At 47.3% G+C, this 72,089-nt stretch overlaps 1 long non-coding RNA gene across 1 annotated transcript; it reads left to right on the top strand.

Annotated features, from left to right (window-relative positions):
- The first annotated feature begins 19,871 nt into the window (after window positions 1-19,871).
- LOC139229136 (uncharacterized) lies at window positions 19,872-51,601 on the top strand. The gene is made up of 3 exons (XR_011587664.1): window positions 19,872-20,007; window positions 34,129-34,250; window positions 50,880-51,601. It is a non-coding gene; the product is annotated as an uncharacterized lncRNA (long non-coding RNA).
- Window positions 51,602-72,089: the final 20,488 nt, after the last annotated feature.

The following is a 72,089-nucleotide window of genomic DNA, read 5'->3' as shown; positions in this document are numbered from 1 at the left end:
CAAACCTTATCTTACATTGTCTTCTTGTTATTGATTAAGGTCAGAGAGGGTAAAAACAAGTCCTAGTGTAGGCGCTGTTGTAATGTAGGAAACCTTGCAGCCAATCTTCCAAATAGTGCCGTGGGATCTTATACATCCACCTGAGTGCAGACGGGGCCTCAGTTTAACGTCTCGCCCGAAAGACGGCACCACTGGTAGCTCAGCGCTCCTTCAGCACTGCACTGGGAGCATCAGCTTGGATTAGGTGCTCAAGTCTCTGGAGTGGGGACTCAAACCCATGACCTTCGGACTCAGAGGAGAGTGTGCTGCCCACTGGGCCACGGCTGAGGCAGTTTATCATCGACGGAGCCTGCCCAGGACAAAGACAGTTCCTCCCAGTCAGGTGGTGAGTTTCCAGCAGATTGAACAAATATTGTCCACGTGTTTTTTGGGGGGAAATTATATTTTTCTTAAAATCGCAAGGACACTGGAAACATGAAGCCTCTCTCCTAAACTCTCCTGCAACAGATGCCGGAAAAACATCAACAACGTTTATGAATTCCTAGCCTAGCGGAGTCGGATTTTAAGCAGCCCTTGTACACGCCCAGCCTCGGCAAGAACAAGCATTTTTTTTTAAATCCTGCAATAAATTTATTTTACAAAAAAAAGTGAGTGAAACACACATTTCATCACTGCTGCTAAAGCTGCTTTTGAGACACATCCCGAGACAAGGTATTACTTTCTAAAGAACTACTGCATTCTTACAGTATGCTGGCACTGCACTGGAACACTGTTTCTAGGTTGAAACTTGAATCGCTGTGTTTATTTTAATGTAATCCGACATGCTGTTTAGACACTGTGGTTCACCACAACCAGATTTAATTAACTGGCCTGAACTACCCCAACTGACTCAATGGCTGCATTTAAAAAGAGCAGAGTCCGTAGAGGCTTAATTTTAGTTACTTGTCAAAAGAGATGTGAGCGATTGGAACCAAAATAGCAAACTTTAAAAGTGAACCAACTTTCAGTAACTTGTTCACCACCAACATTACAACAGTGACTACACTCCAAAAATACTTCATTGGCTGTAAAGCGCTTTGGGACGTCCGGTGGTCGTGAAAGGCGCTATATAAACCCAAGTCTGTCTTTCTTCTAACATGAATATTCGATCTGCTAAGAGCGTTCTTTCAATTTTTCTTTTATTTGTAAAGAGAAAGACTTGCATTTCTATAGCGCCTTTCACGACCATAGGAAGTCCCAAAGTGCTTTACAGTCAATGAAGTACTTTTTGAAGTGTCGGGACTGCTGCAATGTAGGAAACGTGGCAGCCAATATGTGCGGAACAAGCTCCCACAAACAGCAATGTGATAATGATCAGATAACATGTTCTAGTGATGTTGATTGTGAAGGAACGGCCTGTATATTTCCAAGTTGGGATGGTGTGCGACTTGGAGGGGAACTAGCAAGTGGTGGTGTTCCCATGCGCCTGCTGCCCTGATCATAAGAACATAAGAACTAAAAGCTGCAACAGGCCATTTGGCCCTTCGAGCCTGCTCCACCATTCAACAAGATCATGGCCGATCTTCTACCTCAACTCCACCTTCCCGGATTATCCCCATATTCTGTATTTCCCTTAGATCTCAAAAATGTATCAACCACTGTCTTGAGTATACTTAATGACTGAGCATCCACAGCCCTCTGGGGTAGAGAATGCCAAAGATTCATCACCCTCTGAGGGAAGAAATTTCTCCTCATCTCAGTCCTAAATGGTCGACCCCTTATCCTGAGACTGTGACCCCGTGTTCGAGATTCCCCCGCCAAGGGAAACATTTTCTCAGCATTAGTCCTGTCCATCCCTTTCATAATTGTCTTTCTCGGTGGTAGAGGTAGGGGGTTGGCGAGTTGCTGCAGTGCATCTTGTAGATGGTACACACTGCAGCCACGGTGCACCAGTGGGAGGGGGAGTGCATGTTTAAGGTGGTGAATGGGGAGCCAATCAAGCGGGCTGCTTTGTCCTGGATGGTGTCGAGCTTCCCGAGTGTTGTTGGAGCTGCAACTCATCCAGGCAAGTGGACAGTATTCCATCACTCTCCTGACTTGTGCCTTGTACATGGTGGAAAGATTTGGGGAGTCAGGAGGTGAGACACTCGCAGAAGAATACCCAGCCTCTGACCCGAGTCTACTCTCACCGAATGGGAGCAAAAATAGCCACTGGTGGGAGCGGGAGCACTAAAACCTAACTAGACCAGTGAGGGAGTGTCACTAGCAGAGGGAGGGAAAAACTTCACCCACAGGCAACCAAATTGGAACTGCAACCTTGGACTTTTGAGCTGGACGTTTAACACACAAATCATCTCCGTGAACAGCCTTCCCCCAGCAGAGCTGGTCTCCAGTCATCTTGGTTAACCCTTGCCACTGGAAAAAGGCCTAGTTCTATCAAGCCCGTGTGGTGGCTGGTGTGCAACGGCACCCATTCCTTTTTCAATATTTCTGCAAACATCGCAGTTTTATTTTAGTGTCTTACCCATTAAGCTCTACCCCCTCCAAATTTCTCGCTTTTTCCCCGAAAGCGCTGGCTCATTTTGGGTTGGGTTTTTAGCAAGTGCTGGCTGCCACCCAATCAGTATATCGCCCAAGGGGCCAAGTTAACAATATTTGCAACACTGCAAAGCAGTTTCGGACCAGACTCAGGAGCAAAGCGATTCGAATCTCTGCATTAACTCCAGTCTGACGTCAAACCATGACACAACAGCAACTTGTAATTATATAGCACCTTTAACAGTGAAACGTCCCAATTGGCTTCACAGGAGTATTAGGAGATGAAAAAATTTGACACCGAGCCCACAAGGAGAAATTAGGGCAGGTGACCAAAAGCTTGGTCAAAGAGGTAGGTTTTGAGGAGTATCTTGAAGGAGGAGAGAGGGAAAGAGGTTTAGGGAGAGAATTCCAGAGCTTGGGGCCCAGGCAACTGAAGGCATGGCCGCTAATGGTTGAGCGATTATAATCAGGGATGCTCAAGAGGGCAGAATTAGAGGAGCGCAGACATCTCGGGGGGGCGGTGGGGTTATGGGGCTGGAGGAGAATACAGAGATAGGGAGGGGCAAGGCCATGGAGGGATTTGAAAACAAGGATAAGAATTTTGAAATCGAGACATTGCTTAACCGGGAGCCAAATTACGTCAATGCACAGGGGTAATGCAAGATCCTGCAAATCCCCTGGGAGGACAACCGCACCAACGTTAGTGTCCTCAACCAGGCCAACAACTCCAGCATCGATGCACTGACCACATTCGACCAACTCCGTTGGGTGGGCCACATTGTTCGCATGCCAGACACAAGACTCCCAAAGCAAGCTCTCTACTCGGAACTCCTACACGGCAAGAGATCCCCAGCTGGGCAGAGGAAACGTTTCAAGGGCACCCTCAAAGCCTCCTTGATAAAGTGCAACATCTCCACCGACACCTGGAAGTTCCTTGCCAAAGACCGCCCTAAGTGGAGGAAGAGCATCCGGGAGGGCGCTGAGCACCTCGAGTCTCATCGCCGAGAGCATGCAGAAAGCTAGCGCAGGCAGCGGAAGGAGCGTGCGGCAAACCAGACTCCCCACCCATTCCTCCAATGACTGTCTGTTCCACCTGTGACAGAGACTGTAATTCCCATGGACTATTCAGTCACCTAAGAATCAAGAGGGACTGCCTATGTTTGATTGACTGACTGAGTGAATGGGAGAGCGGGACTTGGTGTGAGTTGGGACACGAGCAGTCGAGTTTTGGATCACCTCCAGTTTATGTAGGGTAGAATGTGGGAGGTCAGCCAGGAGTGCGTTGGAATAGTTAAGTCTCGAGGCAACAAAGGCACGGATGAGCTGAGGCAAGGGTGGAGCCGGGCAACGTTACAGAGGTGGAAATAGGCGATCTTCGTTATGCTGCGGATATGTGGACGAAAGCTCATTTCGGGGTCAAATATGACACCAAGGTAGCGAACAGTATAGTTAAGCTTCACACTGGAGTTGGAGAGAGGGATGGAGTCAGTGGCTAGGGAACGGAGTTTGTGGCAGGGACCGAAAGCAATGGCTTCAGTCTTCCCAACATTCAATTGCCGAAAATTTCTGCTGAACCAGAACGGGATGTCTGACAAGCAGTCTGACAATTTAGAGACTGAGGAGGTGTCGAGAGAAGTGGTGGTGAGGTAGAACTGGGTCTCATCAGCGTACATTTGGAAACTGATGCTATGTTTTCAGATGATGTCGACACAGAGTGATATGGACTTGCTGAGCACTTACAGTAATGAGCTGCTTTTTAAAAAAAGTACTTTGGAGATCTCAAATAGCCCCACCCACACTATTATCTAAAAATTCATGCTTGGGAGGTGGGTATCGCTGGCAAGGCCGGCATTTATTGCCCCCTAATTGCCCTCGAGACGGTGGCCTTTTCCTTGAAACGCTGCAGACCATGTTGTGAAGGGGCCACTAACAATGTGGTTATATGGGGACTTCCAGGGATTTTGACCCGGAAACAATTTCTGTAATTTCTCAAATGACTGTCCGGAACGAAACCTCTTTGCGACTATTCAAACACGCAGCTACATAGCCACTCACAACCTGGCTATTGATAAGGGCCTGATGGCCACAGGGCAATCGCAAGCTAAAATTAACACGAGATTTTAAACTCACTTGTTTCATATTTCAGTATATGATTCTACTCGAACTTGAAACGTATAAGATTTTGAGTGGAACTTACAGGGTGGATGCTGTGAAGTTGTTTACCCCCTGGCTGAAGAGTCTAGAACCAGGGGCACAGTTTCAGGATAAGGGGTCAGCCATTTAAGACTAAGATGAGGAGGAATTTCTTCACTCAGAGGGTTGTGAATCTTTGGAATTTTTGGAATCTGCCCCGAATGCTGTGGATGCTGAATCGTTGAGTATATGCAAGGCTGAGAGAGATAGATTTTTGGACTCTAGGGAAATCAAGGGATATGGAGATCGGGCGGGAAAGTGGAGTTGAGGTCGCAGATCGCCATGATTTTATTGAAGGGCGCAACAGGCTGAAGGAGCTGAAAGGCCAACTCTTGCTCCTAGTGTTCGAATGGGAGGAGCTTTACTCCTGTAATATTAGTGTTTGTTTCACAGTGCATGAACACAGAGCTTTCTCTTTTATAACTGACACCCAGGGAATCTGTAATGTCCTCAGGAATGTCATCAGTGCAACAATTAAGAAAAAGAATTGTTGTTGCCGCTTTGATTTATGGAAAACCAATCATAAAGTTGGCTAGCTAACAGTCATACATCAGCAATAACTTCCACTATAAGCAGGCAATAAATAACACATTACACAGAGCATAGTAAACTACTCATTCCGTCAAGTGAGTAGCCACTGAGGTTCAAAGGACATATAAAATGCAAAACAACAAGCAACACAGCGCAACACTGCATTGGTGCTGCGTTGCTTTGGGTATCGTTCTTCAGAGGAGAGGTAACTCTCCAAGGCCCTACCTACCTGTTCCAGTGGTTTCGACGAATGCTGAAGATCCCATTGGCATTATTGAAACAAAAAGGAGCAAGAGAGATTTCCAGGAGCCCTGGCTCCAACATTCTTCGCTCAGCCAACACCACGAGACACAGATTCGGTCATTAATAATTGCCAGCTGTTACTCAGCTGGTAGCACACTCGCCTCTGAGTCAGAAGGTCATGGGGTCAAGTCCCACTCCAGCGACTCGAACACAAAGATCTAGGCCCACACTCCCAGTGCAGTGCTGAGGAAGCTCTGCACTGTCACAGGTGCCGTATGTTTGAGTTTGTGTGTGTGTGTTGGCAGAGCCTGGTCTCCAGTCGTCTTGGATCCCCTTGCCACTGGACCAAGACCTTGCTCCGTCAAGCCCATGTGGTGGCTGGTGTGCAATGGCCCCCACAGTAAAAGAATTCACTCACAGGCATCTTCCACCATTTAAAATGGGTTCATCAGTCACCTGAGCACTTGCTTTTAGTGTGAAAGCAAGTCATCCTCGACCCCGTGGGACTGCCGATGAATGAATGAATGATTTTCGGATGAGACGTTAGACAGAGGCCCTGTCTGCTCTCTCAGGTGGACGTAAAAGATCCCATGGCACTATTTTTAAGAAGAGCAGGGGAGTTATCCCTGGTGTCTGGACCCATATTTATCCCTCAAATCAACATCACTAAAACAGATTATCTGGTCATTATCACATTGCTGTTTGTGGGAGCTTGCTGTGTGCAAATTGGCTGTTGCGTTCATTACATTACAACAGTGACTACACATCAAAAAGTACTTCATTGGCTGTAAAGCGCTTTGGGAAGCGATCAATACTCAGAAGTCTTTGTTTCGATTTGGATAAGCGATGTTCTATATTCCGCCTGTTCAGCGGAACAGGCCCGAGGCCTCCTAGATTCTCCATCAGTTTACTAGAGCATTAAGTGATTATGGGTACATTTAGACAGTCACTCTCGCGCCCCTGCAAAGCAGCGACACAAGTGATAGTAAGTGATAGGATAACACTGGAGTCAAGCCCTGATCTCACAAACACACAACAGCACAAGGTCTCCCCTCCCTCTGCCATCATCATAGGCAGTCCCTCGGAATCGAGGAAGATTTGCTTCCACTCCTAAAGTGAGTTCTTTGGTGGCTGAACAGTCCAACATGAGAGCCACAGACCCTGTCACAGGTGGGACAGACATTCGTCGGGGGAAGGGGGTGTGGCACAGATTTACCACACGCTCCTTCCGCTGCCTACGCTTGACCTCTTCACGCTCGCGCTGTTGAGATTTCAGGAGCTCAATGCCCTCCCGGATGCACTTTCTCCGCCAAGGGCAGGGTCTCCCAGGCTTCAGTGGTGATGTCGCACTTCACCAGGGAGGCTTTGAGGGTGTCTTTGTAACGTTTCCGCTGCTCACCTTTGGCTCGTTTGCCATGAAGGGGCTCCACATAGAGCAGTTGCTTAGGGAGTCTCGTGTCTGGCATGCGAACTAAGTGGCCTGCCCAGCGAAGCTGATCGAGTGTGGTTAGTGCTTCAATGCTGGGGATGTTAGCCTTGGCGAGGACACTGATGTTTGTGTCTGTCCTCCCAGGGGATTTGCAGGACCTTGCGGAGACATCGTTGGTGATACATCTCCAGCGACATGATGTGCGTTCTGTAAGTCGTCCATGCTTCTGGTCCATACAGGAGGGCGGTTATTACTACAGCCCTGTAGACCATGAGCTTGGTGGTAGGTTTGAGGTCCTGGTCTTCGAACACTCTTTTCCTCAGGCGGCCGAAGGCTGCACTGGCGCACTGGAGGCGATGTTGAATCTCCGCAACAATGTCTGCCTTTGTTGACAAGAGGCTCCCGAGGTATGGGAAGTGGTCCACGTTGTCAAGGGCCACGCCGTGAATCTTGATGATTGGAGGGCAGTGCTGTGCGGCGAGGACAGGCTGGTGGAGGACCTTTGTCTTACAGATGTTAAGGCCCATACTTTCATATGCCTCAGTGAATACATCAACTATATCCTGGAGTTCAGCCTCCGAATGTGCGCAGACGCAGGCATCGTCCGCGTACTGTAGCGCGACGCAGAGGTTTGGGTGATCTTGGACCTGGTCTGGAGGTGGCGTAGGTTAAGCAGCTTCCCACTGGTTCTGTAGTTTAGTTCCACTCCAGCGGGGAGCTTGTTGACAGTGAGATGGAGCATGGCGGCGAGGACCATCTTCCCTCCTTTGGCGACCTTCTCTGGCAATCTGCTCCTTTGACATCAACTCAGTTGCCCCACCCGAGCCCCGATCCTCGACGATGCCCGGCGAGCCAGGTGAGCCTCCAGCGGCGACAGGGCTCCCCTCCAGCGGCGACTAAACCTCCTCCAGCGACGACGGCTGGCCTCTTCTCCTCCCTCAACGACGGCCAGACCTCTCCTTCCCCGCTGATGACCTGGCCTCTTCTCCCTCTGCCACAGCGTAGAACACAACTCCAAACAGATTTTTTTTAAAAAGTGCCCAAAGCCCTCCTGGGTCTTCAGCAGACGCTTGGTTTCGATACAATCATAGAACAGTACAGCACAGAAGGAGGCCACTCGGCCCATTGAGTCTGCGCCAGCTCTTTCAAAGAGCAATTAGTTAGTCAGGGACTTGAGCACAAAAAGAATCTAGGCCGACACTCCCAGTGCAGTGCTGACGGAGCGCTGCAATGTCGGAGGTGCCGTCTTTCAGATGAGATGTGAAACCGAGACTCCATCTGCTCTCAGGTGGACATAAAAGATCCCACGGCACTATTTCGAAGAAGAACAGTGGAGTTATCCCCGGTGTCCTGGGGCCAATATTTATCCCTCAATCAACATAACAAAAAAACAGATTATCTGGTCGTTATCACATCGCTGTTTGTGGGAGCTTGCTGTGCGCAAATTAGCAGCCACGTTTCTTACATTACAACAGTGACTACACCCCAAAAGTACTACATTGGTTGTAAAGTGCTTTGAGATGTCTGGTGGTCGTGAAAGGCGCTATATAAATGCAAATCTGTCTTTCTTTTTTCTACTCCTACTCCCCCGCTCTTTTTCCATATTTCACTCAATTTTTTTTCTCTAAGTATTTTTCCCTTTTGAAGGCTACTATTGAATCTGTATCCACCGCCCTATCAGGCAGTGCATTCCAGATCCTAACCACTCGTTAAAAAAGTTTTCCCTCAGCTTGCCTCTGGTTCTTTCGCCAGTCACCTCAAATCTGTATTCACTCATCATCAGCCCTTCAGCCACTTGAAACAATCTCCCTTTATTTACTCTATCTAAACCACTCATGATTTTGAATAGCTGGAAAAAAAAGATGACGAGGTAATTTATCTCGTTTCTTTCTGTGGAATCTAGCTGTGTGACTGGACTGCCATATGTTCCTCCGTAACAGTAGCTATACTTCAAAAGTAATGTGTTGGCTCTGGGACGTTGTGTAGACATGAAAGGCAATAAATACATGAGACGCTCTTCCTTTGTAGCAAGCTAATAGTCTGTATTTCTTAACCTTCTTATATTTTTATTTCAATGTGAAATCCCTGAGCTGCCAATGTAAAACACATTGGATGTAAACGCTCGTTTTGTGGTTAGCAAAGGCTGCGATAATGCAAATGAAACCCCACAAGCCCACACACCACACATGACCCAAACATGTGCGCACTAAGCGAGTGCCTCTGAAACCTGAAGTTTATATATATATACCTTCCACTTTACATACTGGCACTGAAATAAAACACAGAACCACGTCAACAACAGATGGTTTATACAAAATTAACCCCTCACATCACCACCCGCCTGCTGCAACAGTCATCAGCGATGTGAGGTCTATACTACTTCAATCACCACCCCCCACCCCCCCCCCACATCTGTAATAAAGAAAAAGACTTGCATTTATATAGCACCTGTCACGAGCTCAGAACGTCTCAAAGCGCTTGTTGAAGTGCAGTCACTGTTGTAATGTGGGGATCGCGGCAGCCAATTTGCGCACAGCAAGCTCCCACAAACAGCAATGTGATAATGGCCCAGATTATCGGTTTTTGTTGTGTTGGTTGAGGGATAAATATTGGGCAGGATGCCAGGGAAAACCCCCTTCGCTCCCTTAAAGTAGCGTTATGGGATTTTTTACATCCAACTGAGAAGGCTGACGAGACCTCGGTTTAACATCTCATCCGAAAGACGGCACCCTCTGACACTGCAGCACTCCCTCAGCACTGCACTGAAACGTCAGCCTGGATTATGGGCTCAAGTCTCTGGGGTATGACTTGAACCCACCACCTTCTGACTCAAGAGGCAGGAGTGCTGCCCACTGCGACACAGCGGACAGCATCGTTTAAATCACGACAGTGGAGGGGTCGAGTAAAACTGACACCCACAAGGGACAGGACAGTATCCAGCGTCAGTCACAGCTTTATCCAGCACTAGTTTGAACTGTTCCTTTCTGCTACATGTTCTACTCACAATGAAGCAAATATCGTCCAGAAGGGACACAATCACATTTAGATTTGCCGCTGGTAATGGCAGAGACCCCCAATATTTGAAGGATACCATTAACAGCCGACCAAAATATTGTTAAAACAAAGAATGCTTTAAAAGCAGCGCACAACTTCTCCTTCCTGATCCCAGCTGCTACTCTGAATGTGGGCAAGCTCGGGGAACTCCACCAGACCGGTCTCGAGTTTCCCCAGACGCAGTGCAGTAGATCAACAAATACATAATGCAGCTGAAGTTAGTTAATAAGAGGCGACTTTTAAACAAACTGGGTCAGTCACGGTACGGGAGCCTCACTCCCTTTTCTGAAACAGCTCAATGATGGGAGACAGGAAACAAACACAAATAAAATCATCCAAGGCTCCTGCTCTCAATCACTGTCCGCTGAGCCCAGCTGGAATGTGCATCTTGGCGGGGGGAGAAAAGCACTGGGGTCGGCTGTGATGCTCTCCGCAGTTGAACAGCCGGCTGTCCGGGCCCACACACGACTACGGCAAATGATCTGCAGCCGTTCAGAACCAGGCCTATTCACCGTCTCTGAAACCTGGATGTATTCAATGGACCTCCCCCCGGCTCCCCCACTGACCCCGCCGTTAACCCATATCCCTCAATACCCTTACCCAACAAAAATCTATCGACCTTCGTCTGGAACAGAGTTAAGCATAGAAATCTGCGAGTTCAGTCAAGGAACGGCACACTGTGTTAAATAATATACACACGAGGGTGGCGATGGTGAGGGTGCTGCCTGGGGGACTGTAACCCCCGGCAAGAGACAGCACCTTCAACAAAGACCCATCCATCAACACTAAACTTCTTGTGCAAGCCTACCTCTTTGACAGTGTTCACTTGTCCAGCAGCGGTGGTTAAACTGGTCGTTGAACACTGTCTGGGCACAGCTGCTTTTTCCTTTCAAGGTGCCCGGGCACACATCGCCGCACTCTCGGTCGTCTTTATTGGACTTGATGTAATTGTCCTCCACCGAGTCGAGAATCTTGGACCAGTCGAGCATGGACAGGTAGCAGAGCTCTGGGTTCTTCTCCATCCTCACCGCACCCCGGGTGATGTTGGCCAGGTTGTACAGGCCGATCTCCTTGAAGTGCAGCATCTCGAAGATGACCAGGGCGTAGTTGAAGAAGAGGCGGGTCCCGCGGATCACGGTCAGGTTGGGGAAGAGGTCCTTCAAGCTCTCCAGGCCGTACACGCGGAAGAGCAGCAGGTAGTCCGTGATCATGGTGAGCTCCGGAAAGCTCAGGCCGCGGAAATCCTCCGGTTTGGTGCCAAACAACAGCAGGATCTGCAGATTCCCTTCAATCACGGTGCAATTCCTCAATTCCACAAGTGTGTGACGTTGTTCCGAACATCGATGCTTTGACAAACTAAGAAGAGAAAGAGGGGAGAAAGTTAATGCTTATTACAGCACCGTGAAACAATTCACAGCATAGGAAACAGTGGTTAATAGTTTTTAAAATATTTTTTAACAACTCACACCAATTCTGTAAAGTTCAAATCCTTTCAAGAACTTTCAGGACATGTTCCTATAGCTAGTTCATTGAATATATTTAAGGTGGTGATAGACAGATTTTTGAACGATAAAGGAGTCAAGGGTTATAGGGAGTGGGCGGGGAAGTGGAGCTGAGCCGAAGATCAGATCAGCCATGATCTTATTGAATGGCGGAGCAGGCTCGAGGGGCCAAATGGCCTACTCCGGCTCCTATTTCTGATGTTTCTTTTTTTACTAACATCAGAAATAGGAGCCGGAGTAGGCCATTTGGCCCCTCGAGCCTGCTCCGCCATTCAATAAGATCATGGCTGATCTGATCATGGACTCAGCTCCACTTCCCCGCCCACTCCCCATAACCCTTGACTCCCTTAAATCGCTCAAAAGGCTGCCTATCTCCGCCTTAAATATATTCAATGATCCAGCCTCCACAGCTCTCTGGGGCCGAGAATTCCACAGCTTTACAAACCCCAGAAGAAATTTCTCCTCAGCTAAGTTTTAAATGGGCGACCCCTTATTCTAAGACTGTGTCCCCGAGTTTTAGATTCCCCTGAGTGGAAATACCCTCTCTGCATCCACCTTATTGAACCCCCTCATTATTTTATATGTTTCCATAAGATCACCTCTCATTCTTCTGAACTCCAATGAGTAGAGGCCCAACCTACCCTCATAAGCCGCCCCCCTCATCGCCGTTCTTGTGTTACTCGGGAATTAAGGGAATTGTAATTAAGGCGGCAAAAGCTGCCACAGCCAATAGATGTCAGAGCACGCTTGATGCACCACTTGGCTTACTCCAGCGTTCGAACCACAAGCTACGTGTTTGTAAGGATAATTACACACCCGGACACACACACACAGCGCAACACAAAAAGGAGCTTTTCCAATACAATTTAAAAAAAATATATAGTCAGATTCAAAACAGCAACAACTTGCATTGATATAGCGCCTTTAAGGTAGTAAAATGTCCCAAAGCACTCCACAGGCACGTTAACAAAATTTGACACCGAGCCACGAGGGGAAATTAGGCCCAATGACTAAAAGCTTGGTCAAAGAGTTAACTTTAAAGGAGCGTCTTAAAAGGAGGAGAGAGGGGCAGTGAGGTTTAGGGAGGGTATTCCAGCGCTTGGGCCCACGGGCAGTTGAAGGCACGGCCGGCAATGGTGGAGCGATTAAAATCGGGGATGCTCACGAGGCCAGAATTAGAGGAGCGCAGAGATCTTGGAGGGTTGCAGAGCTGGAGGAGATTACAGAGATGGGGAGGGCGAGGCCGTGGAGGGATTTGAAAACAAGGCCGAGAAGTTCAAGATTGAGGCGCTGACGGATCGGGAGCCAATGTAGGTCAGCGAGCACAGGGGGCGATGGGCGAGCGGGATTTGGTGCGAGTTAGGACACGGGCAGCAGAGTTTTGGATGAGCTCAGGTTTACCGAAGGTGCAAGGCCGGTAGGAGAGCACTTGGAATAGTCACGCCGAGGAGGTAACAAAGACACGAACATCAGAATCACAAACACCCCCAGATAACTTGCTTGCACGCTCCACCATGGTGGCAGAGTCTTTAGTTGTCCTAATCCAATCCTTTTGCTACTTCATAGTGACAGCTGTGGCTCAGTGGGCAGCACTCTCTCGCCTCTCAGTCAGAAGGTTGTGGGTTCAAGTCCCACTCCAGGAACTTGTAGCACAAAAAAAATCTAGGCTGACACTCCCAGTGCAGTGCTGAGGGAGTGCTGCATTGTCAGAGGTGCCATCCTTCGGATGAGACGTTAAACTGAGGCCCCGTTTGCCCTCTTATGTGGATGTAAAAGATCTTGTGGCACAATTTGGAAGAGGAGCAGGGGAGTTATCACTGCTGTCTTGGGGCCAATATTTATCCCTCAATCAATGTAACAAAAAAAAAGATTAGCTGGTCATTACCACATTGCTGTTTGTGGGAGCTTGCTGTGCGCAAATTGGCTGCCACATTTCCCACATTACAACAGTGACTACACTCCAAAAGTACTTCATTGCCTGCAAAGTGCTTTGGGATGTCCGGTGGTCATTAAAGGTGCTATATTAATCCACAACTTTCTTTCTTTCTCGACCCACTTGAAAAGTTTCATCAAAACCCATCTTTGCGGCAATGCTTTTAGTCTTTGTGCCCGCCAACACTCGGTGTTGTTTCGCCTCAGTGACATGCCTTGGGATATTTACTACGTTAGAGGTGCTGTATAAATGCATGTCGCTATGTTGGCAGCCCTCATACTGCACTGTTGTCAGACTTGGCCCAGATGCAGCAGCCTCGCCCGTCTCTCAAGGTCGTGGGTTCCAGCCCCATTCCAGAGAAAATGGAGCGTATAATCTAGGCTGACGCTTCAGCGCAGTGCTGAGGGAGCGCTGCACTGTCAGAGGTGCCGTCTTGCAATGAGACGTTAAACCGAAGGCCCCATCTGCTTGTTCTGGTGGCCACAATAAAAACTAGGTAAATAGTTCACCTAATATCCCGACAAATACTTATCTCTCCAATGAGCACCAGATGAACTGATCACTTATCTCACTGCCGTTGGCAGGACCTTGCCATGTGCAAATTGGCCGCCGCAAAACAAACCCAATTACACTTCGAGAAGTAATTCATTGGCTCTGGAGCGTTTGGGATGCTCCAAGGGGCATGAGAGGCACAAGAAAATTTCAATGACAGCACACACAAGTTTTCTTGGTAATGTATTTCGTTTTCTGCTGTTGAACGTATGACATTAAACATGAATGTCCAATCCACTAACTGCAGCTGGGCAAGGATCTTGAAACTATTAACTATTTCTGTTACCATGGCATTTAATTAATGAAGCCACCTAGCAGCAATGATGTACTGTATGCACTGATGTGGGGTTCAATCAATGTCCCGGCGAAGCTGTCAGCTAGTAGCTCAGTGGGCAACACACTCGCATCTGAGAAGGTTGTGGGTTCAAGTCCCACTCCAGAGACTTGAGCACAAAAATCTAGACTGATACTCCCAGTACAGTGCTGAGGGAGCGCAGCACTGTTGGAGGTACCGTCTTGTGATGAGTCGTTAAACCGAGGCCCCGTCTGCTCTCTCAGGTGGATGAAAAAGATCCCACAGCGCTATTTCAAAGAAGAGCAGGGTAGTTATCCCCAGTGACCTGACCAATATTTATCCCTGAATCAACATAACAAAAATACAGATTATCTGGTCATTCGTCATCATAAACAGTCCCTCGGAATCGAGGAAGACTTGCTTCTACTCTAAACACGAGTTCTTAGGTGGCTGAACAGTCCAATACGAGAACCACAGTCCCCGTCACAGGTGGGACAGATAGTGGTTGAGGGAAGGGGAGGGTGGGACAGGTTTGCCGCACACTGTTTCCACTGCCTGCGTTTGGTTTCTGCATGCTCTCGGCGATGAGACTCAAGGTGCTCAGCGCCCTCCCGGATGCACTTCCTCCACTTAGGGCGGTCTTTGGCCAGGGACTCCCAGGTGTCGGTGGGGATGTTGCACTTTATCAGGGAGGCTTTGAGGGTGTCCTTGTAATGTTTCCTCTGCCCACCTTTGGTTCGTTTGCCATGAAGGAGTTCCGAGTAGAGCGCTTGCTTTGGGAGTATCGTGTCTGGCATGCGAACGATGCGGCCCTGCCCAGCGGAGCTGACCAAGTGTGGTCAGTGCTTCAGTGCTGGGGATGTTGGCCTGGGCGAGGACGCTAACGTTGGTACGTGTGTCCTCCCAGGGGATTTGTAGAATCTTGCGGAGACATCATTGGTGGTATTTCTCCAGCGACTGTTTGTGGGACATTGCTGTTTGTGGGAGCTTGCTGTGCGGAAATTGGCTGTCGTGTTTCCCACATTACAACAGTGACTACACTTCAAAAGTACTTCATTGGCTGCAAAGCGCTTTGAGACGTCTGATGGCCATGAATGGCGCTATATAAATGCAAGTCTTTATTTCTTTTTAAGCTGCACAGCCCAGTCATCTGCAAGGTCTGTGCAGGCTGCTCTCCAGCTTTCACAATGTTGATACCACGCCTGCACAAGGAATCTGAATGGGCCGCACTTTGTGGTCGTAAGGCCACACAAGAGGCAGTGCAGGTCGCGGGGCACATGGGTTTCAACCCAATATCCTTTAATGTTGCCTCCTTTTGTCGAGTCTTTGCCACCATTACTGTGCTTCCCTGCACTTGCCTGAAACAACTTGCAGTGATGCTACACCCTCAACATCGTGAAACGCCCCAAGGCGCTTTATCAAACAACAACACTGAATCGTTACTCACCGCTACAGCAACAGGCGTTCATCTTTAACTAAAACTGAAATGCAGCAGATGCTGGAGATCTAAAGTTTAAAAACAGAAAACGCTGGAAGCCCTCCGCCCGAGCGGTGGGTGGGGGGCGGAGAAGGTCGGGTGAGCGTTTCCGGTCGATGACCTTTCTCGTCATAACCAGGGGAGGTGTTACAGATGAACTGCGTGAGCTAAACTAACTCGGGGAGCGGTAAGCCGCGCAATGCCAAACCGAAGGAGTGCGACGCTCCCTCCTTCAAGGCAGAACAGACTGCTCCTCGCCAAGTGCAGTTCAGAGAAGGTTCACTCGGTTGATTCCGGAGATGAGGGGGTTAACTTATGAGGAAAATTTGAGGAGGTTGGGCCTCTACTCATTGGAATTCAGAAGAATGAGGTGTGATCTTATCGAAACGTAGAAGATTATGAGGGGGCTTGACAAGGTGGATGCAGAGAGGATGTTTCCACTGATGGGGAAGATTAGAACGTGAGGTCACGATGTTAGAATAAGGGGCCGCCCATTTAAAACTGAGATGAGGAGAAATTTCTTCTCTGAGGGTTGTAAATCTGTGGAATTCATTGCTTCAGAGAGCTGTGGAAGCTGGGACATTGAATAAATTTAAGATAGAAATAGACAGTTTCTTAACTGATAAGGGAATAAGGGGTTATGGGGAGCGGGCAGGGAAGTGGACCCGAGTCCATGATCAGATCAGCCATGATCTTATCGAATGGCGGAGCAGGCTCGAAGGGCCCTATGGCCTATTCCTGCTCCTATTTCTTATGTTCTCCCGAGTCGGGTCTAGAAACTGTCTCACAATATCACTAAAGCTGCAGAATATTTACAACAACCAGAATTCGGCAGCACTTGGTGGGGAGGAGGGGGGGAAATGTCAGGTGGGGATTAGGTTACATTTTTAAGACGTTACATCAACCGGATTTCGAGTTTCCTTTCTCCCATGTGCCACAGATTCTAACCCATCAACTATAAAAAATCTCTCAGCTTTCAAGATCTGCATTCGATTTTCCCTTAACATCTGTGGAACGTATTTCCTGTAAATTCCCCAACAATACTCAAAGGTAGAGTAAAGCGTAGATGGAGCCAGAAAAATCAACAACTTGCATTTATATAGCGCCTTTAACATCGTGAAACGTCCCAAGGCAATTCACAGCAGTATTACGAGATTTAAAACATTTGACACCGAGCTGCACAAGTAGAAATTAGGGCAGGTGAGCAAAAGCTTGGTCAAAGAGGTAGGTTTTAAGGAGCGTCTTGAAGGAGGAAACATAGAAACATAGAAAATAGGTGCAGGAGTAGGCCATTCGGCCCTTCTAGCCTGCACCGCCATTCAATGAGTTCATGGCTGAACATGCAACTTCAGTACCCCATTCCTGCTTTCTCACCATACCCCTTGATTCCCCTAGTAGTAAGGACTTCATCTAACTCCTTTTTGAATATATTTAGTGAATTGGCCTCAACAACTTTCTGTGGTAGAGAATTCCACAGGTTCACCACTCTCTGGGTGAAGAAATTCCTCCTCATCTCGGTCCTAAATGGCTTCCCCCTTATCCTTAGACTGTGTCCCCTGGTTCTGGACTTCCCCAACATTGGGAACATTCTTCCTGCATCTAACCTGTCTAACCCCGTCAGAATTTTAAACGTTTCTATGAGGTCCCCTCTCATTCTTCTGAACTCCAGTGAATACAAGCCCAGTTGATCCAGTCTTTCTTGATAGGTCAGTCCCGCCATCCCGGGAATCAGTCTGGTGAACCTTCGCTGCACTCCCTCAATAGCAAGAATGTCCTTCCTCAGGTTAGGAGACCAAAACTGTACACAATACTCCAGGTGTGGCCTCACCAAGGCCCTGTACAATTGTAGCAACACCTCCCTGCCCTTGTACTCAAATCCCCTCGCTATGAAGGCCAACATGCCATTTGCTTTCTTAACCGCCTGCTGTACCTGCATGCCAACCTTCAATGAAAGAGAGGCAGAGAGGTTTAGGGAGGGAATTCCAGAGCTTGGGGCCCAGGCACTGGCCACCAATGGTTGAGCGATTGTAATCAGGGATGCTCATGAGGGCAGAATTACAGAAGCGCAGACATCTCGGGCGCTTTGGGGCTGGAGGGGATTACAGAGATAGGGAGGGGCAAGGCCACGGAGGGATTTGAAAATAGTGAGAATTTTGAAATTGAGGCGTTGCTTAACTGGAAACCAGTGTAGGTCAGCGAGCACAGGGGTGATGGGTGAGCGGGACTTGGTGCGAGGGGCAGCCGAGTTTTGGATCACCTCTAGTTTACCGAGGGTAGAATGTGGGAGGCTGGCCCGGAGTGCGTTGGAATCGTCAAGTCTAGAGGTAACAGAGGCATGGATGAGGGCTTTGGCAGCGGATGAGCTCATATCGGAGTAATCCTCCAGCAACCTACAAAATAAAACAGTAACCACAAGGCGGCACAGGAACAGGAGTAGGACAATAAGCCTCTCAAGCCTGTTGGACAGAAGAATTCACTCCTAAGCTGCGTGGTCGGGCAATGGTGTGCCGGTCCCGTGCGACCCATGATGGGCTTTCCCTAAACGTGAAATTCCTCGCGTGTTGAAGGGGTGAAACCAAAGGAAAAAAAATTAGGGGGCAAAAGATTGGACATGGAAACTCATGCCGTCGTGAGTGTGGGAATCCTGCCCGTCAATTTCGAACGCTCGTATCAAAGATCCCGTGGCATGTTTGAAGGGGGAGCAGGGAGTTCTCCAGTGTCTTTTCCAACATTCCTGCCTCAAACCAGCTCGATATTAAAAAAAAGCAGATCAACGAGTCGCTGATCCCACGGCCAAGTCTGGCGTCTGTTTTAGATAATTAGCTACTGCACTTGCCGACGGAGCAAGTCACTAAAGTTCAACGCTAACGCAAACACCGTTTTATTAAGTCAATCAAAAAGCAGTACGGTAATGATTAACATGCTTATGTCACAGATACGTCCAGGTCATTCTGACAGATCTACCTGCGTCAAAGTGAGCCGCAGATGCCAATTGATAAGTGATCTCATCAACAGCTCACAGTGCAACGACAGGCTCAGACGAGTAAATTTGTCTCCGTATGTGTTACATTTTTCATTTGTTTACTCAAGGATTACACAGACATGGTTGAGCAGACCCAGCAGCCTGTTATTCCATCTTTCAAAATCATGAGAGAGAATCACAAGAAATAAGTTCAACAGATACACTAGAGAGCAGAAATTGGGCACCGGTTTTGGAAAAGGGGGCGGGGAAGCAGATTTTGAGTTGTTAAAAGTTAAAAGCTGTGGCACAGAGAGAGCTCGGACAGAGCAAGGGAGAAACACGAGTGTGAAACTCCAAAACTAACTAAAGTTACTTACTTTTCTTCATTTTAGCCTGATTTTGTCCCCGCATCAGATCTCACGGATTTCTTTCAAACTTGCTCCCGAAGCAGAGCAGATATCGAGCCCAATTGCAGCATCCAGCTCCAGCCAGGCCGAGATCAGAGAAAGAAAGACGTGCATTTCTATAGCGCCTTTCATGACTCTCAGGACGTACCGAAATGCTCTACCACCAATCATGTACTTTTTGAAGTGCAGTCACTGTTGTAATGTGGGAAAGGCAGCAGCCAATTTCCACAGCAAGCTCCCACAAACGGCAATGTGATAATGACCAGATCATTTCCTTTAGTGATGCTGGGTTGCGGGATAAATATTGGCCCCAGGACACCGGGAATAACTCCCCTGCTCTTCTTCGAAATAGTGCTGTGGGATCTCTTACGTCCACCCGAGAGCACAGACCCGGTTTAGCATCTCATCCGAAAGACAGCACCTCCGACAGTGCAGCACTCCCTCAGCACTACACTGGGAGTGTCAGCCTAGATTTTTGTGCTCAAGTCTCTGGAGTGAGATTCGAACCCACAACCTTCTGACTCAGAGGCGAGAGTGCTGCCCACTGAGCCACAGCTGAGATCAGCACAGTGCAGGGGGACTGTCTAGTCGTGGGGGATGAGGGGGGGGGGGGAGGCTGCGAGGGGGCAGGGAGGGGCAATTCTTTGAGGTCAGGGCTGCTGTGCAGGGGCAGAGCAGAAGGGGCTTTACCCTAAATTCATAACCAGTCTACGCCTGACCCGAGAACATCTGATACTGACACAAGTGTACTAAAAATGTAAAATGTAAAATGTAAAATCCTTACTCTACAGCATGAAACCACACGAGGCACATTCTGGGGACAAGTCACTCTGTGACCTCAACTCTTTATTCACAGCACTCCACAAGTGATGACCCTGCGTGGGACCTCCCTTTATATACCTGGGAGATCAGGTAAGATGTGTCTCCCACAAGTTCACCCCTTGTGGTCAAGATGTGCATCTAGGTTGTGTGTATACAGTAATACAGTGGTGTTACATTGTGGTTACAAACATGACAGAAAATGTTCCAACTCTTAGCACCAACACTTCCCTAATAAGCACAAAGTTCACACACAGTTCAATCATTGTTCATCAAGAATAAACCTAACAGACACAATTAAAAATACAAGTGCGATCTAATTAAGTTGCATATTTACTTTAGTTTCCAATGCACGAAATACACTTAGGATTAACTTTGTAAAAATGTGCTGCGTAACCCACAGTCAGACTTTGGCCCAGTTGCTTCTCAGTCAATCCAGCTGAGATAAAATCTCTCAGAATCTGCCAACATAAAGCTTTATCTTCAGTAGACATGTCAGGCTGCACTGACGAGGCATTTCAACTTTATTTTGTACTTTCAGCACTCGCGGTACATCCAGGATTAATTTGGTGCTCAGCTGCTTCAGCACAGCTAGCAAGCTGGCAAGTAGCCTTGCACCTGGTCACCACCAGTACACCTCCATTTGGCACAGGCTCGGTACATAATCACAGGAAAGCAGGTGAAGATTTTTGCTTGCAAATAATGCACTTGCGACGGCCAAGATCACCGAACCCAAACAGTAGATTTCTCCACGTGTCCAACACTACAACAGCAACTACACTTCAAAAGTACTTTGTTGGCTGTAAAGCGCTTTGGGATGTACAGAGGTACGAAGGGCGCTATACAAATGCAAGTTAATTCTTTAATGTTCCACCATGTGGTGGAGCTCTGGTTCACATCCCGGTCCGTACTAAATTAGCGGACTTCACCTGGGACAGCAGTAGAGGTGTTGCGTTTGGCCTGGGTGATGCTGGGCTACAGGAGGACTTGAAAGAAAAAAGAAAATGGGAAAGGTGGTCCATCCTACGACCCTCGGCTGGAAACGGCGAATGGGTAGATGTCAAACGATGCTAGGAGTGGCTTTGGCTGGGTTCCCCTCCCTGCCAAACAATCCCATCAACGCTCACTGTCTGGTTTAACACACGGAAAACTGCCCACGTGGACAGAGTACAGCAAAGCTCCCAGCTGCCCATGGCCAACATCCCCAGCAGCGAAGCACTGAGCACGCTCGATCAGCTCCGATGGACAGGCCATATCGCCCACAGGCCGGATATTAAATTCCCAAAGCAAGTGCTCTACTCAGAGCTCAGACACAGCAAGCAAGCCGCAGTTGGGCAGAGGAAACGCTTCAAGGACACCCTCAAAGCCTCCTTGAAAAAATGCAACATTCCCACCGACCGACACCTTTCAGGCAGTGAGTTCCAGACCCCCAACACCCTCTGCGTGAAGAAATTTCCCCTCAAATCCTTCTACCAATTACTTTAAATTTATGCCCCTAGTTGTTGACCCCTCTGCTAAGAGTTATAGGCCCTTTCTAGCCACTATATCCAGGCCCCTCATAATTTTGTACACCTCAATGAGGTCTCCCCTCAGCCTCCTTTGTTCCAAGGAAAACAAACCCAGCCTATCCAATCTGTCCTCATACCTAAGATTCTCCACTCCAGGCAACATCCTTGTAAATCTCCTCTGTACCCTCTCCAGTGCAATCACGTCCTTCCTGTAATGCGGCGACCAGAACTGCACGCAGTACTCTAGCTGTGGCCTAACTAGTGTTTTATACAGTTCAAGCATAACCCCAGAACCCCCACCCTGCTCTTCTGGTCTATGCTTCGGCTAATAAAGGCAAGCATTCCGTATGCCTTCTTAACCATCTTATCTACCTGGCCTGCTACCTTTAGGGATCTGTGGACATGCACTCCCAGGTCCCTTTGTTCCTCTACACTTCTCAGTGTCCTACCGTTCCCGTTCCTTGTTAGCCCTCACAAAGTGCATTACTTCACATATATATAGGAATATATAGTGGTTAAAAAGTGGACAGGAGTTTTAACTGTATTAACAGACAAATACTTCAATTTGAATTATGAAGGAGGAGGAAATGCTCTCAGTTGAAGTACATATTTCTAGGAACCAACCAAAACAAAGCGAGTTGGCCATCTGTTAATCCACTCAGAGGGGTCAATCACTCAAAAATTGGGCCGTTACTTAACTTTAAAAAAAAAAATGTTTTGAACAAAAATTGAGTGTTTTAAAACAGATTAGCAATCGTGAAATCGGATATTAGATTAATGGAATTTAAGAAATGCAGACTTAGATTTTTAATTGGCTATGGAATTTTAAATTCAACATCTGGGTTATTCAACATCGAACTCTGGCAGGAATTTTCCTTTTCTACCGTTTTCACTGTTTAAAAAAAAAAGAGAGTGATTATGGCTCCTTCCTGTTAATCCCAAAGTACAAGTACCTCTGAACTGTGACGGGGAACTGTTCCAATGTAACACTCCAGAAATAATTCATCATGTGAAGTGCTTTGACCGATTTATGAAAGGCATATAATAAGGTACTATATAAACGCAAGACTTTATTCCCCTGTTTCAATTAAGTAGTTTAAGGATGCACATGAGTGTTGATTTTGATCACAAACAAAAGCAGTTCTCAGTTCATAAAATGCTAATAATCTGCCATTAGCTTCACAATATTTCAATAAAGCTGTTTGACAGACCTTGCAAAATAACTGCCGGGTTTGCCTTAGTAGAACTTAGTAGAAAGCAAGTATCATAAACTTGCTCGAAAGTTTGAGAAGTGGATCTTCTGATCGTGACTTGAAGCCAAATGCTGCGAACAGTGACCAGCGCAGGAAGAAGCCATTCAGCCCAACTGGCCAATGCCGGTGTTCATGCTCCACACAAGCCTTCTCCCACCCTACTTCATCCCACCCTGTCTGCATACACTTCATTCCTTTCTCCCTCATGTGTTTATCTAGTTTCCTCTTAAATGCACCTCTGCTATTCGTGTCAACTACTCCATGTGGTAGCAAGCACACAAGAATCAACGTGCTTCAAAGTAAAAGAAAAGACTTGCATTTATATAGCGCCTTTCACGACCCACTGGACGCCCCAAGGCACTTTACAGCCAATGAATTACTTTTGAAGTGTAGTCACTGTTGTAATGTGGGAAACGCGGTAGCCAATTTGCGCACAGCAAGGTCCCACAATCAGCAATGTGATAATGACCAGATAATTTGTTTTAGTGATGTTGGTTGAGGGATCAATATTGGCCCAGGAAACTGGGGATAACTCCCCTGCTCTTCTTCAAAATAATGTCAAGGGAGCTTTTATCAAGAGAGAACAGACAGGACCTCGGTTCAACATATCATCCAAAAGACGGCACCTCCGACAATGCAGCACTGCCTCAGTACTGCGCTGGGAAAGTCAGGCTAGATTTTTGGGCTCAAGTCTCTGGAGTGGGATTTTAACCTACGACCTTCCGACTCAGAGGCGAGAGTGCTACCCACCTGAGCCACAGCACGACACGTGACCCACTTTGTGATTTGAGAGAGACGTTATCTAAATGCATGTGTCCGCAGTTCGTTATCGCATGTGGTCCTCTCCCTTAGTGTCCCAGTAGGATTTCAACTGTGATGGTGCATGTGAAATTTCACTGTGACTGCTTGATCTGGGCATTTTGAGTAACAAGTCTGAAGTATTGGTCGTTCAAAGTTCGTCACTTGCTGTGCTGGGAGAAATGTGATGTGGTGAATTAAGTGAACCATAATGGCTTGTCTTTATATAGTGCGTTTAAAGTAATAAGCATTCCAAGGCACCTGACTGAAAGGAGAAAAGCACATCGAGCACAAGTAGGCAAGTAGCCAAAAGACTGAAAGCAGTCCGACAAAAAAACACAGGTTTCTAAGGGAGCTTTTGAAGGTCACCATCATAGGCAGTCCCTCGGAATCGAGGAAGACTTGCTTCCACTCTAAAAATGAGTACTTAGGTGGCTGAACAGTCCAATACAAGAACCACAGTCCCTGTCACAGGTGGGACAGACAGTGGTTGAGGGAAAGGGTGGGTGGGACAGGTTTGCCGCACGCTCTTTCCGCTGCCTGCGCTCGATTTCTGCATTCTCTCGGCGATGAGACTCGAGGTGCTCAGCGCCCTCCTGGATGCACTTCCTCCACTTAGGGCAGTCTTTGGCCAGGGACTCCCAGGTGTTGGTGGGGATGTTGCACTTTATCAAGGAGGCTTTGAGGATGTCCTTGAAACGTTTCCTCTGCCCACCTTTGGCTCGTTTGCCATGAAGGAGTTCCAAGTAGAGCGCTTGCTTTGGGAGTCTCGTGTCTGGCATGCGGACAATGTGGCCCGCCCAGCGGAGCTGGTCAAGTGTGGTCAGTGCTTCAATGCTGGGGATGTTGGCCTGGTCGAGGACACTAATCTTGGTGCATGTGTCCTCACAGGGGATTTGCAGGATCTCGACAATGACCGAAGGCTCCGCTAGCAAGAGTGGAGTGGAGGGAGAGAGAAGCACAGGAGACCAGAAACAGAACACAGGCTGCAAACTAGCAAGCTGGGCCTGCAGATTGCAGTCACATCAGGAGGATAAAACCATGCAGGGATTTGTGAACAATAACCAAGATACTGAAATCAACATATTTAGGGGACAAGAAGCCAATGGAGGTCAACGAGGAAGGGGTGGTGGGATAGAACGCAGACAGCGGAATTTGCAATTTGGAGTTGACGCACGTTGGAGGTTGGGTAGCGGATGAGGGAGAACACAAGAATTATAAGAACTAGGTGAAGTCGGCCATTCGGCCCCTCGAGCCTGCTCCGCCATTCAGTAAGATCAAGGCTGATCTTCGACCTCAACTCCACTGTTCCGCCTGATCCCCATATCCCTTGATTCTCCGAGAGTCCAAAAATCTATTGATCTCAGCCTTGAATATACTCAAGAACAGAAGAATTAGGAGGAGTCGGCCATACGGCCCCTCGAGCCTTCTCCGCCATTAATTAAGATTATGGCTGATCTGATCTTGGCCTCAACTCCACTTTCCTGCATGTTCCCCATAACCCTCCACTCCCCTATAGTTCAATGATTCAGCCTCCACAGTCCTCTGGGGCAGAGAAGTCCAAAGATTCACAACCCTCCGAGCAAAAAGGTTCCTCCTCATCTCTGTCTTAAATGGCTGACCCCTCATCCGGAGACTGTGCCCCGACCCACTCTCCCCCTGGTTCTAGACACTCCAGCCAGAGGAAACAGCCTCACAGCATCCACCCTGTCAATCGCGTGTTGGAAACAATGGGATGGATGAGGGATTCTACAATGGTAGAGTATCAGAGACAGATTGGAACAGCACAGAAACATATTGTCGAGTCCAATGTGTGTGTCTATAGTGTATTCGTACCAGTAAGTGAAATAACATCGCCGAGCAAACACACTGGGCAAGCTGTAACCCCCTTGAATATACACTGCAATGACAACAATGAGTCACCCTGTTCCTTTGCAATGCATCAAACGCTGGTCTGCAAGCTAACAAGCCCAGTCCTGTGACTTGTCGACAATATTGTTAAACCATAAACTTACAAATTGAAATGCACACACAAAAAATGGATTACAGAAGATAATATCCATATTAAGAGTGTAAAGGTTGCAATGCAATCTCGAAAATCGGATTAAAGTTTACAAACCGCACAACTGCATGTTTATAGCCTTTGATTGTGTTCCAATGTCCCCCCGCCCCCAGCTACCTGCTGCCCTATATAAACTCTTTTGGAGTAAACAAAAACATTAAACCGTGCCCCCCCCCCCCCCCCGCCCATTTTTCATTTTTTTTTTGGTGCTGCCCTATATAAATTTTTCGTAGCCAATCTTTCCAATTCTTTGTCAGATCACAAACGCCAGAGGTCACCTTGCACACATCAAGGATCACTCTGCGCCAATGCTCTCAGCCAAAAGGCCTAGAGCCCAAGCACCGTTCCTGGAAGTACTGCAATACCAGGTTCGTGCCATGGAGGTGGATGGGTCAATCCACCCCACCCACCTCCTATTTCCAAAAATATAGTGCAGCGCTCGCCCAAACAGCTGTGGCCTCATTAGCTTTAACTGCAGCTGAACAAACGCAGCTTTTTGGAAAAAAAATATATATATACCCTGCAATCTCCAAAAACACTGACTTATTCACAGTTCACCGACGAGCGCACCATCGCAGTGAGTGAAACCACTACCAACGGCTTCTCATGTGGAGGTATGTCATCGTCTTCTTCGGCAGCCACACCCCCCCCACCCCACACCCCACCCCCACCCCCCCACACCCCCCCACCACCACCCCACACCCCCCCACCACCACCCCCCACCCCCCCACCACCACCCCACACCCCCCCACCACCACCCCACACCCCCCCACCACCACCCCACACCCCCCCACCACCACCCCACACCCCCCCACCACCACCCCCCACCCCCCCACACCCCCCCCCCACACCCCACGAGTCGACTTGTTTCCACACTACGAGTTCCAAGGTGACTGATGAGAACAATGCAGGGTCTGCAGTCCCCGTCACAGGTGGGGCAGACGGTGGTTGGAGGGACGGGTGTGTGGAGTTGGAGGTGTGTGTTGGAGGCATGTAGGTTCGTGGCGAGTTCCATAATCCCATTTAATTAAAGTCTCCTTTTCTCAAGTTGGCTTTAATGGGGAAATCAATGGAGGCATGTGTACACAATAATCCGCACTGGCCAAAGATAGTTAGAAAGGACCTGGTGAAAGAGTAGAGGCTGATGGGCATATGGCAAGTGGACAAGACCTGATGGACAAGTTAGAAGCACTTGCAGTGGACTATGGAGGGCCCAGACTCATCGGAAAGTAACGAGTGAAAATTGGAGTTTTTTTTTAAAAAAACCTCGAGCTGCTCTTGTTCATCGCCAAATGGTTGAATTACAAAAACTGTAAGATGGTTGATGAGAAAGCACATGCGGCCCGTATGTTCATAAAGAACTTGGACACAGATCCCAGCACCTATTTCTTAATGTTATTTGTATAAAACAAAAACTGAGACACCTGTGTTCACCACCAGTTCCTGAAGCACGGCCCTTGTGCAAAAAAATCAGCTCAAACCGCAATGGTAAACCCCAAGACGTTTTTTTTATATATATATAAATGTGGTACGAGGTCAGTTCTCAACCTCCTCCTTTCAGCTCGAGCTCCTATGCTGTTTGAAAGGAGGTCACACAAGCACGATCCGCTCGAAACAGGACCATAAAAAGATCAAAGGAAAATAAGACAATGCTCCCCAGTGCACAGTCCAGTGGGTAACAGCCCGTACAGACAGGGGAAATTCCAGGTAAATCCCATCGGACCAGTTGGTTAATCGCAAATCGAGGTCATCCTTGTGGTCGAATGAGTGTGTGGCGGGGGTAGGGGGATAATCAGCCAAGTTTCCCACCTGATTGCCACCCAGTGACTGGGACTATAAACTACATACACATGGCTGTCGAGTGCTGTGCAAGTTGTGGCTCAGTGGGTAGCACTCTTGCCTCCGCGTGCGAGGGAGTGCGGCACTGTCGGAGATGCCGCCTTTCGGATGAGATGTTAAACAGAGGCGCCATCTATTCTCTCAGGTGGGCGCAAAAGATCCCTTGGCACTATATGGAAGAGGAGCAAGGGAGTTCTCCCCAGTGCCCTGGCTAGTATTTATCCCTCAATCAACATTACTAAAAAACAGATGATCTGATCATCATCACATTGCTGTTTGTGGGAGCTTGCTGTGTGCAAATTGGCTGCCACGTTTCTTACATTACAACAGTGACTGCACTTCAAAAAAAAAAGTACTTCATTGTCCGGTGGTCGTGAAAGGCTCTATATAAATGCAAGTCTTTCTTATTTTTCCTTTTTTCAAGTGAGAATGCAACTATGATAATCCCACATGATCACATAACATTCCAACATTGTAATGTATGCACCTGTGAGGATGCTCACAGGTTGGTGGAGCTGTTGAGTTGTGAGTGGCTTAGCCAGTTACATGATGTTCACAAGACTCAAAAAAACCCCAGCCAGTTGAGTTCAGGCAATCCACGATGAGGCAGGTGGTTGTGAGCCTGGTGGATGAACTGGTAATGTGTAGTGTGATTGTTAAACCTTTTGCTAATAAACCAACTAGCTCTTAATAGCAATGTGTTGCTATGAATTCTTGAGCAAAGAACCCATGAAGCAAATATCTTGCACACATCAAGAATGACCATTTTTAATCAAGTAATGAGAGAGCTGTTGGAGGCTTACACCAGGTCAGCGTCTTCAGGAGAGGAGGGATGAAAATAATGGGTGTGTAGACAAAGGGAGGAAAATATTTATTCCCCAGCTCTCAGTGAGAAAAAGGAGTTTTCTTTCTCAGATGAAACCTGCAGTTTCAGATGTTTGTTAACTCATTGCACCATTGCGGTTCTGCATAAGTCTAGGCTGACACTCCAGTGCAGTACTGAGGGAGTACTGCACTGTCGGAGGTGCCGTCTTTCGGATGAGATGTTAAACTGAGGCCCCGTTGCTCTCAGGTGAATGTAAAAAATCCCATGGTGCTATTTCGAAGAGCAGAGGAGTTATCCATGGTGCCCTGGCCAATATTTATCCCTCAATCAACATCACTAAAAAACAGATGATCTGATCATCATCACATTGCTGTTTGTGGGAGCCTGATGTGTGCAAATTGGCTGCTGCGTTTCCTACATTACAACAGTGACTACACTCCAAAAGTACTTAATTGGCTGTGAAGCACTTTGAGACATCCGGTGGTCTTGAAAGGCGATATATCAATGCAAGTCTTTTTTTAAATCTTGGGTTTAAAATTAACTAGCACCAATTGCCATTTGCGGAAGAGAGTTCCAAACTTCTACCACCTGGATTTTGTTAAAATACTTGTTCACTTTGGGGGTTGCAAGTTTATACGGTCAAAAACTATGAAAGTTGTTGGAAAGCTGAGGTATGGAATATTTATTAGAGGTCAACTTAAAACACTCTGAAAAGTCTAACTAAAAAGAGATTTAAGCCTTCAGAGTCATATATCTCGATACAAGAAGCACGAAAGTTATAACTAAATGGAATGAAAGGAACAGATAGGTTTTCTCTCAAAGAGAAGGCGAAAGTGTGACCTAATAGAGGTCTTTAAAATTATGAAGGGGTTCGATAGGGTAGACAGAGAGAAGACTTTCTACTTGTGGGGCAATCCAGAACTAGGGACCATAAATACAAGAAAGTCACTAATAAATCAGATAAGGAATTCAGAAGAAATGTCTTTAACCAGAGAGTGGTGAGAATGTGGAACTCGTTATCACAAGGGAGAGGTTGAGGCGAGTAGTATCGATGCATTTAAGGGAAGGCTAGATAAGTACGTGAGGGAGAAAGGAATAGAAGGTTATGCCGATATGGTGAGATGTAGTCGGCTGGAAGGAGGCTCCCTTGGAATATAAACATCAGCATAGACCACTTGTAGGAGAGACTACTTCTGTGCTGCAAAAAATCTGTGCAACCAACAAAAAGTGTGTAAATTACCGATGATCAGTTAATTTCATCATGTTGCAGGACAGTCTACACTGTCATCATCATCATAGGCAGTCCTTCGGAATCGAGGAAGACTTGCTTCCACTCTAAAAATGAGTCCTTGGGTGGCTGAACAGTCCAATAAGAGAACCACAGTCCCTGTCACAGGTGGGACAGATAGTCATTGAGGAAAAGGGTGGGTGGGACTGGTTTGCTGCACACTCCTTCCGCTGCCTGCGCTTGATTTCTGCATGCTCTCGGCGATGAGACTCGAGGTGCTCAGCGCCCTCCCGGATGCACTTCCTCCACTTAGGGCGGTCTTTGGCCAGGGATTCCAGGTGTCAGTGGGGCTGTTGCACTTTATCAAGGAGGCTTTGAGTGTGTCCTTGTAATGTTTCCTCTGCCCACCTTTGGCTCGTTTGCCGTGAAGGAGTTCTGAGTAGAGCGCTTGCTTTGGGAGTTTCGTATCTGGCATGCGGAAATTTTGGCCCGCCCAGCGGAGTTGATCGAGTGTGGTCAGTGCTTCAATACTGGGAATGTTGGCCTGGTCGAGGACGCTATTGCGTCTGTCCTCCCAGGGGACTTGCAGGATCTTGCCGAGACATCATTGGTCGCATTTCTCCAGCGACTGGAGGTGTCTACTGTACATGGTCCACGTACACACTCTATACCCGTTCACCAGCACACATACAGATTTGTCAGCTGTCGGATGCAAAATTTAAGCGGTGCCCGTGCCAATTCGATGGCGACCAGCAATGTTCCCCGTGAGCTGCTCTCGGGAACCCGCGCGGACGGCTTTTCAATACAACGGGGCCAAACACGATTAGCGGGAACATTGACTACACGTGCACCAGTTGTGGAATGAGTCATTAAATCCATGCCCCGCCCCCCAATCTGCTCAATCGAGTGGGTATAAAAAGAAATCTCATGGCATGCTTCTTTAGAAGAGCGGGGAATTTTGCTGCAGCCTTAATCAAAATTCCTCCCTCACCCGACGACATTCACCCCATTTGTGGGATCTTGCTCTGCGGAAATTGATGGTCATGTTTGCCTGCGTAACAACAGTAACTGCACTGCAGGAAAATTCATTGTTGGTGAAGGTCGGGATGTCCCGAAGGCACAGGGTGTTCCATAGACACAAGTACTTCCTTTTTATTCTGAAAGATCAATGTGCTATTGTCTTTTTGTCAACATATGCCTCAAAAGGTCAACATAGCACCTGCTCAAATATAACCTACAACATATAACCTACACCCCTGTAACATCGCCCATCCACGCCCCTGCCTCAGCTCATCCGCTGTTGAAACCCTCATCCATGTCTTTGTTACCTTCAGACTCAACTATTCCAACGCATTCCTGGCCAGCCTCCCATGTTTGACCCTCCGTAAACTTGGTCAGCCAAAATTCTGCTGCCCGTGTCCTAACTCGCACCAAGTCCCGCTCACCCATCGCCCCTGTGCTCACTGACCTACATTGGCTCCCGGTTAAGCAACACCTCCATTTTAAAATTCCCATCATTGTTTTCAAATCCCTCCATGGCCTCGCCCCTTCCTATCTCTAGAACCTCCCCACAAACCATGCCCCCACCCCACCCAGAGGTGTCTGCACTTCTCCAATTCTGGACTCTTGAGCATCCCTGATTTTAAATCACTCAACTAAAGGTGGCCGTGCCTTCAGCTGCCTACGCTCGAAGCTCTGGCATTCACTCCCGAAACCTCTCCGCCTTTTTTTTTCTCCTTTAAGATGCTCCTTACAACCTAGCTTTTTTGCTCCTGTGAAGCACCTTAGGCATTTTACTACGTTAAAGCGCTATAATGTCACCTGTGGCTCAGTGAGTAGCACTCTCATCAGAGTCAGAAGGTTAAAAACATATGAACATAAGAAATAGGAGCAGGAGTTGGCCATTTGGCCCCTCAAGCCTGTTCCGCCATTCAATAAGATCATGGCTGATCTGATCATAGATTCAGCTCCACTTCCCTGCCCGCTCCCCATAATTCTTTATTCCCTTATCGCTCAAAAATCTGTCTATCTCCACCTTAAATGTATTCAGTTGACCCAGCCTCCACAGCTCTTGGGGGCAGAGAATTCCATAGATTTACAACCCTCGGAGAAGAAATTCCTCCTCATCTCAGTTTTAAATGGGTGACCCCTTATTCTGAGACTATGCTCCTTAGTTCTAAATTCCCCCATGAGTGGAAATATCCTCTCTACATCGACCTTGTTGCACCCCCTCATTATCTTATATGTCTCAAAAAGATCAGCTGTCATTCTTCTAAACTCCAATGAGTACAGGCCCAACCTGCTCAACCTTTCTTCATAAGACAACCCCCTCAGCTCAGGAATCAACCTAGTGAACCTTCTCTCAACAGCCTCCAATGCAAGTATATCCTTCCTTAAATACGGAGACCAAAATTGTACGCAGTACTCCAGGTGTGGTCTCACCAGTACCCTGTACAGTTGTGGCAGGACTTCTCTGCTTTTATACTCCATCCCCCTTGCAATAAAGGCCAACATTCCATTTGCCTTCCTGATTACTTACTAACTTTTTGTGTTTCATGCACAAGGACCCCCAGGTCCTTCTGTACTGCAGCATTTTGTAATTTTTCTCCATTTAAATAATAATAAATAATAATAATAACCTCACATTTTCCCACATTATACTCCATCTGCTAAATTTTTGCCCACTTAGCCTGTCTATATCCCTTTGCAGATTATTTGTATCCTCCTAACAACTTGCTTTCCCACCCATCTTTGTACCATCAGCAAATTTGGCTACATGACACTTAGTCCCTTCATCCAAATCATTAATATAGATTGTAAATAGTTGCGGCCTCAGCACAGATCACTGCGGCAGCCCACTAGTTACTGTTTGCCAACCGGAAAATGATCCATTTATCCCAACTCTCTGGCTAACTAACAGAAAACAATCCATGCTAATATATTACCTCCAACCCAGTGAACTTTTATCTTGTGCAGTAATCTTTTGTGGCACCTTATCGAATGCCTTCTGGAAATCCAAATACACCACATCCACTGGTTCCCCCTTATCCACCCTGCTTGTTACGTCCTCAAAGAACTCCAGCAAATTTGTCAAACACAATTTCCCTTTCATAAAACCATGCTGACTCTGCTTGACGAAATTATGCTTTTCCAAGTGTCCTGCTACTGCTTCCTTAATAATGGATTCCAGCATTTTCCCAACGACAAATGTTAGACTAACTGGTCTATAGGTTCCTGCTTTCTGTCTCCTTCCCTTTTTAAAGGTTGTGGGTTCAAGTACCACTTCAGGAACTTGAACACTTAAATCCAGGCTGACACTCCAGTGCAGTGCTGAGGGAGTGCTGCACTGTCGGATAAGACATAAACCGAGGCCCCGTCTACCCTCGCGGGTGGACGCAAAAGATCCCATGGCACTATTTTGAAGAAGAGCAGGGGAGTTATCCCCAGTGTCCTGGGGTCAATATTTATCCCTCAATCAACATAACAAAAACAGATTCTCCGGTCATTATCATATAGCTGTTTGTGGAAGCTTCCTGTGCGCATGTTGGCTGCCACGTTTCCAACATTACAACAGTGACTACACTCCAAAAAGTACTTCATTGGCTGTAAAATACGTTGAGATGCCCGGTGGTCGTGAAAGGCGCTATATAAATGCAAGTCTTTCTTTTCTTTCTATATTGTTGTTGTTCAAATGTACTGACTGCGTAACATGTTGTCTGCCAGAGATACTCTCAACCTGGGGTCACATTCCAAGGCTGTGGTTATATTGCACAGAGTGCACAGATAAACCTGAAGCACCCACATGGCACTGTGGGCTGTGATCACGCTCGCTGTCAGGAGGAAGCTCTGCCCACGCACACCGACACACAACGCCACTCCACCATGGCCACATTTTGGGACTGCAGGTGTCTACTTTATTAAACTTCTACAAAGAGAAATCCTTCTTATGTTTAGAAACCACCCAGTAAATCTCACAAACCACCCAAGCACATCTTAAAAAGAAAGCCTTGCATTTATTTAGTGCCTTTCACGACCACCTCTTTTGGAGGATAGTCGTCACTGTTGTAATGTGGGAAACGCAGCAACTAATTTGCACACAGCAAGCTCCCACAAACAGCAATGTGATAACTAAAACAGATTATCTGGTCATTATGTTGATTGAGGGATAAATATTGGCCCCAGGACACCAGGGATAACTCCCCTGCTCTTGTTCGAAATAGTGCCATGGGATCTTTTACATCCAGCTCAGGGGACAGACCGGGGCTTCGGTTTAACGTCACACCTGAAAGACGGCACCTCCAACAGTGCAACACTCCCTCAGCACTGCACTGGGAGTGTCAACCTATATTTTTGTGCTCAAGTCTCTGGAGTGGGACTTGAACCCACAGCTTTCTGACTCAGAAGCGAGTGTGTTGCCCACCGGGCCACAGCTGATATACCAGAATAATATCACACTGTGCCAAACCCCAATGGTGAGAGACAGACCCATCTCTCTCTCTCTCTCTCTCTCTCTCTTTTCCCCCCAGGGTCTCTCATGTTTGGCTTCAGTGCGTTCGAGACACAACACAAACTAACTGCTGAGTTACGCTGCATCATTGCAGAGCCAAAAATCCCTTTGCATGAACCCAAAAGAGGCAGAATAATTGCAATCGAAAATGACTGGAGTACCCGGCTTCATTGCAAACCCCATCTTCCAACAGGACACGACATTTCAGGATCAAACAGAGCGTGCCTGCCCTGGGAACTGTGCCATGGTTACAAGGAAGATAGCTGACTGGAGAGAGAGAAGTGTTTACCTTCTGGATGAGTGAACACTGGACAGGTAATTGCACTCTTTCCTCCATCAGCTCCCTTATCGATATTTTTCTTGGGCAGGGAGCATGGAACCGGGGGTGGGGGGGGGCGTTCAATCAGTTTTCCTTTGCATCGTCACAGGGTTTACTGGATTTCAATTCTTCATTTAAAGAAAGCAAAGACTCGACAGGCGACATTTCAGCTCATGACATTAAGGTGCAGAAAGCAGAGACACAAAGACAGGGCTTGACACAGCACCGAAACAAGCCAACCTTAGGGTATGAAAGGGAGATTCCACAATCTCGCTCTTCCTCCCCGAGAGAATGCAAGAATTAGGAGCAGGAGTAGGTCGTTCAGCCCCTCAAGCCTGCTCCGCCATTCTATAAGATCATGGCTAATCTTCGATCTCAACTCCATTTTCCCGCCCGATCTCCAGATCCCTGGACTCCTCTGGAACCTAAAAGTCTTACCGGTCTCAGCCTTGAATATATTCAACGATTCAGTACGCACAGCCCCCTGGAGTAGAGAATTCCAAAGATTCACCACCTTCGGAGTGAGGAAATTCCTCCTCATAGAAAATTACGACACAGAAGGAGGCCGTATGGACTATCATGTCTGTGCCAGTCAAAAATGAGAGCTATTCAGCCTAATCCCCACCCTCCAGCACTTGTGGGTTACGGCATTTCAAGTGCATATCCAAGTACTTTTTAAATGTGATGAGGGTTTCTGCCTCTACCACCCTTTCAGGCAGTGAGTTCCAGACCCCCACCACCCTCTGGGTGAAGAAATGCTACCTCATCTCCCCTTTAATCCTTCTACCAACTACTAAATCTATGCCCCCTGGTTATTGGCCCCTCTCAGTTTTAAATGGCCGACCCAACGACCCCTTACCCTGAGACGATGACCCTCAGTTCTAGACTCTCCAGCCAGGGGGAACTCAATGAGCATTTCTGAAATAGAAATTCTGCGACCAGCCAGTGCAATGGTTGGTCTCCATCTCTGAGTCAATAAGGCTCCAGGTTTGTGCCTCAGACCCGTGCTGGATCTCAACTCGATTCGAGGCCAGGGAACGACAAGTAGCACAGGCAATCCTGGCTAAAGGAAGCGGGTATGTGCCGAGTCCAGGATCGGCTGTGTGGGGTATGCCCCCAATGTCAGACACCCTGCCAGCTTACCCATGACGACTGGGAGCTTCGGAGAAATACAAAAAGACAATCAGCTCCTAAGCAAGCGTGTCTCAGTGCAGAATCACTCTTCTGTGGCTCAGTGGGTGGCCTCGGAGTCAGAAGGTTGTGGGTTCAAGTCCCACACCAGGGACTTGAGTACAAAATAAAATCTAGGCTGACACGCCAGTGCAGTGCTGAGGGAGTGCTGCACTGTCGGAGGTGCCATATTTCGGATGTACCGTTAAACCGAGGCCCCGTCTGTTCTCTCAGGTGGATGTAAAAGATCCCATGGCACTATTTCGAAGAAGAGCAGGGGAGTTATCCCAGGTGTCCTGGCCAATGTTTACCCCGCAATCAACATAACAAAAACAGATTATCTGGTCATTATCACATTGCTGTTTGTAGTTCACAACAGTGTTTCACTCCAAAAAAAAAGTATTTCAGAGGTTGCAAAGGTGGTTGTGAAAGGTGCTATATAAATCCAAGTCTTTCTTTCGGGAGAGAAGGGGAGGGGGTTTGGAAAAGCACTTAACACTGGCAAGAATTCTTTGGGGTATATAAAAGCTGAGGGAGGCATCACCCAGTTGCTGTGTGGAAGGAATCAAATGCAAAATTGATTCTAATTCTTGAAACAAATCCCCCTCCCGAAATGGAAAAATAATCTCTGGAATTGCTTTGAGCGCAAGGGTTCAAGTGTCTGACCTTCAGCACTAGAAAAACCAATACGCAATAGATCCCATACAGTGCGGCCTTGCTAACATCACAAAAGGGTACTTTCGCTCAGCACATGCTGTGCTCAATAAATGCCAGTCACTGCTGTCCTGTGACTAACACACCTTCAGGCAATCACAGTTAGTATTTCTCTTGTGCCCCGATGTGAAGGGAGAAATTGGCCGTGCAGCCCGAGACCCGATATCTCTCAAAGCGACACGGCGCTCGTCAATCCAGTTTTCATGGTCTTTATCTTGCAGCGCTCAAGATATCGAAGGTAACGCAGCTAAACGTACACTGGCATCGGACAGCGCCTCCGGGTCTCAACGGCAGCAAGCATCTCAGTTGAAGGCTGGAGCGAGTAGCGTCTGGGGCCCCCAGAGAAGCCGCGGTTTATTTGTTCCCACCTATTTACAATATACAGCAGAGACAGGCCATTCGGCCCATCCATTCAGAAAACACTTCTGTACCTAGGGAGTGATGAGAATGTGGATCTTGCTGACGTTTATGCTCCACTCGAGCCTCCTCCCGTCTTTCCTCATCTAAATCTCTCACAATAACCCTGTATTCCCTTCTTCCTCATGTGCTGATCTAGCCTCTCCTTAAATGCATCTATACTATTCGCCTCAACCACTTCCTGTGGCAGCGAGTTCCACATAGAATAGAATAGTACAGCACAGGAGGCCACTCAGCCCAGCGAGTCTGCACCAGCTCTTTCCAAGAGCAATTTAGTTAGTCAGGGACTGGAGCACAAAAAAATCTAAGCTGACGTTCCAGTACAATGCTGAGGGAGTGCTGCACTGTCAGATGTGCCATCTTTCTGATGAGACGTTAAACCGAGGCCCTGTCTGCTTGCTCAGGTGGAAGTAAAGATCCCATGGCACTATTTCGAAGGATGAGCAGGGGAATTATCCCCGCTGTCCTGGGGCCGATATTTATCCCTCAATCAACATCACTAAAACAGATTATCTGGTCATCACATTGCTGTCTGTGGGAGCTTGCTGTGCTCCACTCTCTGGGGAAAGGAGTTTCTCCTGAATTTCTTGGTGATTATCGCATAGTGATGGCCTCTTCTGCTCTTCCCCACAAGTGGAAACACACTTTCGGTATCTACTCTTATCAAAACCTTTCATAATGTTAAAGACCTCTCAGTCTTCTCTTTTGAAGAGAATAGAGACCCAGCCTGTTCATTCTTTCCTGATGGGTATAAGAACATAAGAAATAGGAGCAGGAGAAGCCCATACTGCCCCTCAAGCCTGCTCTGCCATTCAATAAGATCATGGCTCACGATCATGGACTCTGCTCCACTTCTCTACCCTCTCCCCATAACTCCTTATCCCTTTATCGTTTAAGAAACTGTCTATTTCTGTCTTAAATTTATTCAATGTCCCAGCTTCCACAACTCTCTGAGGCAGCGAATTCCACAGATTTACAATCCTCAGAGAAGAAATTTCTCCTCATCTCTGTTTTAAATGGGCGGCCCTTATTCTAAGATCATGCCCTCTAGTTCTAGTCTCCCCCATCAGTGGAAACATCCTCTCTGCATCCACCTTGTCAAACCCCCTCATAATCTTATACGTTTTGAAATGATCACCTCTCATTCTTCTGAACTCCAATGAGTAGAGGCCCAACCTACTCAACCTTTCCTCATAAGTCAACCCCCTCATCCTCGGAATCAACCTCGTGAACCTTCTCTGAACTGCCTCCAAAGCAAGTATATCCTTTTGTAAATACGGAAACCAAAACTGCACACAGTATTCCAGGTGTGGTCTCACCAATACCTTATATAGCTGTAGCAAGATTTCCCTGCTTTTATACTCCATCCCCTTTGCAATAAAGGCTAAAATACCATTGGCCTTCCTGATCACTTGCTGTACCTGCATACTATCCTTCTATGTTTCATGCACAAGTACCCCCAGGTCTCGCCGTACTGCGACACTTTGCAATCTTTCTCCATTTAAATAATAACTTGTTCTTTGATTTTTTTTCTGCCAAAGTGCATGACCTCACACTTTCCGACATTATACTCCATCTGCCAAATTTTTGCCCACTCACTTAACCTGTCTATGTCCTTTTGTAGATTTTTTGTGTGCTCCTCACATTGTTTTTCCTCCCATCTTTGTCAGTCCCTTCTTCCAAGTCATTAATGTAGATTGTAAATAGTTGGGGGTCACAGCACTGATCCCTGCGGCACCCCACTAGTTACTGGTTGCCAACCAGAGAATGAACCATTTATCCTGACTCTCTGTTCTCTGTTAGTTAGCCACTTCTGGTATCATCCTTGTAAATCTTCTCTGCACCCTCTCCAGTGCCTCTACATCCTTTTTCATAATATGGCAACCAGAACTGTACGCAGTACTCCAAATGTGGTCTAACCAAAGGTTCAATACAAGTTTAACATAAGTTCTCTACTTCTGTAATTTGGTGCAGTACCACCACGTGATACACAACTCAAAGAGAAGCGTTGCTGAGCTCCCGCAGTGAGTCAGCTCGTAATGGCAATAGGTTACCGATCTATTCAGATCACAGGGTGCACAGTCCAATTCCTGACCTACACTGAATTAGCTGATCTACTTGAGGACAGCAATGTTCATCGCCCGCCACTGTCCCCCAATCCCCCCCGCAGGCTCGAGGGGCCATATGGCCTCCTCCTGCTCCTATTTCTTGTGCGGGAAGAAGAAAACAGCTACAGTTCAGATCACGAGCCAGCAGTGACAACTGCCAGAAATGAGCACTGGGACAGGGTCAGGGGGTTTAACTGCGATGTCGATATTGACAATCCTGCTGGCAATCAGCTCGCACATGAAAAATGGCCACATACAACAGCGACTTGCATTTCCATAGGGCCTTTCAGAGATATTTTGGCCCATTGTGTGTGAGCCGCCTGAAGGAGCTAGATGGAATTTGTTAGCCCAGTTCAGCTCTCTTGTGGAACACTTACTACGCCGATATAAGGACACAAGAAATAGGAGCAGGAGGAGGCCATATGGCCCCTCGAGCCTGCTCCGCCCTTCAGTAAAATCATGGCTGATAGAATCATGTAAATTTACAGCACAGTAGGAGGCCACTCAGCCCATCATGTCCGTGCCGGCTGAAAGAGCTATCCAGCCTAATCCCACTTTTGGTCCGTAGCCCTGCAGGTTACGGCACATTAAGTGCACATCCAAGTACTTTTTAAATGTGGCGAGGGTTTCTGCCTCTACCACCCTTTCAGGCAGCGAGTTCCAGACCCCACCACCCTCTTGGGTGAAAAAAAATTTTCATCTCCCCTCTAATCCTTCTACCAACTACTTTAAATCTATGGCCCCAGTTATTGAACTCTCTGCTAAGGGAAATAGACGCCTCCTATCCACTCTATCTCGGCCCCCCCTAGATCTTTAACATAGTAAAATGGCCCGGGGCGTTTCACGGGAACCTAATCAGATAAAAACTGACAGCGAGCCAAAGGAGAAGACACTCGGACAGATGACCAAATGCTTGAGGTCGGCTTTTAAGCTGCGTCTTAAAGGAGGAGAGAGAGGCAGAGAGGTTTAAGAAGGGAATTCCAGAGCTTAAGGCCTAGACGGCTGACAGCTTACTGGAAGGCAGTTTTGAAACCACATGTGCTCATGGGCAGCCCCTTTGAAGAGAAGGGAAGAAAAGTAACCATCGAGAAAAAGGGACGGGGAGGGGGAGGGGGAGGGAGGGCATATGATTTTGTGCAGTAACAGGAAAAGAAAATGTACCACTGCAGTCTGCCCAAGGCGGAGTGGGAACACATTCGAACGGCAGCATGCATGGCTCCTTTACTGTTGGGAGCACTTAGGGGACTCGACAATGAATAAAAACAACCTCGTGGTGAAATGCCAGTGCACTGGCTGGATGAAAACAATTAATCTGGCATTTTGATTGAATTGGACATCTCTGTCCATTAACAGTGTAATTTGTTAAACGTCCATGGAAAAACACTGATGCGAATTTTTACTCCGTAACATCAAGCACAGGCTACAGGCACGCTCCACATGCCCCATTAACACACGCACAGCAATGATGGGGAAAGATTACACCTACCCCAACAAACAGAAACACAGAATACAACAATGGCAGAGACAATACCATGTAACCCATTAAACACCAACTACGGTCACAACAGGGCACTTTACACATGCCCCATTAACACAAGCACAGAGTACAGTATCAGCAGTAGGTGATCCACATACAAGAACTTGCATTTATATAGCGCCGTTAATGCAGTAAAACATCCCAAGGCGCTTCACAGGAGCGTTATAAAACAAAGTTTGACACGCAAGGAGATACTTGGGCAGATGAGGTAGGCTTTAAGCAGCGTCTTAAAAGGAGAGAGGGGTGGAGAGGTTTAGGCAGGGCATTCCAGAGCTTAGAGCACAGGTAGCTGAAGGCACGGCCGCCAACGGTGGAGCGATTAGAGGCCAGCATTGGAGGAGCGTAGAGATCTCGGAAGGTTGTAGGGCTGGAGGAGGTTACAGAGATTGGGAGCGGGAAGGCTGTGGAGGGATTTGAAAACAAGGTGAGAATTTGAAAATCAAGACGTTGCTTGCCCGGGACCCAGTGTAGGTCAGCGGGAACAGGGGTGATGGCTCAGAGACGTGGACCATATACAGTAGACACCTCAAATCGCTGGAGAAATACCACCAACGATGTCTCCGCAAGATCCTGCAAAACCCCTAGGAGGACAGACGCACCAACATTAGAGTCCTCGACCAGGCCAACATCCCCAGCATTGAAGCACTGACCACACTCGACCAGCTCCGTTGGGCGGGCTGCATTGTCTGCATGCCCAACACAAGACGCCCAAAGCAAGCGCTCTACTCGGAACTCCTACACGACAAGCCCCAGGTTGCGAGAGGAAACGTTTCAAGGACACCCTCAAAGCCTCCTTGATAAAATGAAACATCCCCACCGACACCTGGGAATCCCTGGCCAAAGACCGCCCTAAGTGGAGGAAGAACATCCAGGAGGGCGCTGAGCACCTAGAGTCTTGTCACCGAGAGCATGCAGAAAACAAGTGCAGGCAGCGGAAGGAGCGCGCAACAAACCAGACTCCCCACCCACCCTTTCCTCCAACCACTGTCTGTCCCACCTGTGACAGAGACTGTAATTCCCGTATTGGACTGTTTAGTCACCTGAGAACTCACTTTTAGATTGGAAGCAAGTCTTCCTCAATTTCGAGGGACTGCCTATGATGATGATGACTTGGTTGGGGTTAGGACACGAGCACCAATAAATACAGCACAAGCAGAGACACCGTCAATTTAATTTCCCTTCCCACAACTTACTATCCATATGTATGTTAACATAAACTAAATTTCCTGACTTATACATAAAAGGACAATCTAATACAGCTGAAAACAACTAACAGCACTGATTTTGAAGTCACAAAGTACTTCCTCAGACACTGGAACCACCAGAAAAGTTCTTGAAAAATCTCTTCCCATGTCTTTCAGCATTTAAATGGGCCGATATTCCTGTTGGCTCCCTGAACACAAAAGGCAATAAAGACCGATTTAAAACACTTGTGTCAACCGCTGAGAGGGGACCAATCAGCACAGACCTGCTGCACATTACCATAACCAGCTGAGTCATGGGGGTGCCACCATAAAATGGAACAGTACACGGACAGATCATGTCTTATCACTCGCCCTCGCTGACAGTTTCTGTGTCCCTGCGTCATCGCATGCCATTTTTCATTTTGATTATTTTCCCTTTTAATTCTTTAGATCTAAACGTGCACAAAAAACTAAAACTGAAAAAAAAACATCCCAAAAACGAATCCCTGGGCTCAGCCTTGGCTCAGTGGGTAGCACCTTGCCTCAGCGTCAGGAGGCTGTGGGTTCAAGTCCCACTCCAGAAACGCGAGCATATAATCAAGGTTGATACTCCAGCGCCGCACTGTCGGAGGTTCCATCTCTCAAATGAGACGTTAAAGCGAGGCCCCGCCTGCTCTCTCGGGTGGACGTAAAAGATCACATGGCACTATTTCGAAGAAGAGCAGGGGAGTTCTCCCCGGTGTCCTGGGGCCAATATTTATCCCTCAATCAACATCACTAAAACAGATTAACTGGTCATTACTGTTTGTGGGAGCTCGCTGTGCGCAAATTGGCTGCCGCGTTTCCCACCTTACAACAGTGACTACACTCCAAAAGTACTTAATTGGCTGTAAAACGCTTTGGGACATCCAGTGGTTGTGAAAGGCGCTTTATAAATGCAATTCTTTTAAAGAAGTTTTTTCTGAATTCCCTATTGGATTTCTTGTGACTATTTTGTCTGTATCCACTCTGTCAAAAACTTTCATAATCTTGAAGACCACTATCAGGTCACCCCTCAGTCTTCTTTCCCCCCCCAAGAGAAAAGAGTCCCAGCCTGTTCATCCTTTCCCGATATGTATACTCTCGCATTTCTGGTATCATCATCATAAATCTTCTGTCATTGTAATCTTACACCTTCTGTACTGAGAAGCGCGACAGCATCAAGTTCACCACCATGTCACACACCACCCTGACTTGGGACATATATCGCCATTCCTACACGGTCACTGGGTCCGTGTCTTGTGATTCCCTACCCAACACCACTGTGGGAGCACCGTCACCACAAGGACTGTGGCAGTCACCAGCTTCTCAGAACCAGCTTTGCCCATACCCCGAGAACAAATTAAAAAACAAAATCCTTATAAATTTACCACGGACACTTGATGAATACAACTTTTCTTTTGATATGCAAGATGCTGCAGACTTGGGTGTTAATAACTTGCCTTTACATAGCGTCTTTGATGTAGTAAAACATAGAAACATAGACATAGAAAATAGGTGCAGGAGTAGGCCAGAGAGCTACCCACTGAGCCACAGCTGACACTCTAAACAAATGGAAGATTTCTCAAATTTTCATTTCTCCTCCTCTCCTGAAGGTAGATGGGACAGTTTGGTCCCTTCGGAGTGGTGACATTTTATCGTGAAAACCCAAATATGTGTCAGCAGGCTATTTAACAATGGGGGCGGCGGGTGGGGGGGAAACAGAGCAGTCAAACCCAAGCCTGATTTTTATCATCCAATGCCCAAACACAATCACTTTCAATGGGGGAGTGGGGGTCACTGACTGGCGGTCAGAGACGTGAGCTTCGACCAATTGCTGTATCCCCCCCGCCCCTCAACAGGGTCACTTGTGACACCCCTGCCGCACCCCACCCCACCCCTCTGCTGAAATCAGCTCACTCAGCGCATGCCAGAAATTAACTTCGAATTAATTAAACTTCAGGCACTTTTGCTGTGGTAGAGGGCAGCTGAAGGAGACAGAGGGGAAAGAGAGTTCATTAAAACAGCCACTCGAGGTACTCTCCTGCTGGTGCACAGGTTTAGGCAGTACTTTTCCAGAGATTCCCACTTTACTTCCAACAAGTTGAAGAATCCTCAGCTAGTCCACCCCTCCCCAATGACTCCCACCGCCAACAATCCCGTTCACGGAACAGTTATTATCCGGGGTTAAAATAACACCTTGCTCCAAGATGACAGCAAAACAGCACGTCCAAATGCAACTTCTGCAAGGAAGACTGCACATTTTGTTTGATAAAATAACATTTACAAGAGCAAGTACCTGCAGAGTCACTCAACATATCATTCACGATATCTTTTAACCCGATGGGGCTGAATTAAGCAAGCGCATTGAAAATTGGGTGTTAAACGATTGATATCAAAAGCGTTAAATGAAATCCTTTAGACGCTTACAGAGTAGTTGTGAATGAGACTTATTACGAGCCAGTTTTTATTCAGCGGCGAAGAACCCTGCACGGATGACAATGTATTCTCACACCAGTGCGGTTAGCCCCAAACTGTAACTCATCGCTCCGCAGGCAACGATACTCACCCACAAGAGCAACACCGTCGCCACGTGTAAACAGTAAACTTTAAACGCACATTTCTGTCTGTATTGTTGGGGCAACCTTAAATCCTACGTTACTCCAGCGTAATGGGTCGCACTTCCCATGCAAGAGGGAGAAATACTAGCAAGGGGAGGCGATCAATCGTATGGTGTACAATTAAAAATACCAGGTCGGGATGGAAGTGTATTTTTAAAGCCACAGACACAACTTTCACTAGAACGCAGCTTACAGAAAGCGTGGTTAAAAACCCAACTTCTCCACGCAGAGCCACCGTCTTACAGTAACAGGAAAAGGCGAAATTCAACTTTATAGTAGTTGGGAATCCCAGGATGTTTTGTGTGTGTGTGGTGGGGGGGAGATTGCAATCAATAATTCTTGTCCTGCTTGCAATTAGGTTCCTCTGCTTCGGACTGGCTGACTTAATAAGTCAAATCTCGGTTTTAATATGGGGGATTTTCACCAGTATTTTGTGGGAATTCAATCTATGAAAACTTACGCATTACTTAGCCAAGAAATCATCATAATCATTAATACATTATTTAAAGAGTCTGAGCGCTAGAATTCTGAAATAAAAGCAGAAAATGCTGGAATTGGAAGTATTTGAATACATGTAGATTTTATTTCTTGACAGCCAACATTTCCACAATTCTCCAATGGGAAAATCAACAGAGACTTCTCACAGGTATATTTCGTGCTATTTCTGAATCAAACCAGCTACAAACTATCAGCCTGTGCAGAACTTATTTCCTATAACACAGCCTTTAAAACATAGAAACATAGAAAATAGGTGCAGGAGTAGGTCATTCGGCCCTTCGAGCCTGCACCACCATTCAATATGATCATGGCTGATCATTCCCTCAGTACCCCTTTCATGCTTTCTCTCCATACCCCTTGGTCCCTTTAGCCGTAAGGGCCATATCTAACTCCCTCTTGAATATATCCAATGAACTGGCATCAACAACTCTCTGCGGAAAGGAATTCCACAGGTTAACAACTCTCTGAGTGAAGAAGTTTCTCCTCATCTCAGTCCTAAATGGCTTACCTCTTATCCTTAGACTATGTCCTCTGGTTCTGGACTTCCCCAACATCGGGAACATTCTTCCTGCATCTAACCTGTCCAGTCCCGTCAGAATTTTATACGTTTCTATGGGATCCCCTCTCATCCTTCTAAACTCCAGTGAATACAGGCCCAGTCAATCCAGTCTCTCCTCATATGTCAGTCCAGCCATCCCGGGAATCAGTCTGGTGAACCTTCGCTGCACTCCCTCAATAGCAAGAACGTCCTTCCTCAGATTAGGAGACCAAAACGGAACACAATATTCGAGGTGAGGCCTCACTAAGGCCCTGTACAACTGCAGTAAGACCTCCCTACTCCTATACTCAAATCCCCTAGCTATGAAGGCCAACATGCCATTTGCCTTCTTCACCGCCTGCTGTACCTGCATGCCAACTTTCAAAGACTGATGTACCATGACACCCAGGTCTCATTGCAACTCCCCTTTTCCTAATCTGCCGCCATTCAGATAATATTCTGCCTTTGTGTTTTTGCCACCAAAGTTTATAACCTCACATTTATCCACATTATACTGCATCTGCCACTCGTTTGCCCACTCATCTAACCTGTCCAAGTCACCCTGCAGCCTTTTAGCGTCCATCTCACACCACCACCCAGCTTAGTGTCATCTGCAAACTTGGAGATATTACACTCAATTCCCTCATCCAAATCATTGATGTATATTGTAAATAGCTGGGGTCCTAGTACTGAGCCCTGCGGCACCCCATTAGTCACTGTCTGCCATTCTGAAAAGGACCCGTTTATCCCAACTCTCTGCTTCCTGTCTGCCAACCAGTTCTATGTCCACGTCAATACATTACTCCCAATACCATATGCTTTAATTTTGCACACCAATCTGTTGTGTGGGACTTTGTCAAAAGCCTTTTGAAAGTCCAAATACACTACATCCACTGGTTCTCCCTTGTCCTTTTGCAAATGCATCCAAGCAATTAAAATTTACTTGGTGAGATCTCCCTAAATAACTTGCATCTGACCCCGACTCTCGGTTTTAGTTCCGCCCAAACTAGTGTGAGCTGCCTCTCTGATCCAGCCACAGGCTTTTGGGTGCACATTAGGCCTCAAATTATAACCCCCTGCCACCCCCTGCCAAATAATGTTGACAAAACATTTGTCACTTAATTTCCACACAAATAAGCAGATTTTTAAAAAAACAAGCAGCATGTCGAAAGAATGAATAGTTTGAAATCTTTTTATGAATGTGTGAAATTATAAAGCTTTGTTATTTTTGCTGGTTTTCAACAAATAAACAACTTACTTTTTGGTTGTGTTGGGCCAATGTTGACCAGAATGAAGAGGGTCACCAAGGCTGATATCAAAGTCTTTATACCCATTCTGGAACTGGAATCCTCCTTGATGCAGCTCCATATGAACAGCCAGGCTCCCCACACACACAGTCCTTGGATATAACAGAATTTTTAACAAAACTAAAACAGGAACCAGGAATTCAAAGCCTGGTGGACTGGACTCTGATACAACCAGATAGAGAGAGTGTGTGACCAGAACTGAGAAGCCAGACTGATTAATTTTTACCCCCTGCAACCTGGCCACATTGGGGCCACTTGTATCACCCTTGCTACCATTCTGCCCGAAAATATCACAAGCAAGGATCTGAATAGGACCTTTCTGGTCAATAAAGGCAGCCATGACAAGTAAAATCCTGACAGATAAAGAAAAAAGAAAAAGACAGACTTACATTTATAAAGCGCCTATCATAACTTCAGGACGTCCCAAAGTGCATTACAGCCAATGACGTACTTTTTGACATGCAGTTACTGTTGCAATGTGGTAAACACAACAGCAAATTTGTGCACAGCAAGCTCCCACAAACAGCAATGTGATAATGACCGGAGAATCTGTTTTTTTAGTGATGTTGGTTGAGGGATAAATATTGGCCCCAGGACACCAGGGATAACTCCCCTGCTCTTCTCTGAAATAGTGCCATGGGATCTTTCACATTCACCCGAGAGGGCAGATGGGGCCTCGGTTTAACGTCTCATCTGAAAGACGGCATCTTTGACAGTGACGCACTCCCTCAGTACCGCACTGAAGTGTCAGCCTGGACTTTTGTGCTCAGGTCTCTGGAGTGGGACTTGAACCTGCAAACTTCTCACTGAGAGGAGAGGGTGCTACCCACAGCCACGGTTGACACAGAAGGCCGATCAGACCATAATAAAATACAGAAAGAGAACTGGGAAATCCTGAAACCAACAGAAAGATATGGACTAAGACACAAGAACGACTTACATTTATATTGTGCCTTTAACGTAGGAAACTGTAAGCACTTTACAGAAGCGTTATCAGACAAGAATCGACACCGAGCCATTGAAGGGGGTATTAGGCAGGGTGATTAAAAATTTGTTCAAGACACATTCGTGAGACAATTGGCTCATCAACATTCTATGATAAAGCAGCATCTTTATAACAGCACGTTAATAACATACTTCGACAAATCCAAATGCACCTTCCCTCAGGGAGGAATTGCTAATTGGCTGGCAGAAAATGTTTCCAGGGTCGTTATTTTGCGCGTGTCAGCTGTGGCTCAGTGGGCAGCACACTCACCTCTGAGTCAGAAGGTTGTGGGTTCACAGTCCCACTCCAGGGGCTTGAGCACAAAGAATCTCGGCTGACACTCCCAGTGCAGTGTTGTGGGAGTTCTTTTCCTTCAGGCACTTATCCAACTCCCTTTTGAAAGCCACGATTGAGTCTGCCTCCGCCACCCTCTCAGGCAGCGCATTCCAGATCCGAACCACTCGCTGCGTACAAAGTTTTTCCTCATGAGGCCTTTGGCTCTTCTGCCAATCACCTTAAACCTGTGTCCTCTGGTTCTCGACCCTTCCGCCAATGGGAACAGTTTCCCTGGGTCTACTCTGTCAAGTCCCACTCCCCCCAGTTCTTTCCCCATATGCTTACAATGTTTTACTTATCATGGATACAGCGTATCCGTTTCCCTTTTGAACGTTCCGATTGAATCTGCCACCACCACTCTTTCAGGCACTGCATTCCAGATCCCAGCAACAGGGGTACTGCCTGCATCGAATCAGAATGCTCTGCCCAAAATTACTCCCCGACTGTTCGTGGGCAATCAGGCAAACACCAGGAGGTCCCAGCCTTCCAAATTATTACCTTAACCTGTGCGGACGTTAGATGATCTGAGCCAATGTTTCTCCTCTCGAGCTCACGGGGCAACAAGCCCGACTGTAACAGCCAAACTAGGGAAGGTAGGGGGGGTGGAGAAATTCATCCTCATCATAGGCAGTCCCTCGAAATCGAGGAAGACTTGCTTCCACTCTAAAAGTGAGTTCTCAGGTGACTGAACAGTCCAATACGGGAATTACAGTCTCTGTCACAGGTGGGACAGACAGTGGTTGAAGGAAAGGGTGGGTAGGGAGTCTGGTTTGCCGCACGCTCCTTCCGCTGCCTGCGCTTGATTTCTGCATGCTCTCGGCGACGAGACTCGATGTGCTCAGCGCCCTCCCGGATGCTCTTCCTTCACTTAGGGCGGTCTTTGGCCAGGGTCTCCCAGATGTCGGTGGGGATGCTGCATTTTATCAAGGAGGGTTTGAGGGTGTCCTTGAAACATTTCCTCTGCCCACCTGGGGCTCGCCTGCCGTGTAGGAGTTCCGAGTAGAGCGCTTGCTTTGGGAGTCTTGCGAACAATATGGCCGCCCAACGGAGCTGGTTGAGTGTGGTCAGTGCTTCGATGCTGGGGATGTTGGTCTGATTGAGGACACTGACGTTGGTGCGTCTGTCCTCCCGGGGGATTTGCAGGATCTTGCGGAGACATCGTTGGTGGTATTTCTCCAGCGATTTGAGGTGTCTACTGTACATGGTCCATGTCTCTGAGCCATACAGGAGGGCGGGTATCAGTACTGCCCTATAGACCATAAGCTTGGTGCCAGAATTGAGGGCCTGATCTTCGAACACTCTCTTCCTCAGGCAGCCGACGGATGCGCTGGCGCACTGGAGGCGGTGTTGAACCTCGTTAGGTCGCAGATCAGCCATGATCTCACTGAATGGCGGAACAGGCTCAAGGGGCTGAATGGCCTCCTTCATTTCCTATGTTCTTATTTTTCTCTTCCTGACCCGAGGCACTTCTATCGCTATCCCAACTGGGCCAGGTACTTCAGCACAGACTGGAGTCAGGCATGGAACCTGGTTTGCAAAATAGAAAATGCTGGGAATACATCATCATCATCATAGGCGGTCCCTCGAACGAGGATGATTTGCTTCCATGAATTCACAGATGTTTCAATGAAGGACCCGATGTTCCAGTCCTGAACTCCAATTGAGGGGGTGGAAGGTGCCTGTGCATCGATTTTTTTAATGTGTGGTGACCGTTGCACACCAGCCACCATAAAGCTCGGCCTTTAATCAGTGGCAAGGGTTAACCAGGGCGACTGGAGACCAGCCCTGCTGCACGGACTTAGTGCGCACACATATCGCAGTGTGGGCTGGTCCGTGCTGCCCCTGGGCCCTCGCCTCTTCTGGGCCCCGTACCCTCATTTGCCGCACCTCCGCCACGATCCCGCGCTGCTCCTCCGCCACAAAAAGCACTCGACGCACCTCCGCCACGATCTCCCGCCTCCACACCAAACATGGCTAAACCTCTGTCACGATCACCCACTGAATCTCAGCCATGATCCCTCATCACTCCTCCGCCTCGATCACTCATTGCAAGTCCACCACGACCTTCCCGCTCCTCTGCTGTACCAGGGCCTTGCCGATGTTCCTGCCCACGCTCCAAACAGTGACCTGGGTCCTGGTGACGTCACCCAGTCGCCCTCCTCGAAGCCGTCGCTCACTTGGAGCGGCTCCCGATGGAAGCTGCAGTGGCTGCTCCAGCTCTTTATACTCCCAACCTGCGGAGATGTTCATATTCCAAGAATTGACTGTCCTGGTATTGTTCTGTATTTCCATTTAAAATTTTGGGGGGTTTTGGTATGAGTTCTTGTGTAATTTGAACCAATTTCACAACAGACTTCTCACAGTAAGAGTGAAGGAGAGAGGAAAAGATATGAAGAATACAAGTCTACAGGTTATCAGGCATAAGAACATAAGAAATAGGAGCAGGAAACATCGAAACATAGAAAATAGATGCAGGAGCAGGCCATTCGGCCCTTTGAGCCTGCACCACCATTCAATATGATCATGGCTGATCATTTTTACAACTTCAGTACCCCATTCCTGCTTTCTCTCCATACCCCTTGATCCCTTTAGCTGTAAGGGCCACGTCTAACTTCCTTTTGAATATATCTCATGAACTGGCCTCAACAACTCTCTGTGGTAGAGAATTCCACAGGTTCACAATTCTCTGAGTGAAGAAGTTTCTCCTCATCTCGGTCCGAAATGGCTTACCCCTTATCCTTAGACTGTGACTCCTGGTTCTGGACTTCCCCAACATCGGGAACATTCTTCCTGCATCTAACCTGTCCAGTCCCATCAGAATTTTATATGTTTCTATGAGATCCCCTCTCAGGAAGAGGCCATTCGGCCCCTCGAGCCCGCTCCGCCATTCAATAAGATCTTGGCTGAGCATCAACCTCAACTCCACTTTCCCGCACTGTCCCCATATCCTTTGATTCCTTTAATATGCAAACATCGAAGGTCTGTGGTAGGGTGGAAGGCGGACAAGCACAAACCTTCCCTTTTGTTCTTTCCTCCCCTCCTCCTTTCCCTGCCCCTGCACTTGCTTAAAAACCTGTTACATCTCTAACTTTTTCCAGTTCCGACGAAAAGGTCATCGACCTGAAACGTTAACTCTGTTTCTCTTTCCACAGATGCAGAATGTTTCCAGCATTTTTCTGTTTTTCATTTCAGATTTCCAGCATTATTTCGCTTATACGGCCGACAGCCATTGCCCTCTGAAGCGGCCTAGCGAGCCAGTCGGTGATTAAACAATCACTCACAAGTAAAGGACCACCCACCAGCTTCTCGGGATCAACGATAAATAGCCGTGTCACTCACATCCCGAGAAGAAACATTTAAAAAAAAAAGAAGAAATTCAGCACTGGAAGAACCTTCCCATATATGGGAATAGTTTCCAAATCTTGGACTGACTAGACCAGACACGCTTCATTTGTTTCTGCGTCGCACGTGGGTTTTGTGTGGCTTATTCTACTTATTTTATAAATGTCGTCGCTCTCCAGGATGTGGTGTGGCATCCACTGCACTGCATCACGAGAAATTGGACTGGAATCTGGACTGATCAGTTTGAAGTGGGTAAGGAAAGAATAATGTAGGGATGTGGAGCAACAAAAGGTCAGCACTAATTAATTGGAAACCACAGCAACTGTCGTCTGAGTAATGGCATCATAATCACCACTCACTAGCTGTTAGTCTGAAAGTAACCTGCTCTCCCAGACAGCACAAAGCCAAGTCTTTAAATCCAAAACTGCAGAATAAAGTGATCATCATCATAGGCAGTCCCACAGAATTGAGGAAGACTTGCTTCCATTCTTAAAATGAGTCCTCAGGTGGCTGAACAGTCCAATACGAGAGCCACAGTCTCTGTCACAGGTGGGACAGACAGTGGTTGAAGGAAAGGGTGGGTGGGACTGGTTTGCCGCACGCTCCTTTCGCTGCCTGCGCTTGATTTCTGCATGCTCTCGGCGATGAGACTCGAGGTGCTCAGCGCCCTCCCAGATGCACTTCCTCCACTTAGGGCAGTCTTTGGCCAGGGACTCCCAGGTGTCGGTGGGGATGTTGCACTTTATCAGTGAGGGTTTGAGGGTGTCCCCGTGACGTTTCCTCTGCCCACCTTTGGCTCGTTTGCCGTGAAGGAGTTCCGAGTAGAGCGCTTGCTTTGGGAGTCTCGTGTCTGGCATGCGGACAATGTGGCCTGCCCAGCGGAACTGATCAAGTGTGGTCAGTGCTTCAATGCTGGGGATGTTGGCCTGGTCGAGGACGCTAACGTTGGTGCGTCTGTCCTCCTAGGGGATTTGTAGGATCTTGCAGAGACATGGTTGGTGGTATTTCTCCAGTGGTCAAAGTGATAACCTCCACCTGTCTGGAGCAGCCTTCGCTCCCACACCCCCATTCGATGTCTCACCTTGCGGCTTTTTACTGAAAATCCCTGAAAATAAATGTTTTTTTTGCTGGACGTTACGGTCCTGACAGAAACGTAATTTTTCTGGCGCTGGGCGGGGAAATGTAGGGAGAGAACAGGCGACGTTTGTGAGCGTAAGTACGCGTCAGTTATGGTCGCTCTACCGGGTTACGTTACGTGTGATGTCATTACCCCAAGGGAAAGAAAAACACAATCAGAGGACACCGTCATGTTTTAACAATGAACAAACGTCTGTATGAATTATGTGCATTCATTATATTAAATTATTTTCTTAAAATATACTATTAAAATCTCCCGGATTGTGTTCAATAGTCACCGGGAGAGCGATGCCAATTCCGGTGGATTCCCGGCCAATCCTGGAGGGTTAGCAACATGAGAACATAAAAAATAGGAGCAGGAGTCGGCCATTTGGCCCCTCGAGCCTGTTCCGCCATTCAATAAGACCATGGCTGCTCCACTTCCCTGCTCGCTCCCCATAATCCTTCACTCCCTTATTGCTCAAAAATCTGTCTATCTCCGTCTTAAATATATTCAATGACCCAGCCTCCACAGCTCTCTGGGGCAGAAAATTCCACAGATTTGGAAGAAATGCCTCCTCATCTTAGTTTTAAATGGGCGGCCCCTTATTCTGAGACTATGTCCCCGAGTTTTAGTTTCCCCTATGAGTGGAAATATCCTCTCTGCATCCACCTTGTCGAGCCCTCTCAGTATCTTATATATTTCAGTAAGATCACCTCTCATTTTTCTGAACTCCTATATGTGTTGGCCCAACCTACTCAACCCATCCTCAAAAGTCAACCCCTCATCTCCGGAATCAACCGAGTGAACCTTCTCTGTGTGGCAACCCTACACAGAATACTACAGTGTTCAGCCACAGATATTTTTAATAAGGATAGATAGAGAATGTGGGGGGTGGGGGAGGGGGAGGGGGGGGTTGCGGGGTGGGCGGGGGGGGGAGCATAGAGGTTTGCTTTCAACATTTTCTTAATTCATTCATGGGATAAGGATGTCACCTGGTGTAATGCATTTGCTTCATGGGTTCTTTGCTTTAGAATTCATAGCAACACATTGCTATTAAGAACTAGTTGGTTTATTAGCAAAAGGTTTAACAATCACACGACACATTACCAGTTCACCCACCAGGCTCACAACCACCTGCCTCATCGTGGATCCCCTGAACTCAACTGGCTGGGGTTTTATTGAGTCTTGCAAACATCACGTGACCGGCTAAGCCACTCACAACTCGACTGCTCCAGAGCATTTTCACAGATGCATACGTTACAACCAGAAACGTCAGCATTTACTGCCCATCCTTAATTGTCCTTGAGAAATTGGTGGTAACACTTGAATACAATGAGTGGCTCGCTAGGCCATTTTAGAGGGCAGTTAAGAGTCAACCACATTGCTGTGGGTCTGGAGTCACATATCGGCCAGACCGGGTAAGGGCGGCAGATTTACTGGACATTAGTGAACCAGATGGGTTTTTACAACAATCCAGCAGTGTCATGGTCATCATTACTGACACTAGCTTTTTATTCCAGATTTTAATTTAATTAGCTGTCAGCTGTGGCTCAGTGGGAAGCACCCTCGCCTCTGAGTCAGAAGTTTGTGGGTTCAAGTCCCACTCCAGGAACTTGAGCACATAAATCTTAGGCTGACAGTCCCAGTGAAGTGTTGAGGGAGTGCCATACTGTTGGAGGTGCTGACTTTCAGATGAGACGTTAAACCAAGGCCCCATCTGCCCCCTCAGGTGGACGTAAAAGATTCCATGGCTTTATTTCGAAGAAGAGCAGGGGAGTTATCCCCGGTGTCCTGGCTGTTTGTGGGAGCTTGCTGTGCGCAAATTGGCTGCCACGTTTCCCATATTACAACAGTGAATACACTTCAAAAAGTACTTAATTGGCTGTAAAGCTTTTTTTTAGATGTCTGGTGGCCGTGAAAGGCTCGATATAAATGCATTTCTTACTTTTAATTGAATTTAAAGTGCACAGCTGCCATAGTGGGATTTTACAAACGTGGGATTTTAAAAAGAATGAAAGATTTGGATTTTACAACAATGACTACACTTCAAAATTATTTCATTGGTTGTAAAGCGCTTTGGGACGTTCTGTGGTTGTGAAAGGCGCTAGAGAAATGCAAGTCTTTCATAGCTCTGTATCATTACACCAGGCCTCTTGATTATTAGCCCAGTAACATAACCAATACGCTATCATACCCCCTTGCTGTAGCCCACAAGAAACATTCTCTCATAGAAACATAGAACATAGAAACATAGAAAATAGGTGCAGGAGTAGGCCATTCGGCCCTTCGAGCCTGCACTGCCATTCAATGAGTTCATGGCTGAACATGCAACTTCAGTACCCCATTCCTGTTTTCTCGCCATACCCCTTGATCCCCCGAGTAGTAAGGACTTCATCTAACTCCTTTTTGAATATATTTATTGAATTGGCCTCAACAACTTTCTGTGGTAGAGAATTCCACAGGTTCACCACTCTCTGAGTGAAGAAGTTTCTCCTCATCTCGGTCCTAAATGGCTTACCCCTTATCCTTAGACTGTGACCCCTGGTTCTGGACTTCCCCAACATTGGGAACATTTTTCCTGCATCTAACCTGTCTAAAACCGTCAGAATTTTAAACGTTTCTATGAGGTCCCCTCTCATTCTTCTAAACTCCAGTAAATACAAGCCCAGTTGATCCAGTCTTTCTTGATAGGTCAGTCCCGCCATCCCGGGAATCAGTCTGGTGAACCTTCGCTGCACTCCCTCAATAGCAAGAATGTCCTTTCTCAAGTTAGGAGACCAAAACTGTACACAATACTCTCATGTGCAGAGTATGACACTCACCTAATCAGAACGTGAGATTCGGGCCATTGTCTTCCGCCAACAAATTCACGTTCCCAATGGCCCAGCGGGTGATCGTGCTTGATGGGGGTATCGTTCCATGCAAGCCAACAGACGATCCCAGGTACAAAGCCCCGGTCTCTGCTGGGCTATAGCTGGTCTCAGCCAGGCAGGCAACGGGCCTGCTACGATGGGCTTCTGGCAACGGGAAGCATTTGCCCCAGTGACCGCAATTGGAACCTTGTCAACGTTGGGTGAACGTCTGCGCTCCTCTAATGCTGCCGTCTCGGGCATCCCTGATTATAATCGCTCAACCATCGATGGACGTGCCTTCAGCTGCCTGGGCCCCAAGCTCTGGAACTCCCTCCCTAAACCTCTCCACCTCTCTTTCCTCCTTCAAGACACTCGTTAAAACCTACCCCTTTGAAGTAGCTTTTGGTCATCTGCCGTTATTTCTTCTTATGCGGCTCAGTGTCAAATTTTTTGTTGTTGTCTTATGACACTCTTGTGAAGCACCTTGGGATGTTTCACTACGTTAAAGGCGCTATAGAAATACAAGTTGTTGTTATTGTTGTTGTAAAGGCAGGATCAGGGCGTGGCTCTGATGCCCGAATAGCCTGCGTTCATTTTCCCGTCTCAGGCTAGGAGAATGGCCCTGGGGCAAAGCAGCACGGGGTTGCTGAGGAAACGGTACCCACCGCCCCCACCCCACCCCACCCCACAGGAACAGTCAGCACCTTCAGGAGAACAAGGGACGCGAGGGGGATACTGGAACAAAATGTCTGAGGGGTGTTCCCAAACCTACATGGCAAGCGAGCCCCAGGTGGGCAGAGGAAACGCTTCAAGGACACCCTCAAAGTCTCCTTGAAAAAGTGCAACATCCCCACCGGCTCTTGGGGAATCCCTGGCCCAAGACTGTCCAAAGTGGAAGAGAAACATCCGGGAAGGCGCCGATCTCTTCGCCGGGAGCACGCGGAAGCCAAGCGCAAACCGCGGAAGGAGTGCACGGCAACCCACCCACCCGTCCCTCCAACCACTGTCTGCCCCACCTGTGACAGAGACTGTAGGTCCCGCATTGGTCTCATCTGTCACCTGAGAACTCATAGTAGTGTGGAAACAAGTCATCCTCGACTCCGAGGGACTGCCTCAGATGAGAAGAAGAGAAGATTAACATTAGTGAAGGTGACACAAGGATGTGCTCGTAGAAAGACACCGCTTCAGAGAGAATGTGTAAGCTTATGGACTGGACTATAGCCAAGACCACTCAATGCTGACTCATAAAGTGAATCATCAGTTTCCTGACTCCAACAGGGAGTAAAAAGAAAAGTTTTAACAGTGGGAGAGGAAAGACTTACATTTATATAGTGCCTCTCACGTCCACCGGATGTCTCAAAGCATTTTACAGCCAATTAAGTACTTTTTGGAGTGTAGTCACTTTTGTAATGTAGGAAATGCGGCAGCCAATTTGCGCTCAGCTTGCTCACGCAAACAGCAATGTGATAATGACCAGATAATCTGCTTTTTAGAGATGTTGATTGAGGGATAAATATTCGCCAGGACGCCGGGGATAATTACTCTGCTCTTCTTCAAAATAGTGACCATGGGATCTTTGACATCCACCTGAGAGAGCAGACGGGCCTCGGTTTAACGTCTCATCCGAAAGACGGCACCTCCAACAGTGCAGCACTCCCTCAGTACTGCACTGGGAGTGTCAGCCTAGATTTACGTGCTCAAGTCTTGGGAGTGGGATGTGAACCCACAACCTTCTGACTCAGAAGCGAGAGATAAATGGTTCATTCCAGCCCAGGGCACGGTGCACAATGGCGATCTGTAGTTAAATCACAGGACTGTACGCCAATTAAAGGGTCCTGGAGACTTGCAATGATATAGTTACCGTAACATAGAGAAACATCTCACAGAGGAGACAAGGAGCAAGCGTTGAGCCTTTGCAGTAGGTTTGGGACAAATGACCAAAATCTTGATCAAAGATTTGGGTTTGACGTTTTTAAAGACTGGGCGGGAGCTCCAGAGAGGAGGTCCAAGGTGACTCAGGACTCCGGCACCGAGAGTGAAGTGGAGGGAAGAGGGGGCGAGGCACAGGAGGCCAGAGTCAGAGAGCCGGAGAACACAGGACGGAGGGCTGAAGAAGGTTGCAGCGTTAGAGGGTGTGGTGGGATTTGTGAATAACGAGTTTCACTTCAATCCGTTTGGGGTGCAGTGAATTTCAGTCGGTGAGCACGGTGACGATGGTGGAGCGGGAATTAGTCAGGGACAGGATGCGACAGGAGACCTTCGGACTAGTTGTAGCTTATGGAATGTGAAGGACAGGAGGCTGGAAAGGAGAGAGTGTTGGCGAGGTTGAGCCTAAAGGTGACAAGAACATGAATAAGGTCGTGAGGAGTGAGATAAGGTGGTGGGCAACGACACAGAGGAGCAAATAAAAGGGAAGAGAGAAAGAAAGAGAGAGAAAAAGAGAGAAAGAAAGACTTGCATTCATATAGCGCCTTTCACAACTTCAGGGCAGCCCAAAACACTTTACAGCCAGTGAAGTAATTTTTTTTTTAAGCCTACTAATGTAATGTGGGAAACGCAGCAGCCAATAAGCACACAGCAAGATCCCACGAACAGCGCGGAGATAATGACCAGATCATCTGTTTTAGGTGTGGGGTGAGGGACAAATATTGGCCAGGACAGCAGGAAAAGCTCCCCTGCAGACCTATGAACCCGTAGATTTGATTAGTGCCTCATCTGTTGTCATTTGCAATATATATGATAATGAATCGTCAGCGCTCAGTTAGTTGATCGCAGTAAGGGCAGCAGTCCAGGTGCTGTGATTGACCTCAATGCCCTGGACTACAGAGAGGAAAAAATTCATCCGGGGAGTGTCTGCTTCTGACCCCTTGGGTTGAAGGTTAGATGAGAACAGGATCTGGCCTTGCAATAAGAACACAAGAATAGGAGCAGGAGTCGGTCATACCGCTCCTCCAGCGTGCTCCGCCATTCAATAAGATCATGGCTCATCATCGACCTCAACTCCACTTTCCCGCCCGATCCCCATATCCTTGATTTCCGTAAAGTCCAAAAATCTATCAATCTCTGCCTTAAATATACTCAACAATTCAGCATCCACAGCCCTTTGGGACAATGAATTCTAAAGACTCACAACCCTCTGAGTGAAGAAATTCCTCCTCATGTCAGTCCTAAATGGCCCATGCCCTGTAGTTGGATAGCCTGCCAACACTCACTGGCGAGGCTCCCATGAGGAAAGGAATAGACCCATTGGTTGAGGTAACAAATGTCTTGGTGTCCTCCATCAGGTGACAGCACCCCAGATGTGTCTGAGGATTAACCAGTGAACGGGAAAGCAGTAGAGAACGGACCCATTTCCTACTGGTTGTAATACATGGTCTTAATAGTGCTTGCTTGGCCTTTAGCTTGTGGTACTCCCTTGGGGTTCCTTAATTGGCTTGGCATTTTCTGTCTTTCCCTCTGTGAAGCCTTTCTTCTATGTTAAAGGTGCTATATAAAAGCAAATTGTTGTTGTCTGATGAGGCAATTAAAAAAAGTTGGACAGGGTACTTTCTAAATGGTGAAAGGCTAAAAACAGTGGTGGTCCAAAGAGACTTTGGGGGTCTAGGTACATACATCATATATCATGAACAGGTACAGAAAATAATCAAAAAGGCCAATGGGATGCTGGCCTTTATATAGAAACATAGAAACATAGAAAATAGGTGCAGCAGCAGGCCATTCAGCCCTTCTAGCCTGCACCACCATTCAATGAGTTCATGGCTGAACATGAAACTTCAGTACCCCATTCCTGCTTTCTCGCCATACCCCTTGATCCCCCGAGTAGTAAGGACTTCATCTAACTCCCTTTTGAATATATTTAGTGAATTGGCCTCAACTACTTTCTGTGGTAGAGAATTCCACAGGTTCACCACTCTCTGGGTGAAGAAGTTTCTCCTCATCTCGGTCCTAAATGGCTTACCCCTTATCCTCAGACGGTGACCCCTGGTTCTGGACTTCCCCAACATTGGGAACATTCTTCCTGCATCTAATCTGTCTAAACCCGTCAGAATTTTAAACGTTTCCATGAGGTCCCCTCTCATTCTTCTGAACTCCAGTGAATACAAGCCCAGTTGATCCAGTCTTTCTTGATAGGTCAGTCCCGCCATCCCGGGAATCAGTCTGGTGAATCTTCGCTGCACTCCCTCAATAGCAAGAATGTCCTTCCTCAAGTTAGGAGACCAAAACTGTACACAATACTCCAGGTGTGGCCTCACCAAGGCCCTGTACAACTGTAGCAACACCTCCCTGCCCCTGTACTCAAATCCCCTCGCTATGAAGGCCAACATGCCATTTGCTTTCTTAACCGCCTGATGTACCTGCATGCCAACCTTCAATGACTGATGTACCATGACACCCAGGTCTCGTTGCACCTTCCCTTTTCCTTCGAGGACTAGAATACAAGGGGGTAGAAGTTATGCTGCAGCTCTACAAAACCTGGTTAGACCACACCTGTAGTACTGTGAGCAGTTCTGGGCCCCACACCTGGAGCACTGTGAGCAGTTCTGGGCTCCACACCTGGAGCACTGTGAGCAGTTCTGGGCCCCACACCTGGAGCACTGTGAGCAGTCCTAGGCCCCACACCTGGAGCACTGTGAGCAGTTCTAGGCCCCACACGTGGAGCACTGTGAGCAGTTCTAGGCCCCACACCTGGAGCAGTTCTAGGCCCCACACCTGGAGCACTGTGAGCAGTTCTAGGCCCCACACCTGGAGCACTGTGAGCAGTTCTAGGCCCCACATCTGGAGCACTGTGAGCAGTTCTAGGCCCCACACCTGGAGCACTGTGAGCAGTTCTAGGCCCCACACCTTAGGAAGGATATATTGGCTTTGGAGGGAGTGCAGCGTAGGTTTACCAGAATGATACCCGGACTTTCAAGGGTTAAGTTACAAGGAGAGATTATACAAATTAGGATTGTATTCCCTGGAATTTAGAAGGTTAAGGGGCGATCTGATCGAAGTTTTCAGAATATTAAGGGGAACAGACAGGGTAGATCGAGAGAAACTATTCTCCGCTGGTTGGGGAATCTAGGACTAGGGGGCATAGTCTAAACATTAGAGCCAGACCTTTCAGGAGTGAAACTCGGAAACACTTCTACACACAAAGGGTGATAGAAGTTTGGAACTCTCTTCCGCAAATGACAATTGATGCTAGATCAATTGTTAATTCTAAATTGGCGATTGATAGCTTTCTGTTAACCAAAGCTATTAAGGGATATGGGCCAAAGGCGGGTACATGGAGTTAGGTCGTATATCAGCCATGATCTCACTGAATGGCGGTGCAGACTCGAGGGGCTGAATGGCCTCCTCCTGTTCCCATTAATTACCCAACAAACTCGGTCAGCGCAGATTTTCATGACCTTCCACCGCCTACCATTTTGGATTCCAAATCTATGCAAGATTCCCTCTTCAGCGAAAAATAAATAAATGTTACAGCAGAAAGAATGGGCAGCCCAGCCCTGACAATGGGCTTATCAGGAAAGTCCCTGAGACAAACAGTGTCATTGTAGTGGTGAGACATCGTACGTTCGGGCTTGAAGTCTGAAAGCTTGGCACCAACCAAACGAGACTGGACTCAGCAGCGGAGGGTGATATGAAGGAAGACCCTTTAGAATTTCCAAAATATTTTCCTTTGACCCACCCACCTACACTCAAACATTTCTCAAAATCTTTGAATTAAAAAAAAAAAAATTTCCCTTCTGAGTCAAACGATGAAGTGAAGCTCCACTCCTCGATCACTCCGGCCAATGTTCTCGCTCGATGGGGCGGAGTGGAGCCGTGCGGGCCAGAGGGAACCTTCGGCAGTCTGTGTGGAGGTAGCGAGCCTCAGCGAGGGGTGGTACGATTGACCCCGGCGTTCCCGGACTCGGGAGCGGGAGTCAAAAGAAGAAAAATTGGTGGAGGCTGTGACGCGTATCGGTGGCTCCTGTCGGAAGGTGGCTGTGCGCGGCATGTCAGGGGAGGACAAAAATTGGACGTGGCTGGGACGCCCACCATAAAGGAAAGAAAGACTTGCATTTATATAGCGCCTTTCATAGAAACATAGAAACATAGAAAATAGGTGCAGGAGTAGGCCATTCGGCTCTTCGAGCCTGCATCGCCATTCAATGAGTTCTTGGCTGAACATGCAACTTCAGTACCCCATTCCTGCTTTCTCACCATACCCCTTGATCCCCTGAGTAGTAAGGACTTCATCTAACTCCTTTTTGAATATATTTAGTGAATTGGCCTCAACAACTTTCTGTGGTAGAGAATTCCACAGGTTCACCACTCTCTGGGTGAAGAAGTTTCTCCTCATCTCGGCCCTAAATGGCTTACCTCTTATCCTTAGACTGTGACCCCTGGTTCTGGACTTCCCCAACATTGGCAATGTTCTTCCTGCATCTAACCTGTCTAAACCCGTCAGAATTTTAAGCGTTTCTATGAGATCCCCTCTCATTCTTCTGAACTCCAGTGAATACAAGCCCAGTTGATCCAGTCTTTCTTGATAGGTCAGTCCCGCCATCCCGGGAATCAGTCTGGTGAACCTTCGCTGCACTCCCTCAATAACAAGAATGTCCTTCCTCAAGTTAGGAGACCAAAACTGTACACAATACTCCAGGTGTGGCCTCACCAAGGCCCTGTACAACTGTAGCAACACCTCCCTGCCCCTGTATTCAAATCCCCTCGCTATGAAGGCCAACATGCCATTTGCTTTCTTAACCGCCTGCTGTACCTGCATGCCAACCTTCAATGACTGATGTACCATGACACCCAGGTCTCGTTGCACCTTCCCTTTTCCTAATCTGTCACCATTCAGATAATAGTCTGTCTCTCTGTTTTTACCACCAAAGTGGATAACCTCACATTTATCCACATTATACTTCATCTGCCATGCATTTGCCCACTCACCTAACCTATCCAAGTCACTCTGCAGCCTAATAGCATCCTCCTCGCAGCTCACACTGCCACCCAACTTAGTGTCATCCGCAAATTTGGAGATACTGCATTTAATCCCCTCGTCTAAATCATTAATGTACAATGTAAACAGCTGGGGCCCCAGCACAGAGCCTTGCGGCACCCCACTAGTCACTGCCTGCCATTCTGAAAAGTACCCGTTTACTCCTACTCTTTGCTTCCTGTCTGACAACCAGTTCTCAATCCACGTCAGCACACTACCCCCAATCCCATGTGCTTTAACTTTGCACATTAATCTCTTGTGTGGGACCTTGTCGAAAGCCTTCTGAAAGTCCAAATATACCACATCAACTGGTTCTCCTTTGTCCACTTTACTGGAAACATCCTCAAAAAATTCCAGAAGATTTGTCAAGCATGATTTCCCTTTCACAAATCCATGCTGACTTGGACCTATCATGTCACCATTTTCCAGATGCACTGCTATGACATCCTTAATAATTGATTCCATCATTTTACCCACTACTGAGGTCAGGCTGACCGGTCTATAATTCCCTGTTTTCTCTCTCCCTCCTTTTTTAAAAAGTGGGGTTACATTGGCTACCCTCCACTCCATAGGAACTGATCCAGAGTCAATGGAATGTTGGAAAATGACTGTCAATGCATCCGCTATTTCCAAGGCCACCTCCTTAAGTACTCTGGGATGCAGTCCATCAGGCCCTGGGGATTTATCGGCCTTCAATCCCATCAATTTCCCAAACACAATTTCCCGACTAATAAAGATTTCCCTCAGTTCCCCCTCCTTACTAGACCCTCTGACCCCTTTTATATCCGGAAGGTTGTTTGTATCCTCCTTAGTGAATACCGAACCAAAGTACTTGTTCAATTGGTCCGCCATTTCTTTGTTCCCCGTTATGACTTCCCCTGATTCTGACTGCAGGGGACCTACGTTTGTCTTTACTAACCTTTTTCTCTTTACATACCTATAGAAACTTTTACAATCCACCTTAATGTTCCCTGCAAGCTTCTTCTCGTACTCCATTTTCCCTGCCCTAATCAAACCCTTTGTCCTCCTCTGCTGAGTTCTAAATTTCTCCCAGTCCCCAGGTTCGCTGCTATTTCTGGCCAATTTGTATGCCACTTCTTTGGCTTTAATACTATCCCTGATTTCCCTAGATAGCCACGGTTGAGCCACCTTCCCTTTTTTATTTTTACGCCAGACAGGAATGTACAATTGTTGTAATTCATCCATGCGGTCTCTAAATATCTGCCATTGCCCATCCACAGTCAACCCCCTAAGTATCATTCGCCAATCTATCCTAGCCAATTCACGCCTCATACCTTCAAAGTTACCCTTCTTTAAGTTCTGGACCATGGTCTCTGAATTTACTGTTTCATTCTCCATCCTAATGCAGAATTCCACCATATTATGGTCACTCTTCCCCAAGGGGCCTCGCACAATGAGATTGCTAATTAATCCTCTCTCATTACACAACACCCAGTCTAAGATGGCCTCCCCCCTAGTTGGTTCCTCAACATATTGGTCTAGAAAACCATCCCTTATGCACTCCAGGAAATCCTCCTCCACCATATTGCTTCCAGTTTGGCTAGCCCAATCTATGTGCATATTAAAGTCACCCATTATAACTGCTACACCTTTATTGCATGCACCCATAATTTCCTGTTTGATGCCCTCCCCAGCATCCCTATTACTGTTTGGAGGTCTGTACACAACTCCCACTAACGTTTTTTGCCCTTTGGTGTTCTGCAGCTCTAGCCATATAGATTCCACATCATCCAAGCTAATGTCTTTCCTAACTATTGCATTAATCTCCTCTTTAACCAACAATGCTACCCCACCTCCTTTTCCTTTTATTCTATCCTTCCTGAATGTTGAATACCCCTGAATGTTGAGTTCCCAGCCCTGATCATCCTGGAGCCACGTCTCCGTAATCCCAATCACATCATATTTATTAACATCTATTTGCACAATTAATTCATCCACCTTATTGCGGATACTCCTTGCATTAAGACACAAAGCCTTCAGGCTTGTTTTTTTAACACCCTTTGTCCTTTTAGAATTTTGCTGTTCAGTGGCCCTTTTTGTTCTTTGCCTTGGGTTTCTCCGCCCTCCACTTTTCCTCATCTCCTTTCTGTCTTTTGCTTTTGCCTCCTTTTTGTTTCCCTCTGTCTCCCTGCATTGGTTCCCATCCCCCTGCCATATTAGTTTAAATCCTCCCCAACAGCACTAGCAAACACTCCCCCTAGGACATTGGTTCCGGTCCTGCCCAGGTGCAGACCGTCCGGTTTGTACTGGTCCCACCTCCCCCAGAACCGGTTCCAATGCCCCAGGAATTTGAATCCCTCCCTGCTGCACCACTGCTCAAGCCACGTATTCATCTGCGTTATCCTGCGATTCCTACTCTGACTATCACGTGGCACTGGTAGTAATCCCGAGATTACTACTTTTGAGGTCCTACTTTTTAAATTTAGCTCCTAGCTCCTTAAATTCGTTTCGTACGACCTCATCCCTTTTTTTACCTATGTATCCCCAGTGTCCTGGCTAATATTTACCCTCAACTAACATCACTGAAACAGATTGGGCCAGACTTTCCTATCATTTTCGGCGGGTTCTCGACGATTTTCTCGGCGGTACAGCTGTTTTTCCGCCCGGTGAAAGTGTCCCCATTATTTTTCAGTGGTACCGCCCAAATCTGAAAAAACCCGCCAGAACCAAACCGCCGACGTGCACTGCCGAGAAAATCGCCAGGGCGTAAGTTTGGCCTCAACGGAAGCCCGTCCAGATCGTCATGGGAACCGCCCTGTGAAAGCTGCTTAATCAGGGTGCCAGGGGAGTACTCTGCAAAGGAAGGTAAGTTAAAAGTTATTTATTTATTTTTTTTAAATTTTTAAATGATGATTAGGTGTAAAAGTGTCTTGGGAATGCTTTAGATGTTTTTTTTTGTGTAATTTAAAAAAAAGTCTTCCCCCTCCCTCGACCCAATCGCAGCCTCAGACTAAATTTTTTTAAAACCGCCCGTTTACTTAGTTTCCTTAACCACCGAGAAAACCGCCGCGATTAAAGGTGCAATGCCCATTTTCTCACTGGCCGATTAATATCGATTAGTTTTAACATAAAAGTGTAAATTTTCACCAGCGGTACTTACCAAACGTTAGCGGTTTGTCTGAGCGGGCAATGGGGCGTTGAGGGGCTCTTGGCAAAGTCTATCCCATTATCTGGTAATTTATCTAACTGCTGTTTGTGGGAGCTTGTTGTGTTTGTAAATCAGTTTCCCATATTTCAAAAGTACTTAATTGGCACTGTAAAGCGTTTTGGGACGTCCTGAGGTTGTGAAAGATGCTATATAAATATAACTCCTCTCCTTTCCTTCAAGAGTAAAGGGAGAGCGAATAAATAGGAATAAAATAAAAATTGAAATGGATGCAATTTGTTATACATGAGCCCTGCTTCATAGGCTGAACACTAACTTAATTTCATGATAATAAAAATACATTAAGTTCAGCTAAGGCCAGGGGTTACATTTAACAAAATGATAATATCGCTGTCCTTCACCCCTTGTGACCAAGCCCTCACCTCATCTGCAATTATGACTTTCTAATTCTATTAGAACACTCGTGGGATCAGGAAATGAGATCTTGCCAAACCTTCCAGTGAATTAGTATGCAGACAGGAGCTTAATACTTTGACATAATGCGCATCAAGCTGGTGAGACGGCCTGCGTTAAAGCAGAAAGCAACTTCTGTCGGGCTCAGTGCTTCTCCAGACAGACAATGACACGTGTAGTTGTTGGATTCCCAGCACTGTATCCTGTCGGCAGGACGGCAGCAGTCAGTGGGCAAGGACAGGGGACTCTCTCCCGCCTACGGACCTCTGAGCAACGACATTAAAAAAAAAACGGAATCTGTTTTTGTTGACGTTGCAGCTCATAGAAATTTACAGCGGCCCATCGTGTCTGCGCTGACCGACAAAGAGCTACCCAGTCTAATCCCACTTTCCAGCTCTTGGTCCGTAGCCCTGCAAGTTACGGCACTTCAAGTGCACATCCAAGTATTTTTTTAATACGATGAGGGTTTCTGCCTCTACCACCCTTTCACGCAGTGAGTTCCAGACCCCCACCACCCTCTGGGTGAAAACATTTCCCCTCAAATCCCCTCTAAACCTCCTACACATTACTGTAATTCTCCGTACCCTGGTTATTGACCTCTCTGCTAAGGGAAAGTGGTCCTTCCTGGTGGCTGATGTGCAACGGTCACCACACGTTAAAAATATCCATGCACAGGCATCTTCCACCCCCTCAATTGGTGTTCAGGACTGGAACATCGGGTCCTTCATTGAAACATCTGTGAACTCATGTTGGAAGCAAGTCATCCTTGTTTGAGGGACCACCTATGATGATGATCGAGACCCCTATCTAGTTCCTCGGGTGCCCCTCTAGCACTTCACCAAATCACCTGTGTCCGCAGGCGGTGAACCCTGGAATTTCCACGTTGGCGCAAATTGGCTGCCGCGTTTCCGACATTACAACAGTGACTGCACTTCACAAAGTGCTCCGAATCGCTTTGGGCCGCCCTGAGGTTGTGAAAGGTGTTGGAAAAATGCTAATTCTTTATTTCTTGAGAACTAGTTCGGGGTTTTAGACGCATGGAAGAGTACTGTCTGTAACGGATTTTCCGAGGTTAACTCATTTGTGTAACTTCGGGTGTAGATTTGGACGGGCGCGAGCATCACACGAGCGGAGAATCATGTGCAAGTGAAATTTAACGGAAAGGAGACAATTAAAGGGGAGTGGCGGCGGGGCACAAATTTACAAGGCTTTGCTCAGGCTCAAAGGGCATCGCAATCCATTTGCTGATGGGTGTGGCGGGTAAAAATGAAGGCCGGGGCAACCCGAGATCCATGAACCTGCAGGCCACCATTGGCACAGCCTAGCTCTGCCCCTCACGCCCTCTGATAGCTGCTGAACGAGGCAGGTTGTGAGGAAGGATGTTCTCCGTCCATCTCGGCCAACATTGCAGCACACCTGCAAGAAGCTGGAGCCAGGTTGCAGGCTGCAGCTGCCTTTCAGTGCCGCGGCACGTGCTTGCCCTATTTTACATGGTCGCTGCAGGTGTCCTTGCTGCAGATGGATTATCTCTGCCCCTTGCTCGCCAATTAACCGGACCCTTGTCAAACCAGTTCCCCCTGGTCATTGCCAGGTAAAAGAAAGACTTGCATTTATATAGCGCTTTTCATGACCACTGGACATCTCAAAGCACTTTATAGCAAATGAAGTACTTTTGGAGTATAGTCACTGTTGTACTGCGGGAAACGCAGCAGCCAATTTGCGCACAGCAAGCTCCCACAAACAGCAAAGTGATAATGACCAGATAATCTGTTTTTGTTATGTTGATTGAGGGAAAAATATTAGCCTCAGGACACCGGGGGAGAACCCTCCTGCAGGTAGGTGCACCAGGGGCTGCAGGTTTGTTTCTTTATTTACTCGTTCATGGCTCGTTCATCGCCCACGCCTAATTGCCCCTTGAGAAGGTGGTGGTGAGCTGCCTTCTTGAATCGCTGCAGTCCCGTGTGGTGAAGGTGCTCCCACAGTGCTGTTAGGGAGGGAGTTCCAGGATTTTGACCCAGTGACGATGATAGAGCGACCGATTTCTGTCCTTATTAGATGAACTCTAAATGCAGAAAACCAAGACCAGTTAGTCTCAGCAATCTGACATATTAATGAGAAAACAGATTTAAACTTGATGTGTGGCCCTCTAAGGCTCTATGGTCTGCATTTATGCTCTAGGTTAATATGAATTTCAGGTGATGAATATTTATGACTCAGCTGCAGTTAATGAAATGCTCCATTATAAAAAGCATACGAAATAAGCTGGTTTCAATTCACTTAAATGAGCTAAATCATTCATTAACATTGGGTAATTAATTCACTTAAAGCAGGAAGCTTGCTGCAACCCCTGAACCCTGACAACACAGTTCTGTTTGCAATCGTAGTCGCTTATGGTTTGGTCCCATTGGAATTCTGGGGGCTTTGAAGTTTGGAAAGGATGGAGTGTGACTTGGAGGTGATGGAGTTCCCATGCACCCGCTGCCCTTGTCCCTCTTGGTGGTAGAGGGTCACGGGGTCGTGGGATGTGGCTGAAGGCAACTTGATGGGTACAGGATGCACTGGTTAATCATCAGGTTGGCGTGCTTTCACGCACGCATTGCCACTGCACTGACTGCAGGACATACTGTGATTGGCATGCTTCTGAGGAAGTATCCAACATTCATCATTATAGGCAGGACTTCGAAATCGAGGAAGACTTGCTTCCACTCTAAAAGTGAATTCTCGGGTGACTGTACAGTCCAATACAGGAATTACAGTCTCTGTCCCAGGTGGGACAGACAATCATTGGAGGAAAGGGTGGGTAGGGAGTCTGGTTTGTCGCACGCTCCGTCAGCTGCCTGCGCTTGTTTTCTGCATGCTCTCGGCGACGAGACTCAAGGTGCTCAGCGCCCTCCCGGATGCACTTCCTCCACTTAGGGCGGTCTTTGGTCGAGTGCGGTCAGTGCTTCGATGCTGGGGATGTTGGCCTGATCGAGAACACAGACGTTGGTGCGTCTGTCCTCCCAGGGGATTTGCAGGATCTTGCGGAGACATCATTGGTGGTATTTCTCCAGCGATTTGAGGTGTCTACTGTACATGTCGTCAGGAAGTCACATATCTTCGTCGTCTGCCGGCCCAGCTTCCTGTGGGAGAAGCCTCGACAGTCGACAGGCACCTAACATCTGCCAAGTAGAGATGCGTTCAGCTCTGTCTGCAAATGGACGGGTGCAGATACCAGTGGGTGGCACAGACCAACCGTCCTCCAGCCTTACCTGCCTGGCAACCCTTTGTTTGTCATCATCTTCTTCTAAACACCTACGCGATGGAGGGATTCCCATTGAAGTCATATATACTGCTGTGAGCAAAAAGAAAATATCTCAAGAAAAGAAAGACTTGCATTTATATAGTGCCTTTCACGACCACCGAACGGCCCAAAGCGCTTTATAGCCAATGAAGTACTTTTGGAGTGCAGTCATTGTTGTAACGTGGGGAAAGCGGCAGTCATATTGCGCACAGCAAGCTCCCACAAACAGCAATGTAATAATGATCAGATAAGAGGGATAAATATTGGCCAGGACACCAGGGATAACTCCCCTGCTCTTCTTCGAAATAGTGCCGTGGGATCTTTTATGTTCACCTGAGAGAGCAGACGGGGCCTCGGTTTGATGCCTCAGTACTGCACTGGAATGTCACTGGGGTCTAATTTACAACGAAAGGCACAAAAGCTGATATAAACATAAGGAAAATGATTGAGAAGTGGTTGAAACGCCTCTTATATAATTGCATCTTTTCCACGACTTGAATACTGAGGGGTATTGATAGGGTAGATGCTGAGAGGTTGTTTCCCCTGGCTGGAGAGTCTCGAACTTGGGGTCATAGTCTCAGGAGAAGGAGTCGGTATTTAAGACTGAGATGAGGAGAAATTTCTTCACTTAGAGGGTTGTCAATCCTTGAAATTCTCTACCCCAAAGGGCTGTAGATGTTCAGTTGTTTAGTATATTCAAGGCTGAGATAGATAGATTTTTGGACTCTAGGGGAATCAAGGCATATGAGGATCGGGCGGGAAAGTGGAGGTGAGGTCGAGGATCAGCCATGATTTTATTGAATGGCGGAACAGACTCCAGGGGCCGAATGCCATACTCCTGCACCTATTTGTCCTAACTCGCATCAAGTCCCGCTCACCCATCACCTCCTGTGCTCGCTGACCTACATTAGTTCCCAGTTAAGCAACACCTCGATGTCAAAATTCTCATCCTTACTTTCAAATCTCTCCATGGCCTCGTCCCTCCCTATCTCTGTATTCTCCTCCAGCTGCAACACCCCCCCCCCCCCCCCCCCGCCCGAGATGTCTGCACTCCTCTAATTCTGCCCTCCTGAGCATCCCTGATTATAATCGCTCAACCATCGGTGGCTGTGCCTTCTGTTGCCTGGGTCCCAAGCTCTGAAACTCCCTGCCTAAACCTCTCTACTTCTCTTTCCTCCTTCAAGACGCTCCTTAAAACATACCTCTTTGACCAAGCTTTTTTGTTCTTAAGTAATTGCCTAGCAACGCTGGACACCCCATATGACATGGGCGTGATTTATATCTTCTGCCTTGTTCACCAGAATGTTGGTGAGTGGCCTGTAGAATATCACTGCCCACATATTAATATTTGAGCAAAGCAGCAGGCTGCTTAAGGCAAGTGTTGCCAACTGAAGGAATGCAAAATTCACAAGAACCCCCCCCCCCCCCAGTGTTTGGGCTCATTCGAAAGGAAATTTAATCTGGGACTATCTACCGAAAAGTTTGGAACCCTAAAGTGCTTATGGAAGAAACTACGAACTTTAAATCGAATTTTGGATTTTAAAAGACAAATTCAGGGCTGTGGGCGGGCCTAAAAGGACTAACAGGAGACAACCTGATTAGTGAGACTACCTGGGTGTGAGGACTAAAGTAACCTGCCTGGAGAAATGAGTATTCGAGAATCCTTCTCCACAAGAGACATTAACATTACAGAATCACCCAGAGATAGCTAACCATCAACCTGAATCTGGAAGACCATTTCAGCATATACATCACAAAGAGGCCCAATCCAGCCTGTATGCGGAAAACTAAGCACAAAAGGACATTGCAATTACCAAACTAATATTTCCAAGAGGAAACAGTTTTCAAACATCAACCCACCCAAAACATATCAACTTTTAACGAACCCCCCCCACCCCCACCAAAATATTACAAAGAAGAGCCAAGCCCATCAAATTTACACAAAGAATTCTGAACAGATTTGGTGCCAAGATTAGAACCACTCAAACCATATAACTGGTCCCTGTTTTCAACAGAGGTTAGGTTGCTAGGTAGCTACAAGGCTGCTACTACCTCAGATGACATATTAGTACCACACTACACTGGTGTCATCAAGACAAGGAGAGAAACCAACGCGATAGTTGTAAACTAACTTCTCCAGCCTCGAAGTCCTGAAGTCCTGAAGGAAGGAAGAACATCGCGGCAGCAACCGACCACAGCCAACGTGGTATCAACGGAAAACCACCGTGATCGACCAAACTCGAAACAAAACTCTAACGGGGAAAAACCGAAGAATCAAAAAGTTTCCACTCTACAATCTAATCCTGACCTACCAACGGGTAAAACATTACCTAAGAGGCTGTAGAAACCTATTTCTAACCAAAGAAAATGGGTACTTACCCCACAGATCCAAAATGTGCCTTACTGCATTAGCGGACTCAACCCAACTGAAGATTGCGCAGCAGAAAGTCTTCTCCGACGTTCGGGGTACGACAAGCAGACCCTACCACATCCAGCAAACCCCGAAACCGCGAACTACCGCTAACTGTCAAAAGGATTGGTAAGCATAGTCCCTGCCTGCCCTGGAGTCTAACCTAGGTTAAGCGAATGGGCTAAGGTTTGGCAGATGGGATACAATGTCGGAAAATGTGAGGTCATCCACCTTGGAAAAAAAAAACAGTAAAAGGGAATATTATTTGAATGGGGAGAAATTACAACATGCTGAGGTGCAGAGGGACCTGGGGGTCCTTGTGCATGAATCTCAAAAAGTTAGTTTGCAGGTGCAGCAGGTAATCAGGAAGGCAAATGGAATGTTGGCCTTCATTGCGAGAGGGATGGAGTACAAAAGCAGGGAGGTCCTGCTGCAACTGTACAGGGTATTGGTGAGGCCGCACCTGGAGTACTGTGTGCAGTTTTGGTCACCTTACTTAAGGAAGGATATACTAGCCTTGGAGGGGGTACAGAGACGATTCACTAGGCTGATTCCAGAGATGAGAAGGTTACCTTATGATGATAGATTGAGTAGACTGGGTCTTTACTCGTTGGAGTTTAAAAGGATGAAGGGTGATCTTATAGAAACATTTAAAATAATGAAAGGGATAGACAATATAGAGGCAGAGAGATTGTTTCCACTGGTCGGGGAGACTAGAACTAGGGGGCACAGCCTCAAAATATGGGGGAGCCAATTTAAAACCGAGTTGAGAAGGTATTTCTTCTCCCAGAGGGTTGTGAATCTGTGGAATTCTCTGCCCAAGGAAGCAGTTGAGGCTAGCT

The sequence above is a fragment of the Pristiophorus japonicus genome, chromosome 18 (assembly GCF_044704955.1).
Source record: "Pristiophorus japonicus isolate sPriJap1 chromosome 18, sPriJap1.hap1, whole genome shotgun sequence".
NCBI lineage: Eukaryota > Metazoa > Chordata > Chondrichthyes > Pristiophoridae > Pristiophorus > Pristiophorus japonicus.
Note: the sequence above shows the minus strand (reverse complement) of the source record. Positions and strands in the feature narration are given on the sequence as shown.